General features: G+C 31.2%; 3 protein-coding genes and 1 long non-coding RNA gene across 9 annotated transcripts; 1 reads left to right on the plus strand and 3 right to left on the minus strand.

Annotated features, from left to right (window-relative positions):
- The first annotated feature begins 5,736 nt into the window (after positions 1-5,736).
- On the plus strand, positions 5,737-8,293 carry LOC115698273 (probable L-type lectin-domain containing receptor kinase VI.1). The gene has a single exon (XM_030625484.2). It carries the CDS (start codon positions 5,994-5,996, stop codon positions 8,019-8,021), a length of 2,028 nt encoding a protein of 675 aa, XP_030481344.1. The 5' UTR covers positions 5,737-5,993; the 3' UTR covers positions 8,022-8,293.
- A 266-nt stretch (positions 8,294-8,559) lies between these two features.
- On the minus strand, positions 8,560-12,555 carry LOC115698272 (importin subunit beta-1). 4 transcript variants are annotated; one of them, XM_030625481.2, is made up of 3 exons: positions 12,271-12,555; positions 9,249-11,676; positions 8,560-9,159 (listed from the first exon to the last, which is right to left on the minus strand). In XM_030625481.2, the coding sequence occupies exons 2-3, from the start codon at positions 11,663-11,665 to the stop codon at positions 8,961-8,963; spliced, it is 2,616 nt and encodes an 871-aa protein (XP_030481341.1). In that variant the 5' UTR covers positions 11,666-11,676; positions 12,271-12,555; the 3' UTR covers positions 8,560-8,960. The 4 variants fall into 4 exon arrangements, with proteins under 4 accessions (XP_030481341.1, XP_030481343.1, XP_030481342.1 ...); XM_030625483.2 differs by having other exon boundaries at positions 9,249-11,671; positions 12,271-12,476; XM_030625482.2 differs by lacking the exon at positions 12,271-12,555 and adding an exon at positions 12,204-12,268.
- A 5,570-nt stretch (positions 12,556-18,125) lies between these two features.
- On the minus strand, positions 18,126-29,194 carry LOC115696866 (ethylene-overproduction protein 1). Of its 3 annotated transcripts, none has more exons than XM_030623751.2 (5): positions 28,855-29,194; positions 26,647-28,712; positions 19,831-20,122; positions 19,435-19,744; positions 18,126-18,737 (listed from the first exon to the last, which is right to left on the minus strand). In XM_030623751.2, exons 2-5 carry the CDS (start codon positions 28,692-28,694, stop codon positions 18,511-18,513), a joined length of 2,877 nt encoding a protein of 958 aa, XP_030479611.1. In that variant the 5' UTR covers positions 28,695-28,712; positions 28,855-29,194; the 3' UTR covers positions 18,126-18,510. The 3 variants fall into 3 exon arrangements, with proteins under 3 accessions (XP_030479611.1, XP_030479610.1, XP_060957736.1); XM_030623750.2 differs by having other exon boundaries at positions 26,647-28,724; XM_061101753.1 differs by having other exon boundaries at positions 26,647-28,756.
- A 23,691-nt stretch (positions 29,195-52,885) lies between these two features.
- LOC115697893 (uncharacterized) lies at positions 52,886-56,494 on the minus strand. Its single transcript, XR_004007998.2, has 3 exons — positions 55,589-56,494; positions 55,382-55,477; positions 52,886-53,575 (listed from the first exon to the last, which is right to left on the minus strand). It is a non-coding gene; the product is annotated as an uncharacterized LOC115697893 (long non-coding RNA).
- Between the last annotated feature and the right edge of the window lie 15,595 nt (positions 56,495-72,089).

Genomic DNA, 72,089 nt, shown 5'->3' on the forward strand with positions numbered 1-72,089 from the left:
AAAATCAAGGTGATTTTTCTTTATGTAAGAACTATTTATTGAGTTGTGAGATTTATATTACAACTATTTATATTACATTTATAGTTATTAAATTATCAAGCCGTAATTCTATTAAATTGATGTGTGAATGATTTATGAAATTTATATTACAAGATTTTTTATGGGGAAGTGTTGGGATGTAGAGAATTTGAAAGGAATTTCTTGTTTGGTATATTTTTTTTAGAGTATTCCTGTTGGGCATTAATTAGTGGTGTCTAATACTATTTAGAGGTGGCACCTTACACTTAGTTAGCGATTAATTTCACCAATAGTAATATGATACTGAGGAGGGTGTGCACCACTAATGTCATTTAGCATTTCTTTTTTTTTTTTTAATGTGAGAATGTGGTTCACATTCCCTCAATTCTTTTGTCCAAGATAAGATTTTGATAATTGTATAAACTATGAGTGTGATTGAAAAAAAAACGATTTTCTTTATGTAAATTCTACTTAAGTTTTAATAATAGTAATGATATTGTATTGATTAAGATTTTCGGCAACTGTTAATTTAGTCTAAGTAATAATGATTGAAAAATATGGAGTATAATTTTTTTTACGTGATCCTAGTATTAATGAGCCGTAATTCACGAGTTACTTGTAGTTATGGTGAGAATGTACCCTTGATTAGGGAATATTCAACTTACAATATAAGAGCTCACTTTTTTATGTGTATCCAGAAGTCCCTTTTTCATTACAGCCCCAAGTATTTATAGGAGAAAGAAAGAAGGTCAGAGGAGAGAAAGGTACATCTCGCTTAGATCTCTAGGCACTACCTAGCATACGAGGTAGGCGTTTGGTGAGACAAGATTTGTCCCATGTGTGGCTGAGTGACAGTGCAATGCATAGCCGTCACTTTTTTGCGTATGTAAACGAGTTGCTAAAACAGTATAGCTTCTTAATGATGATAATCATGTGCTGAATTAGTCATCAACAGTGATTCACTTCAGAATCTATGATGCAAATAATTGAGTCCTGGATGGCCTCTAATCCAGGAGCTTATCGCCTCCCAAATGGATAAAGAGTGATTCCTTGACCATTTATCTTGTGATGGAAAAACTGCTCCTGGACGCGTCTTACACTTAGCGAGTCCAAGTAAAAAGTTATTCTGTAATGAGTGTTAATCCTTTCACGATTGGGGCCCTTTAGCCATGTGGAGCCTCATACATTCGCCACGTATTTTGGTAAATAAATAGGCTCAATATTTACCCCTAAGTTCTAACTCATAAATTTTGAAGTGGGACTTGCATTAATTCTTTGACCATTTAGTTCGCTCTCGGAGGGTCCGAGGTATTGACGTCAGTGGCAAGCGAAGAGGCCTCATTCATACGAATAAGCCACGTGTTATATAGGGATTGGTCTGTCTATCATCGTGCATTTTCACCTCGATTTTGATGATGTCGGTTCGCTTCCCTAATATTAATCCCTGCAGGGTCATAAATGCAGGGTGTCAAGAAGATGCTCGAGTACTAAACGTCCCTTCATAAATGTGCTTGTTATGAATCATCCCCAATCATTGGATTTAAAGTGTGCTTCTTGAGAAATGAGAAACACCATAGGATCATTTAATGTCTCGGATCGTGACCTTGGGCTATAATCGTCTTCGAACTTCTTACTTTACATTCTACTTTAAATTTTCAAAACCTTCAAACTGGAAGAATTTTTCAGCAAATTAGACCTCCTCATCATTTTCCTCAAGTGTTGTGAAGCTTCATATTACCGTCGTTTTGTCTAAAAATTAAATTTAGATATTTATTTGTAATTGTGACTTAAACTTAAATATTTATACGGTAAATTACTCTATAAAGTATATATTACTTATTTTCAAAGAATAGAGTGACATTGTTCTACAAAAAGAAGTGACATTTTTCATAAAAAAAAAAAAAAAATGTGATGAGTTGAAAAATAGACACATTAGTCTGTACGTAATATTTATTATAGGGGATGATTAATACGTTAAAAATACCTATTAACTTTTTTCAATTTTCATAAGACTTTTTTTTTTATATAAGACTTTAGGGGTAGCATTTGTATAATTTTATATTGCACACAACTACCCTATTAAGAATATTAAATACATTCTTTTCAAAAAAATAATAATAAATACATAACTTATGTCAATTAAATAAATAAAGGTGGATTCATTTTCAAAAATAAATAAATAAATAAATAAAGGTGGACTATAACTCATAAAGAAGTTTCTAATTATAGCTGAAATATTCTAATAATCACCCGACAAAATCTACTTAACTTACTTAAACTAGTAATTTTGAAAATCAATTTAGTTAAATTACTACTTAATTAACATCATACAATACCAAATTATTATAACACCCTAAACAATCATTAGTATGAAAAAACTTATATTAAAATTCACAAAATAAACAAATCATATTTTTTGACCTTCTCCATTCGAACTACCATTTGTAAGGTTAGACGTTCATATTATTAAGACTCACTTCTATTTTAACTAAGAGTATGTTTAGGCCAACTTTATTCAAAATATTAAGAGTGCTAAGGAGACTCTCTTTTGTACTCTCTTTTACACTCTCTCTATAAATAAGTGACAAATATCATCTTTTGAGATTAGTGTATATGTACTTAATAATTAGACATAATATTGTTGAATTATTACATCTATGCCATTACAATAAAATTATCCTAAATATTTACTTAGAGCTAAATATAAATATATATCTTAAACAAAATTATAACACCATTTAAAATAATTATAAAGTATGATTAGAATTTATTTAACAATTTAAATAATCATATATAGTAATTAAAGCTATTTTCTTTATATGCTTTTTTACAACACCTTTTCTTTTTATTATTAGTTTAATTCAAAATACATATATATACTACCTTTTTTTTTTTTTTTTCAATGTTAAAAAAAAAAAAAATCAATATAACTATATGTTGGACACTAAATAAATTGGAAAATAAAAAAAAAACAAAGAAAAGAAGAATATGAATTGTTTGTATTTAAATTTTGGTTTGACAAAAAAATTATTTAATTAGATAAAGTTAATAGATATAAATAGAAAAACATGATAATTAAACATGCTAAAAAAATTGATGAACTAAACGAATAAAAAAAATTTAATAATAATATTATAACAACTATTAAACAGTTAATTGGCAATCTTTTAAAACAAAATTATGAAAAACAATATAAATAGAACACAATAAATAAATTAGAAAATTACAAAATATAGAAAGTAAGATTAAAAAAAATGTAATAATATTTATGTGATATATATAAAAAAGAATATAATAAAATAAAACTAATTTATAATTTTTTCTAAACAATTGATTGGACAAATTATATTAAACTTCTCCTTTTTTTTTTTTTTTTTGCTATTTTTTTTTAAGTCATATTACAAAAACATAAATATAATATATATGTATAGATAAAAGTAAAAATAAATTATTACCTCTTAGTCTATATTAGTTGACATGATTTCTTTAATAAATAAAATAATAATCACATATATTTATTGTGACTATTCATTTTACTAAATAAATAACTGTAAACATGTGTTATAATATTATTTTAAAGAAGTTTTTTTCTAATATATATTCAGGTTTAAAGTTATTTCTAATGACACTTTAAAAATTTATATTAAGTGTAATTTTTCCCATAAAATACTTTAATTTTCTTTTTTTAAAAATTAAATATTTCATTTATGAATTAAATACTTTTATTATATTAATAAAATAACATTATAAAAAAATATAAATTTTAATGTAATTTTTAGTATTGTGATTATTGAAAAAAATAGTACTAAAATAGTATTCTTTTAATTTTGATTTAATAATACTAAATTTAAGTTTTGGAATTGGAGTTGCTCTAAGTAAAAAATTAGTGGGTTAATTTTATTATAATGGCATAGATGTAATAATGCACTAATATTATGTCTAATTATTAAGTATAAATACACTAATCTCAAAGGATGACATTTGTCACTAATTTATAGAGAGAGTGTAAAAGAGAGTACAAAAGAGATTTGTTGAAATTTAATACAAAATTTATTCCAACTACATTATAATACTCTACTAATTTTCTTATATATAATATTTTCTATATTATCCCACTAACCTTTGTGGGCTATACTATGATCATACCAATTCTTTATTAGTTTTAATTTAATATTTAAATAATATTTTCATAATCAAACTTTCTACATATATATAATATGAGTGTTTATTCAGTGTGGAATTTAGTATATGTTAAAGTTGTAAAACAAAAATCCTAATTAGTTTTTATAATTTAAGAAAATAAAATATTATAATAATAGAGAATATAGTTTTAATTGTGATTGGAATTAGGATAAAAAAGTGTTAAAAGTTCTATTATTTATGTATTTGTTTATAACACCAAATTTAACATTAGGAATTTTATTTGCACCATAATAAAAATACTTCAAAATTTAAAATAGTTACACTTAAAATAATTTTTAATATTTATTTAAAAAAAAATCACTTAATACATTTTATTTTTTTCAAATTATTTTATATTAATTTCATTACATATTTTAATTTTACTTTCATAATTTTGTTAAATATAATAAATTTATATAATTTTGTATTTTAATTTTTTTATAATATTTAAACATACTTTATTTTTGTTTGATATATATAATTTTTAAGAATATGAATTAGAAGAATTTTTTTTAAAAAAAAAATTAATATAATTAAAGATATATATTATATATGTAAAATAAAAATTATTGAAAATTGTTATATCTATAAATTTTTAAAAATAAAACTTAGGCTATCAAATCTTACTATTTAAATTAAAAAATAATTACATAAATATTAATTTTTTAAAAAAAATTACATTATTACGTTCAATTTGTTTGATATATTTTTATAGTATTTAATAGAAACACAAGAAAATTAAAAAAGTAATAAGAGAACAACAAAAAATTAATATACAAATAACAAAAAAAATTAAAATCCATAAACCAAAAAATTATATTTTATATAAATAAAATTTTAAAACCCGTAAAATTATTAAAAACCCCTACATTGTATTTTTGTAATTTTTTTTAGTGTTTTTTATTTTGGGTAAATTATGGTAATAATATTAGAAAATTCTACAATGCACCTCCTTAAAATAGATATATTGATGCACCATTATCTGTTTTAGCATCGAAATAATTTTTTAGTCAAATAGACTGTTTGAACATTATTTTCTATATTGTAAATTATTCCAAATTTCTCAAAATTTTGTAGGATATCTTAAATAGCTATAACGTACATGAATATGAAAAAAAATTAGACTAAACTTTTTTTGAATACCGAAATAAGTTAATGGGTGCATCAATACATCCCTTTTAAGAGAGTGTATTGTAGAATCACCCAATAATATTTACCACTTTCAAATATTATTAGTGCAATAACTTTTAAAAAATTCTACAATGCACCCTCTTAAAATAGATATATTGATGTACCCTTATCTGTTTTAGCATCCGAAATAATTTTTAGTCAATTTTTTTCTCATGATCATGTACGTTATAGTTATTTAAAATATGCTGCAAAATTTTAAAAAATTCGGAAAAGTTTAACATGCCAAAAATTACGTTCAAACAGTGTATTGCACGTGTGACTATTTTATTTTATACATGTGTAAAATAAGTTGTTTGACCATTGTTTTTTATATTGTAAATTATTCTAAATTTTTCGAAATTTTGTAAGATAATTTAAATAGATATAACCTGAATGAATATGAAAAAAAATTAGATTAAAAAATTATTTTAGATGCCGAAACAAATTAAGAGTGTTAAGGTGTTAAGAGTGCATTAGTACATTCCTTTTAAGGACGCGTAAGTTTTAAAACTCTCAAAGTTGGAGCCAATATTTTCTACATAAATTTTCTTCAAACTTTGACCATTACACAACACGGCACTTTAAATATCATTCTTTTCTTCCTATTCATACAAAATTCCCAAATGACAATGGCAACCCAATTTTCACTCGCCTTCCTAATATTCTCATCTCTAATCGTCTCTGCTCAGCCTCAAGATTTAAACTTTGTCTTCCATGGATTCAAAGGAAACGAAACCGATCTCAAAAGAGAAGGAGGTTCCATCATCAAAAACAATGGTGAACTCAGACTCACAAACCGATCACAGAACGTCATCGGCCATTCATTCTATTCAAAACCCATTCAAATGTTTAATCCCAACTCTTCTTCTTACCCAAACGTCTCTTCTTTCAGTACCCATTTCGTCTTCGCCATTGTCAACCGGGGTTCCGACCCAGGTGGGTACGGTCTCGCTTTCACCATTGCTCCAAAGACCCGATTCCCTGGAGCTGAAGCAGGCCACTTTCTCGGCCTTTTCAACTCCAGAAACGATAATGACTCAACCAACCATGTATTCGCCGTCGAATTCGATACAGTTAATGGGTACAACCAACTCACTGACACGAGTGGAAACCATGTCGGAATCAACAAAAATGGGATGGATTCTTTGACTTCTAAACCGGCGGCTTACCATTCAGGAGGAAGTGATGAAGAGGTTGATTTAGAGAGCGGAGATCCGATTCAAGCGTGGATTGATTACGATGGTAAAACTGGTTTGGTTAATGTAACAGTTGGACCTGAATCTTTAGACAAGAAACCGAGCCAACCCCTTATGTCTCACTGGATAAACTTAACAGAGGTTTTTTTGCCAAATATGTATGTTGGGTTTTCTTCATCGACGGGAATGAAATCCAGTTCTCATTACGTTTTGGGTTGGAGTTTCTCCTTAAACGGTGAAGCTCCGCCATTAAATCTCTCCTTACTTCCAAAACCCCCAAAAGAGAACACACCCAGTTCTTTAAAAACAAGTACCGTTGTTCTAATCGCCGTTCTGTCTACTCTGGTTCTGACCCTTTTGGGGGTTCTCTTCATACTCACACTTTACAAAAGAATTATGCCATTTGAGCGTCTTGAAGATTGGGAATTGGATTGTCCACACAGGTTTCGATATAAAGATCTTTACTTGGCAACAAAAGGTTTTAAAGAAACAGAGATCGTCGGAGTTGGTGGTTTCGGCGCCGTTTTCAGAGGTGTTATACCGACGACCGGAGTTGAAATCGCCGTTAAAAAGATCACGAGAAGTTCTAAAGAGGGTATGAAAGAATTCGCAGCTGAGATTGAAAGTTTGGGAAGATTAAGGCATAAGAATTTGGTTAATCTTCAAGGTTGGTGTAAAAAAAAGAACAATCTTTTAATCGTCTACGATTACATCCCATACGGTAGCCTAGACTCGCTTATATTTCACCCCAAAGACGACGTCGTTTTGGGTTGGGAACAAAGGTTTAACATCATCAAAGGTGTTGCTTCTGGGCTTTTGTATCTTCATGAAGAGTGGGAACAAGTTGTGATTCATAGAGATGTGAAATCGAGTAATGTTTTAATCGATTTAGATATGAATCCAAGGCTTGGTGATTTTGGTTTAGCAAGGATTCATGATCATGGTGAGTTGTCTCACACCACTGGTGTTGTTGGCACGATTGGGTATATAGCTCCTGAGTTGGCTCGTGTTGGAAGGGCTTCGACTTCTACTGATGTTTTTGCTTATGGGGCTTTGCTTCTTGAAGTTGCTACTGGGAAAAGGCCTATTGGGTCTGGTCATTTTGTGCTTGTGGATTGGGTTATGGAGTGTTTTGAAAAGAGCCGTTTGCTTGATGTTGTGGATCAGAAATTGGGCTTGGAGTTTGTTGTTAAAGAGATGGAGTTGGTTCTTAAGTTGGGCTTGCTTTGTTCTCATTATAGGCCCGAATGTCGGCCCAATATGAGGCAAGTGATTAGGTACTTGAATTGGGAAGAAGAGCTTCCTATGATTGAGAATTGGGGTGTGTTTGATTCTGGACGTAAGAGTGAATTAGATTCAAAGTTTATGCAAGGAATTTCTAATGATAAAATTAGATCATACAGGTCTTCATCTCTTGGTGCTATCTCTTACAGTTCTTTCGATGCCGGTAGATAAATAATAATAATAATAATAATAAAAAAGAAAATGGTTCGTACATTGTTGCTATATTTATTCTCTTTTTAACTTAAATTCTTTCTCGTGAAAATTCTTTTCTTTCTTCCATACCATAAAGTCTTTTTTTGTTAGATAGATTTATATCGTAACAGTGTTGTTCAGATGTTACATGAATACGATTAATTGATGTTAATAACACCATATGAAAAGTTGTACCACACCATCTCCATACTGTATTATTAATAATAACTTCGATGACATTTTTTGGGATACTTTTTTCAAGTACAATATGTATATTTATTATTTGTCATTAGAAATCATAACATTTCAGTGGAAATTTGTGTGGTTCGACAATTACTATATTGATTTATGAAGAAAAAAGAGGTAAGAGTTTTGTGGCATTAAAAAGGAAAAGCATACATACCAAAGAGTAACCACCCAAAGATATATATATTCATAGGTTTTATAGGCTTGTTGGGAAATGACAATTACAAATGATCAAAATCAAAAACTTCATTACTTCATTTTCACATTCAAATCCTTGAAAGATACTAATAACTTTTATATATATAATTTAAGTGTAGATAATAATAGCCATATCATCATCAATTCACAGAACTAGAGAAACTGTAGATAAAAAAGAGAGAAGGAAGAACATAATAAATGACACAAGACCCACTGATCAGTGGATGCATTACACTAAACAGAGTTCCACAACAGACAACGAACCAATTCCATCTAGAAGTGGTGACAATATATATATACTTGAAACTTCAAAAGCTCTTTTTTTTCCCACCCATAGCACTAATTAGTAATTTCCTTTTCCCTAAAAAAATTTCCATGAAAATTCAAAATTGATCGGCAACAGACAAAAGAAGTCCGGAGAGACATGACAAACTTACTGAAAACAAGAGACTCGTAGGGATGTTATGTTTCTTTTCAAGAAACCATGATGCGGTTGATCATTCCCTTAGTCCAAGTTGCAGTTTCCTTCAGCTGTTCGTCATCAGATTCCAGACATTCACCCAAGAATTCGACATAAAATGATTTTTCTCTGAAGAGCAACTTGGTGTTTGGACCAAGCGCATCTGCAAGATCGCCGATCACAGCAACGGCGGCCCTCGTCACGCTTTCATCCCTGCAAACAAATCACTCAGTCAGCATACACGGCCATGACAACAAAATGAGTACATATATATATATGTGTGTGTGTGTGTTTATACATACCTCTGTTTATCTCTGAAAACTGTTTCTATGAACTGTAAGAGGTGTTGGGCATATGGCAACATGATTTCAGATTTTGAATCCTTGAATCCCTGTAAAATACCAGAATAAGCTTCAAAGATGCTGCGCTTCAGCTGGTTCGCGTAGTCTATCAACTCGTCATCACTGGTGTCCATTCTAGCACAGAGCTCAGCAGCTCCTTGCATCATTTGCAGTGCATAAGGAACATACTTTTCAAAGTGCTCTTCAATTGCAAGAGCAATGTCTCCAAAGCAAGAGAATATTGGAGGCTTCACAGAACGATGAAGTTCTTCACTAGAAAGATCTTTAATCAAGAGATCCATTATCCTATCACAATATGGCAACACCTTGCCATCCAAAGCACGACAAATATCACCAACAACGCCTACGGTAATGGCACAAACCTGGTACTCCTCGAAATTTTGCAAACCGGTCTCCAAATACCTATAGAACTCCTGCATGTATCTCTCAAACTCTGTTCCGGTTGCATAAGCCAGTGCACCAATTGCAAGCATTGCTTCCTCATGCACGGTGGAACTACGGCAAGCAAAGACCTTTAGAAACAAAACCATAATCTGGTCTGCAGTCTGAAGAACCACGGTCTTGGTTTCATCGACACTGCTGAGTTTTTGGATAATAACTTGGAGAACCCCACAGAGAGAAGCTTGCAAGTCTCCTTGTTTTTCCCTGTCCTCCAATGATGCAATCTGAAGCTCTACTGTACTACTTAACTTTTCCATTATAGCTGGAAGCAGTTGGGCTATGATGCTAGAAGTTTCTACAATATTCGAACACCTAACTACTTCATTCAATGTTTCATAAGCAGATGATCTAAGCTTCAAGTCACCACCATCTGCACGATTGGCAGTTTTTAACAGACAATCAATAATGCTTGGGATATATCTTGTGAGCACAGAGGAGGCGGGCCCAGCATCTTCATACCCCTGGGCGAGGTAATATATAGCCCCACAAACTTTCTCTGCTACGTTTGGTGCATCCTGAATTCCTTCCAACAGAATCTGCACAACACGTTCAAGGTTCTCTGCAGAAACCACAGAGAAACCACCGGCAGGATTGTGCAATAACTCAAAAATGCGACTGAGAGTCCAAGCTGTTGTATCCTTGACATGGTTATTTTCATCCTTCATTGCCTTAAGCAAGAAATCTAACCCAGATTGAACGAGTTGGGAAAGCTTTTCAAGAGAGGGGCCTTCTAAAATCGAACCAAATGCGTATGTAGCTGCCTCCCGGCATCTCCAATCCGGCTTCATTATGTTAGATTCCACAAAAGGCATTACAAGAGGAAGAATAGAATCGCCAACTGTCCTGGCCACAAGACCTAAACATGTCCCACCAGCCATGGATACATTCCAGATACTATCATCCTGATCCTGATCTTCTTCCTGCTTAAGCAAAGTTTCCAGTAACATTGGCACTAAAGATGCAAGAGCCTTCTCTATGAAGCGGGAATGAGGAGCACCAGACTCCCCACTCTCTGGATCAAACTCTTGTAGTTCTATCTCTTCATCGCAAATAGAGCTCCAAAATTCAATTGCCTGAAGAGCAACAGACTCCTGATCTCCCTTAACAGCATTTGATGTAAGCTCAAAAAGAGTTTGCATATAAGGTTCAAGCACTTCATAGTATGTTGATGCTATTGAGACAAGACACTCGAAAGCAGCCTGCCTAATCTCTACTTCCTTAGACATGCAAGTCTCACAGACCACCTTCATTATAAAATTACGTTCCATCTCATTTTGAAAGTTGGTCTCAGCAAAGTCCAGGGCATTATACAGAGCCTTTGTTGCAGCAAGACGAACTTCAACGGTGTTGTCAGCAAAGTTCATCCCCTGGACAACAGCAGTAAGAACATTGTTGACTTCAGCTTGCTCAAGGTCCCTGTGAGATATCTCTTCACAAACGTATCCAAAAGTTTCTAGTGTTGCCTGCTTCAGGCCAGCATGACTCTCTCTCTGGGTCATATTTGCAAGCAACGTCCCAATCAATGCAGGCCACTGTTTCTGAGGAATCTCAATTGCAGCAATTTTAGCAACAACCTGTGCAGAAGTGTGCCTAGCTTCTGGCACAGGTGAACCAAGAGTACTTAAGAGGAAGTCCTTAATCTGGGTTTTGATGGATACATCAATTTGCATCCATTGTTGCACAAGACGATCCTTCGTAGCAGCATCTTTAGCGTCTAAAGAGTTCTTAAGCACAATACCAGCCAGACGTCGTGATTCGGTAGGTTTGTCATTGTTTGCAAGCTCAAATGATAAGGACAGAAGAAAAGCAGGAAGATTTTGCTCTTGAAACTGCCTTAGGTTAGCTTCTGCTTCAGTACGCACTTTTGCATCAGCTGATTGAGCTGCCAATAGAAACTGAGTGATCTCCAAAGCCATGTCTTTCTGAACTGTCAAACAAAAAAAAACATATAATTAATCAAATCAAGGACATGAGCAAGACACTAAAGATTTGTAACGAAAGAAAAAACAAAAACACAAGGAAAGTTAGCTGCTGCTAAACTAACACAAAATGCTGCTTAAATATAACATTGTAGCATGTGCACAAGTACTTTTTTATTTAAATACTAAAAATAAAATCTTTAAAATAATACTTATCATCAGCATAAAGTAAACAAAATTCAAATTCAAAAATTTCTCCACAATCGCCAGAACTATTTTGTAGGCTTGTTTAACGATTTAACAATACAGAATCAAATAAAATGAAAATCAGAGTGATTTAACAACATTTCCGAAATAATTTCCAGCTCCATTTTCACTTACTTTAACAACATTTTCCACTGAAAACATAGTAAACAAAACAAAAAAAAAAAAGCATAAATCCAGGCATAGCGACAAACAAGAGGTAAGATCTAATGCGATTCAAACAAGCACTACTATGAAGCATAAACCCTAATCGGCAGTTAAAATCAAAAACCTCAACGGATCTGACAGCAGAAACGATTGGCATAAGCACTAAATTTTCATCAAGGAAAGAGATATACCTAAAATCGAAAGGCGATGAGAGAGATAAGGCTGTAAAACCCTAGTCGATGAGGAAACAGCTAGGGTTAGTGTGGCCCAACGGCTATTAGTTTCTCTCTCTAGATTACTGCAAGGAAAGGGATAGTAAAGATAGAGAGAGAAAGAGTGAGAGAGAGATTCGAAATAAGAGAAATGAGATTTTGAGGATTGAGATGAAAATATATTTGTTTATATATTTCGAATACTTGGAAGAAGCGGGAGGAGGAAGAGGAGGCGAGGCGCTCCTCAAAATATCAAATGGGCTTGGGCCTTCTCATTTATGACTTCGATTGGGCTTATACTTGTTATTTCTAGAGGATTATTTCTAAGGGCTATTTTCAAAAATATGGGAAAAATTATTAAGGTTATGATAAATATGGCATAAAAAGTAATTGCCACTAAATATGGCATTATCTAACCAATCAAACTAAAAATATGGGTTTTTTTCTAAAAAAAACCATATAAGACATTAAAAAAAAATCTGAATTTAAAATTCATAAAAAATAAAAACTTAATTAAATTACCATAAAAAATATTAAAATTCTCTTCATATTTATTTTTTAAAAAAAATAAAACAAATAATACTATAGTGATTGCCGAAGTTGTCACTTGTGCTGGAAAAGTCATCGGAGTTTACTGCCGACACCAGAAAAGTCGTCGGAGTAGTCGCTGGCGCCGGAAAAGTCGCTGGAGTTGCTGCTGGCGCCGAAAAAGTCATCAGAATTAGCATTGTCGCTGGAAAAATCACCAAGAAACTAGTTTCTTGATGTTAGAAACCGGTTTCTTGGTGATTTTTCCGGTAATTTTACCGGTGACAATGCCAAGTCCGACGACTATTCTGGAGTTTGATGTCGGTCTTAGAAAAAGTTGCCGGAGTAGTTCCTGGTGTTGGAAAAATCGCCAGAGTTATTGCCGGCGTAAAAAAAGTCGTCAGAATTGGCATTGTCGCCAGCAAAATCATTAGAAAAATCACCAAGAAAGTGGTTTTTTCATCAAGAAACTGGTTTCTTCACCAAGAAAGTGGTTTCTTCATCAAGGAACTAATTTTGTTACACAACAATAATAAAGATTATGAAAACAAAACAAAAGTGATATACACTGAAAATAATTGAAACCAGTTTCATCAATCAACCAAATAGAGAAAAAAAAATACAAAAAAAATTACCAAGAAACTGGTTTCTTCATCAAGAAACTGAAAAAAAAACCAGTTTCTTGGTGATTAGTCCGATAATTTTTCCGGTGACAATGCCAATTTTGACGAATTTCTCAGAGTTTACTGTCGGTACTGAAAAAGTCACCGGAGTAGATGTCGGTGTATTAGTCGTCAGAGTTGCTACCAATGCTAGAAAATTCATCATAATTGCCATTGTCGTCAGAAAAATTACCGGAAAAATTACCAAAAAACTGGTTTCTTCATCAAGAAACCAGAAACCAGTTTCTTGGTAATTTTTCCGGCGACTATGCCAATTCTGATGACTTTTCTGAAGTTTACTGTCGCTGCCGGAGAAGTCGCCGGAGTAGCTGCTAGCGTCAGATTAGTCGTCAGAATTGGCATTGTCAACGGAAAAATCACCAAGAAACCGGTTTCTTAGACTTCAAGAAACCGGTTTCTTGGTATTTTTCAGTGATTTTTCCGGCAAAAATGCCAACTCCGACGAATTTTCCGGCGCCGGCAGCAACTCCGACGAATTTTCCGGCACCGACCGCTACTCCGGTGACTTTTCCGGCACCGCAAAGAAACTCCGGTGACTTTTCCGGCATCAATGACAAATAAAAATTCCTAAACAAATAAAAACATTAAATATGGGATTTAGAAACCTAATTACATATATATGGCATATCAAATACCATAAAAAAACCTAAAAATAAAAAAATACCATATAAATTGGCCAAACTTAAATGTGCCATATTTATCATAAGAACTTTTAAAATCCCATACTAAGTGTAATTTCCTCTATTTCTAAGGGATTATATCACAAATACACAAAAACAATAAAAAAATTATAAAAATACAGTTTTACAGAATTTTAAACATTTTTACGTTTTTTTATTTTATTTATAGAAAATACGGTCTTTTTATGTTATTATTTTATTAATTTATTGTTGATTTTTTGTTATCTGTATGTCATTTATTTTTCTTGTTATTTTCGTGTTATTTATGAAAACCGTAAAAATGTAAAAAAAAATTCTTTAAACGTAAAAATATAATTTATTTATAAAAAATAGTGCATTATGTAATTATCTCTATTTCTAACTTGAAATTTCAAATATGGGATAAGTTAAGAAATACATCTACTTATTTATCAAAAATATTTTTATATTATATTTTATTAAAATATATTTATTTTTGTGAGTGGGTTGCTTAATATACGATCACTCTCCACTTAAGTCTAGCACATAATTTATATTAACCTAAGGAGCATAATGGGGATATCATTTATAAATGTGGGTATATCTTAAAAAATGTGGAAATAAAGGTACTAATTAAAACAAGTAAAATGGATATATAATGTAATTTTCTTAATATTTATAGTAAAAATTATATGAAATATGGATTTTTAAAAATATTTTACTTAAATATGGCAGTTCTAAATTTGGACACATTTTAGGGCATTCTTTTACTTTTAAACTTTTATATCGTATATATCCTAACTTATACAGACACTGCATGTGTTTTTATAAATTAGTTTATAATAATAAACTAACAATTTAAGTTTAATTAAACTTTACTAATTATTTTTTAATATAATTTACAATCTTTGAAATTGCTGGGTTTGAGGATCCCTTTTTCAAACTTACAAAAGAGTTACAATAATATTTTTACTCCCAAATAAATATATACTATAAAATTGAAGTCCCAACAACTTGACTCTGCATGCTAGCTGAGCTAATATGTACATTCGCTAGGGAAGACCTCTGACTCGAGGTTGCCATAATTTTCTTTTTTCTCTACCTGTACCACAAAACACTGGTAAATCATAAAGACTCAGCAAGAAAAATAATAATACAAAATCACATACAACATAGAGTGACAACCAATAATATTCATATAATCAACTACATATATATTTAATCAGTAAATCATAATATAACATAAATATTCACAATATCAAGTTTTAGTATAATAAGATAAACTATTCATGTTACTTGATAGAGTAACCATTAAATTCTCATTTCTGAATGAGACAATTAATGTCATTATTGTTGCCTAATGAGGCAACCAATAAGTAAGAAATATGATTTTAAGTTAAGAATAATAACTCTTTCGTACAAACGGTATTTACTGCATCATAAATCAATATGTTAAGTGGTACAATTGACTTTTCTTATTTCAAATCTAAATTCAAGTGTACTGGCCAATCTGAATCGAAAACGCTAGACGATTACGTGCTCTATGTCACGATAATAGTAAACTGGTAAATAATATTTAATCTACGATTTAAACTCAAAACTAAAAATTTCTCTATCTATAAATAGTATGAAAATACCCTAAATATTGATGAAATGTAAAAATTTAGACACTTGAAAACACCCTAAATATTAATTTTTTTTATTAAAAGTAACCAAAATTTGTTTTTAAATTTTATCATGAAACTTTAGTACTTAGAAAAAGGAGAGAGAAGGAAGGACTTCTAAAAGAAGATGAATAATATTCAAGATGTGTTTGAATATAATATTTATTTGTCTTTTATAGGAAATTTACCTGTCAAATATTATTAAAATAATTAAGTACATTAATTTATCAATTAATTTATTAATGGTACAAAAAGCTTCCCACTAATAAAGATAAAACAATAATCTACATCCATATTGATTCAATACAATATATATACATGGTACTCAGCAAAGAAATAGAGATTAATTTAAACAAAATCCCATGCAATTAAGTAGAGAAATAATACTTGCACTTTGTTAATTATAATGATTAAAAACAACCTAGATATTAAACTCATGCATGTATAATAATAATACTAGATATTGTTCTTATTCAATAATCCTTAATTAATATATCTATACAAAATACAAGAAAATTTTTGAGATAATAATCATGGATGGATATATATTACTACTAATTATTTCAACGTTTTTTGTGTTTGAGTTGCATACTATTATTATTATTATTATTACTTTTATTAATACTAAAAGAGCTGCTATGACGAACAGGGCTTTTCACACCACACATAGGCCACTTATGCTTCACCTGTTTCCAAGGAAAAAGCATATCCAAACCACACCCACCTGCTCCTTTGCTCGAAGAAAAAGACGTCGTTCTTGTCATCGAAGAAGGCCGTCCTCCAAACGTAGACGTTTTACGATGATGAGAACGACGTCTCTGCTGATGATTGAAACTTCGATCATCAGCAATATTATTATTACTATAATAACTCTCGCAACTCTTCTTCAAGCTCATGGCCCCGAGCGTTGAAGCCGCGGCTAAGGCCGTGGCATCAGGCAAAAATCTCTGGATAATAAAATCCGGGTACTGATTGTTAATACCATTTCTAGAATCTTCGATGATCTTCAACTTCAACTTGTCTGTCGTGAATTCCCGCGCTCTTTTCTCTGATCTTTCCACGATGTCGATTGCTTCGGAGAGTGAGAATACATCTATGGCGTCAGAGTAGACATCGTCTGATCTGTCGTTAAAAACACTTACTTTTTCTTCCCCTTCTTCTAATTCAACTTCCACATCCGCGTCACAATTATCGTAATAGTCGCTAAAACTGTTTTCATTTTCTACGTCATTTTTGTTGTGACGAAAATGCCATAATAAACTCGGTGGGAGTTTGGGACGTGGGGTGTCGCTTAAGCCATACGACACTTCATTTTTGTAATCTTCGTCGTCTTTAGGTTTCCCGGGCGCTTTTTCCCACGAAAACGGAACCCTATCGTTTACGCTAGTGCTATTACGACGCCTTATGCTAGAACAAGAGAGAGCTTCATTAATGGAGTTTGAATGATGAAGAAATCTTGTCGATAAGAATGGTACGTTGAAGTTAAGAGAAGTAGCTCTTGATCTATAGCTTTGATGATCATGATCAACATAATCATTTTCTTGTTCCATAGGGTGAGATATGATGATCAAACTAGTGGGAGATTTGTTGTTGTTGTGTGTATTTTGAGAAAGAGAATAAAGAAGAGTTTTTCATTTGAAAGAAAGATTATTTGATCAAAAGAGAGAAAAGTTGGATGAAGTAATTAAATAAAAAGTTAAGCTTTAACAATTGTATGGGGGGTTTCTCGTGAAGTTTTTTAAGTTAAAATAGATTTCTTCACATGTTGATATATAGTATTGTTCAAAAAAGGGAAGTACCTTTATTTTTTTGTTATCATGTGTGTAGATCGATTGAAATCTATATAAATATATTTATATATACATATAAGGACCATGAGTACGTATGTACTTATTAAAACACCGCTAAAGAAAAAGGCTAATGTTTCTAATATATTCTCCACGGACTAGAACTTTTACAAGGTTTAATTAGTTCCCTAGTTTGACACGTACGTAGCTATATTATGTGTTTTGTCAAGTACATATGACTATATATATATATATATATATATATATAGTATACATAGATATTTCTCTTTGGTATAAAATGAGATACATGTGTTTTTACATGGATGAAAATATCCCACGTATCTCATTTTGAATATTTGAGGTTATGCAATGAAAATTAAGCCAAGTGTATGAATACTATAATTAAGAACATGATAATAAACAAGTAATATTTATTAATAATTATGCTCTTTGATTACTGAGGGTTTTTTGTAAGGGAAAATTGTGTGAATCTAAGGTTACATTACATTGAAAATCACTTGGCAAAATACAACATAACATTAACAAGACCTCTCTGTTTTTTTTTTTTTTAATTATTATCTATTAGATTCGTTTCATGTACAAGGGATTTCAACTTTCAAGATCATTGATCTGAGTGTGGTTGAAGATTGATCAATCTGATAATCCAGTGGATAAATAAAAAATATTTACATGCTTTATATCTTGCTCCTCTACTTTGTCTTCCTTTTTTTAATCCAAACTCTCTTTCATTCAATTCCCTCTTTGAATTTCTTCTCTGCAAGTTTTTCGTATAAAAAGAAGATAAGCTGAGCTGAGCTCAAGACTGCTGTGCCTTTCGTCTAAAATTTGGGTTGGAAGCAGCGGAATTGCTCAATGGAGATGATGAACAATGGCTATCTATGTTTGGTGTGATTCATTCTTATGGTTCATTTACATGCTCTTTAGATATGTTGTAAAGCTCGATAGTATCCGCATGGCTGGAATCAAGACACAGAGCTGCTGCACAGTCTCGGATTGTGGAAGCATAATCGTTCATTGATTCATAAAAGGCCGCTCGAAGATGCAGCAGCTGCAGATCTGGCTTGAAAGCAATCGGTTTCGATAGCTCTATTATGGCTTCTTTCTCCTTATGGTCATCCATCAAAACTGTTGGTTCAATAAGTTCTGATGTTAGTTAGTCATTATGCCATTCAAGACATGTAAAATTACATGAAATTTGAGTTTTATTCAGTTTGAATCCAAATACACCAAAAAATCAATAGAAGACAAACTAGTTTCACATCCAATTCCAAGACATTTTGCAATAAGTTCTGTTACATGTACACTACAAAACACCTTACGATGAAATGTGCAAAATATTTGGAGCATTTTAGATAGAAAAGATAACATTAAGTAGAAAATTGAGAAAAGGAAGAAATTTTTAAGATACCCTCAATCATGCAACGACACGTTAAGAAGTTTAGTAGGCGAAAACAAGATTTGGTGCCTCTGGAAAAAGGCTGGTTACAATGGTTACTTGGGCTTTGTGGAATTGTCGAAACAATGTAACTCACTTTCTAGCGAGATCTACTTGTGTTAATGCAGTCTAGAAGTAAATATGATATCTATATAGGTCCTACTCATTGGGATAAGGTCATCAAAGAATTTTTCTTTGGTCATAAACAAATAATTTGCCAGAGGAATAAGTTTGACAATCAAGCAACTAAAAGTACCAAAAGGACGTTTCAAATATCATCCAACTTGAAAACTGGGTGCCTATTTTTTCTTTTGAAGATTTGATTTCGAACATGAGTATTATCAAATTGTCAAGAAAAGTGTACCAAATACAGATAATCATGCTTACCTGCTGCTCTGTATCTGTAAGGGTATGTCCTCAGTGGATCTAATTGTGTTGCTGTGGTAAGATCACTCTTTGCCATGTCACGGTCACAATATTCTGAGCGTTTCTCATAAGCTGAGGCGTTATTTCTGGCCTTCTCAATCAGCTTCGTCATCTCATCATAAGCAAGTTTTCGTTGATTTTTCAAATGGTATACACGTGCAAGACCCTGATGTGCGCGAGTATGCTTAATGTTGAGTGCGTTCATGTAGCAGTCAGCGGCAAGATCCAACTTATCACAGTCTACATACACACTTCCTAAATTGTTTAGTGCCTGCACACAATGAAGTTGTTCAGAGTTAATGTATAATTTTGCTATAATAACCAAGATGATAGAATTGTGCAGAATTTGGCACATACTTGTCCTTTCCTAAGGCCATCGGAAGGGCATCGAAGAGCTTCCTCCAAAATATGGATCACATGCATTGAAGACTCGGGATCGAGAGTGGAGTCTGATAAAGCATATGCTTTAAGGAAATAAGCTTCAAATGATCTCTGTATAGCAATAGATTCCTCTGCTTTTGCCAAGGCTTCTTCGCGGTGACCAGTGTCATAAAGAATCCATCCTTCATAAACAAGTCTTTCATGCTCGGAACTAGAATGGTTTCGAGCCAACCGTAGACTACGCATTGCAGCTTTCTGACAATTCAACCTACAAACATCAAAAAATCAGACACACTGCTAAAACAATGCAACAAGTTTGTGATCACACTTAGAACACCCTAAGAGCTAATACATAAAAGTCAATAATTTACATCTCAAGAAAACAGCATCTAGAAAATAATAAGTTTTGAAAGCTCATGAACAAGTTTCAAATGTATAAACAGAAATCTAAGTTACAAACTACGGCCCTGTTCGGTAACAATTTACAAATTGAATTTCTGTTTTTTTAATTGATAATGCGGGGAAAGAAGAAAAAAAACGCATTCAGTAAATTTTTTTGTTTTCTTAATTTAAAATCAAAATTAAATAAATTTAAAAACACTTTTTCCCTTTTGCTTCTCTCTCTGGCTCAATTCCTCGTTTAGAAGCTCATACCATTCCATATTCTCTTTCATGGCTTCAACTATTCTACAGGTAAAATCTCTTCTTCTCTCTATATCTCTCTCTCAGATATTGTTGTGCCACATCAGCATACATACTAAAATTCAAAATAATGGTCAAAAATAGAAAAAACTGAAAAAATCTCGTTTCTAAGAATTTTTGCTTTTTGGGAGAGTTGAAAAAAGCAATCATTTATTAGTGATGTGAATAAGATATCAATTGATTACTTTTCCGCAAGTCGCTGAATGAAGTCCGCAAGTCGCTGAATGAAATGCAGTCCAGGAAAGCCCTCTATTGGAAACAACGAGCCAGAATTTCTTGGCTCAAGGAAGGAGATAAGTGCTCTAAGTTCTTTTTTCTTTCGGCTGCAATTAGAGGAAGGAGAAACGCCATTGAAAGTATCTTGAGTAAGGATAATATATGGCTCACTGATAGGGACTCTATAGGTCGTGAATTTATTGACTTTTTCAAAAGTATCTTTGAAGGATCTGAGCTTGACCCGAGTATGAATTGTAGGCAATTGTTCGCTGAGAGGTTGTCTTCTCTAGACCTACAGGAATCCCTTCATTGCCCTTCGCGGGAGGAAATCAAGAGTACTTTGTTTGCTATGAATAGTCATAAGTCACCGGGGCCGGATGGAATGTCAGTACTCTTCTTCAAACATTATTGGGATTCTGTGGGTAATGACTTTTGTGATGCAGTTTCGGATTTTTTCAGAAATGGCCAGATGCACAAAGGAATAAATGCTACAAATGTAGTTCTGATTCCTAAGGTTCCGAACCCAAAGAGACCTGGTCAGTTTCGCCCAATTTCCCTTTGCAACGTCATCTATAAAGTTATTTCAAAAATAGTCGCGAATAGAATAAAACCTTTTCTGCCTACTTTAATCTGCCCTACCCAAGCGGCGTTTGTTCCTGGTAGGAATATTCAAGATAATAATGTTATAGTGCAGGAGATCATTCATTCCTTCAAACGGAAGAAAGGTAAAGAAGGTTTTTTTGCAATTAAAATTGATTTGGTTAAAGCTTATGACAGATTGAGCTGGAGTTTCATTGACCATGCTCTGGATTGCATGGGCTTCCCTCTGAAAATGCGTTCTTGGATTTCCCAATGTATCTCCACTACCACCCTTAACATTTGCTTAAATGGGGGCCAGGTCGGCCAGATTTTGCCATCGTGTGGCATCCGACAGGGTGACCCTCTTTCCCCTTACCTGTTCATCTGTGCTGCAGAGATTCTATCGCGACTCCTGGAAGAGGATCTGGGGAAAGGTAATTTTCAAGGGATAAAATTAAATAGGGGAGGTCCAATTATTACCCACCTGTTTTTTGCAGACGACCTTATCTTGGTGGGCAGGGCAAATATAAATGAAGCTAAGAGTATCTGGAATTGTTTGGAAAGGTTTTGCTCTTGGTCTGGTCAGAAAGTAAATAAGCTCAAAACCTCAATTTTCTTTAGTAACAATACTCCTGATGGAATGAGGAGAGGGATTAAGGAAGCATTGGGAATTAATACGCCAGAAGGGGCAATCAATTACTTGGGGCTGCCTCTGTTCAGATCTCGTCAGAAGGATGCTGACTTTAACTTTATCCTGGATAACCTTACCTCTAAACTGCAGGGCTGGAAGGCTAAGACCTTGTCAAAGGCAGGCCGTGCGACCCTCATTAAGTCAGTCGGCCTGGCAATGCCTATTTATGCCATGCAAACCACAAAACTTTCTAGTCGTATGGTCTCGAGAATAGATGGTTTAGTCCGAGATTTTTGGTGGGGTTTTGAAAAAGGTAATCATGGTCTTCATTTAAAGGCTTGGGATAAGCTGTGTCTCCCTAAGTCTTTGGGTGGATTAGGTTTTCGGAAAACAAAGGAGATGAATCTGGCTTTTTTAGCTAAGTGGGGTTGGAATTTGGTTAACGGCTCTCAATCCTTATGCCATAAAATTCTGGAAGCCAAGTATCTTAAGGGGAAGGATTTCCTACATTGTTCCTATAAGGACTCGGACTCTTGGTTCTGGAAGAATGTTGTGAAAGCCATTTCTATCCTAAAGAAAGGGGCCTGTAAAGCTGTGACGAATGGAAGGACGACTAAAATTTGGAGGGATCCTTGGATTCCGCATCTGAAAGGTTTTATTCCGAAACCAAGGAATGGGATTTCAACCAACGACAACTTCGTAGCTGATCTTCTGCTTGAGGATGGAGGGTGGGACATCAGTAAACTAAATGGCCTCTTTGATAGGGAAACAGTGTCTGCAATCCTCAAGGGCGGAACTCCTACGGGGTTGGGGAATGATAGATGGGTTTGGACCCTAGAAAAATCAGGTCTATTTACTTGCAAATCGGCTTATTTGACGCAAGCTTTGGATAGAGCTCAGCAGTGTGTGGTCGCTCCGGCACTTTGGAATAAGTTGTGGAATAGCAAAGTCTTGGAAAGACATAAAATCCTTTGGTGGTGCATTCTTTCTAATGCGCTCCCTGTCAGATCGGTGATTGGAACAAGATTCCATGTGCAGGATACCAGCTGTCCTTTGTGCGGAATAGGGGAAGAAACAATGGAACATCTTTTCTTGTCTTGTGAGGTGTCAATGCTTTTATGGCGCTCTTCACCGTGGGGCATTTACCCCATATGCAATGCGGGGATTCGTGCTTGGGACTGGGTCAAATTCATTTGGAACCTTAATTCTAGGGGGATTCGAGTGGATGAGGTCTTCTTGTATGCTTCGATTGTCGTTGACACTATTTGGCGACTTCGTAATGACATTACCCATAACAATGCTCGTCTGGATGTCTTGAAATGTATTGATATGATTTGTATTTCTTATGCAGAACTTCATGATGCTATCTTGCCTTCTTCACCCCCTCATTTAGAGGGTATCTGGAAGCCTCCTCCTCAAGATTGGATAAAACTAAACTGTGATGTAAGAGTAGGCCTGGATAGTATGTGCATTGCGGTGGTAGCTAGAAATCATCAAGGTTCTGTGGTTCGGATTCACACGGCTCAGTTGAACTTTGTGGACCCTCTGTGTGGAGAAGCTGCTGCTTGTTGTTCGGCTGTGGATTTGGCTCTTCTGCTTGGTTTCAAATATGTTTTGGTTGAGAGTGATTCCAGAATAGTTATCAACGCTATCAATGGGACGGAGTCTCACTGGGCGATTGAGAACTATGTCTCTTTTTGTGTTAAATCCTCTCCCTATTTTTCTTGTTGTAATTTTATTTATGCTAGTAGAACTTGTAATTTTACTGCCCATAATGTGGCTAATTGGGCTTTCATTAACAAGTTGTACGGTAATATTCCGATTAATTCGGTCCCTGTGAACCTATTATGTAATGACCAACAGGTCTAGTTTATTTTAATGATATGAACACGCTTATTTTCAAAAAAAAAAAAAAAATTGATTACTTTTCCGTTAAAAAATTTATTTCAAAATTTTACATATATATAAATAATAATATATCCATTTTAATACATGAGAAACATATATTTTTCTGTTTCTAAAAAAAAGGACAGCTAATATTAAAAAAAACTTTTTTGTTTCCTTTATATATTTTTAAGTATATTATGTTATTTTATTGTTTAAGATACCTTGAGATTATCTTTTATTTTTTAATGTAACTTATATGATGTTACATTTTAATTTATTTATAAATTATTTTATAAACCTATTAAATTGTTTTATAAAATTAACTTTATTTTTATTCAATCTTGTAATGTCTAAATATAAAAATATTGATGTCTATATCACCGGGAAAATTTTCGGGTTAACAGTAAGTATATTTAATTTTGTTTAAGCTTAATGTTTGGCTTTTTTTTTTTAATTGTAACTTATATAATATTTAAGATACTATTTGGTTTATTTACAAGTTATTTTATAAATCTATCAAAATAGTTTTATGAAAATAAGTCTATTTATAATTGGGCATTTTACAATTTTGTATACATTATTTTAATTAATTACAAAATATGTGCAAAAAAACTTATTATCATTTTCTCATACACTTTTATATATAATTAAAAACTTTTTTTCAATTTTTTTTATAATATATATATGGTAATAATTATTGATTAGTATATATATAGTAATATTGGTTATGTTTATTTTTATGTTTACAATTATAATAAACATACTAATAATATAAAACATTTTATATATGTGTTTATTAGCTATATTTATTTTTATGTTTACAATTATAATAAACATACTAATAATATAAAATATTTTATATATGTGTTTATTTTATTTTCTATTAATTAAACATACTAATTTAATAAACAAAATAATAATATTCACATAAATTTATTATATCACTCTACGTGTGTTATGTTTATTTTTTTAGTAATTTTTTAGAAAATAAATAATATATATATATATAAAAAATTGTTTATCTTTATCTTTTTCGTTGTTTATTAATTGTGTCGTGTTTATTTTTTTTAATTAAATAATTTTTGGAATTTATAAAGTTATGTTTGTTTATTTATTTTATGATGTAAGAATTATACTTCAATAGAAAACTCGTTCACTAACTCATTAGAAAATAATCAATATATAGAAACAATAGAAAGAAAATATACTTATTTTAGTATTAGTATAAATTGACTATGTCTATTTTTATGTTTACAATTATAATAAACATACTACTAATATAAAATACTTTGTATATATATGTTTATTTTGTTTTCTATTTATTAAACATACTACTTTAATAAACAAAATAATAATATTCACATATGTTTATTGTATCACTCTAAGTGTCATGTTTATTTTTAGTAATTTTAAGTATTGATTTATATTTATATACATTAATGTTTATAATTTTGATATTGTATTTTATTAAAAAAAATCTTATTAAATTATAAAAATTCATACTAAAATAGATAATAAACATTTATCTTTTAATAAAAAAATATTTAACTTGTTTATTTTTATAAATCTGTTTAATTAATTTTACGAAATTATTTATTTTGAGGTTTAATAAACATATTAAAAATGTATGGTTTCATGTAATAAGTTTTCAAAATGTATAAATTTTTAAAATAATTTTTTTTTGCACATTTTTTGTAATTATTTTGTTTTTGTTGTACATTTATGAAAAAAGCCCTTTATAATTTAATCTTGTGACATCTAAAGATAAAATAAGAAAATACTTTTTAGTAACCTACCCAGTTGTTTGGTACACTAATTTTGTTCAAGTTTAAAGATTAATTACTTAAGAAAATATAAAAGAAACTAAAATGTTAAATTTGATTTCGATTATCTTCTTTAGTGACAGCAAAAAAATAATATATTTTCCACATATTAAAATAATTATCTTAAAAAATTGATTGCAATGATATAACTCTTAAAACTAAAACAATTATTTGTGTAGTAAAAAACAATATTTTTATAACTTGTAAAAGAAAAAAGAGAGAGAAATAAGTATATGAAGTTGGAAATTTATTTGTAAAGTTTTTAAAAAATACAAATAAAATAAAATAAGAGAAATATTTAGATGTGATGCCATTAAAAGAAAAAGTAACAAAATAAATAAATAAAGTAAGAACTGCCAAGTTAATGTTTGAAAGAAAAAAAGCTTTAAAAATAAAATAAAAAAGAAAAAGGAAGAGAGTTGTCAGCTAGCAAAAAAAAAATGACGGACTTTTTATCTAGGTATACACATACCAATTTTGTTAAAAAAGTTTAGGTATTGTCAGTATTAAATTATTGAAAGGCATTTAGATAAATATTTTAAAAAATATGTATTGCGAAGTAAATATGTTTTTCAAATTTATGCTTTCATTTATTCATTTTAATTTTCACAATATTTCATTCATTTTTTTTAAGATATAATATTTTATTCATTAATATATAATTAAACAAATATGAAATAAAAAATTAATGTATCTAATATTTAAAATTACAGGAAAGGCAGTTATATTGCCTAGTTTAAAAAAAGTCAAAATTCATATATTTTGATTTTAAAATTGGAAAACAAAATTTTTTACAAAACATAACATAACATAGTTTTGTTTTTCGTTTTTAAAATTAATATACAAAAGTTGAACACATTTTTATTTTTTAAAAACAAAAATTCCACTTTGTATTAAAACATTAGAAAAAACAAAAATATTACCAAACACTGTGTACGATTTTCGTAAACTTACCGTAATAATAGTAGAGACTGCCTAAAGCGTAGAAGGCTTTTTCCTGGATCATTTGCCAACATCTGATGAACAACAGCAAGAGAACCAATGTCATCAACAGAGGACCATCGATCATAGAGCTGCATCCAGCAATCAGCCTGGCTCAACTGCGAAACGATAGGCCGAAGGAGCTCTACCATATGGTCACCATGCATTCTTCCATGAAATAACATGTAACTTGGATCAAGTGTCAACAGTGCTCGAACATCTCTCAAAGCTCCTTCATAATCCTCAAGAACTATCAATAACCAAGCCCGAAGTTCAAGACAATCAGGAGAAACTTTGAAACCAATAATCTTATTGATCTCAGAAATGGCTGCTCCAGCCATGTTTTCCTCTAACAAAGACACAGCTCTATACTTGTATGGATAGGACAGAGTAGGATCCAATTCAGTTGCTGTGTTCAAATCCATCATCTTCTCCTTTCCAATACAATACAAAGCTCGCTCTTGATACATCCAACCAACTGGTGTGTAATCCGAAATGAGAGAGTTCATCTGTTTATAAGCAGAATACTTGTGTCCACGCTTGAACTTAGCCCTTGCAACACCTACCATTGAATAAATATGACCAGCCTCAGCTGCAGCCTCGAAATAGCGCTGGGCGTCTTTGTATTCCTTGCGCTCAAGCATAACAACGCCTAACTGATGAAACGCTAGCTGCTGTTGCCAACTCTCAGTTGCACACTCACCTAGCCTCTCCAAAAGCATCACTGTTGTGTTTGACTTCATGTCTTCCTCCATGGCAATCTGGCTCAAAAACAAATACAACACAAAAGAAGCATGACCAACAATTTCCAATCTTTTCCTAGCCTCTGAACTACAAAAAAACCTCATCATATTCGGATTGTGCATTGAACCCGGGAGTTCTCTCAAAAACACCTGTAAACAAGCTGACACAAGAAGATAAGCAGTCTCCTCCAACCCATACTCCATCAACAACATGGCACCTTCCATATCACAAATCAAAGAAGCCAAATGAGCATCACAGGCCGACTTCATCTCGTCGCAACAAAACTTGTTAGCCAAAGACAGTAACTCCAAAACAATTCTTGCATCAAATGAATCTAATCTTTTAGTCCTGCTAAAAATCTCGGCCGCCCTCATTCCCTCGGCCGAGATCCCGTTCTTTGAGAAGTTAATCATCTCCCTTCTTGACTCTGTAAAGCCACAATACAACATTGCTCTAAAAGGTCTAGACAAAGAAGCTATATTGTACCTTACACACCTAATCTCCTCATCCCCAATACAAAATGAGATATCACCATCTTCCTCAGATGTTGAACACTCATCTTCCTCCATAATCAAAACCCCATCTTCTTCAAATTCCTCTAAACTGTTTCTACAACACAAACAAGACTCATACACTGATTCTGGATTATACCCAGAAACCAAAGCAGCCTTAGGACATTCCAGATTTCGTTTACAACAATCCATAGCCGAAGTACCCAAAAGCTCATCTTCCCTTCTCTCAAATCTTAACCAAGCAGCCAGAACAATTTTGGTGTGAACATCAACAGCATGCTGCCTTGCTGACCGGAGACTCCGTCGGAAAAATTTGGGATCCGAGAGTCCCTTAAACACAGAACATTGCTCAACAAACATCTTCCATTTATCAAACTGTGGACAATTCTCGATCCTTCGATACAAATCAGCAAGGGTTTCAACGAAATCAACGTATTTAAGACAAGGCTCGATGAGAGGTTCAAGGAGATCAGTGGAAGGTAATCCATAAGGAAGAAGATTCTCTGATAAAGATGTATTCGGTATTGGTGGTACAGAAGCTTGAAAAGTTCGATTCGATTTGGATCTAATGGAATTGACCCTAAGATGATCTTGAAGATGATGTAAAAGCTTATCACCAACACCACCTCCACCCCCACCACCACCACCACCACCGCTTCCGGTACCGGCGCCAACCCCATTTCCGGTGGTGCTGGTAGGCCCAGAAGGATTAAGTGCATAAACCTGGGTTCCTTTACACCCATCCATGATCTTCAAACTTCGCATTGTTGTAAATTTATTATGCTGCATCATCAGCTAAAAATTCAACCTTTCTCAATACCCAACTTCTTTTTTCGATTCACAATACACAAAGATTCAATCTTCTTACAATATATAATCAAATTGGGTAATAATAATAATAATATTTAAGGAATTTATTTGTTACCTTATGGCGATGAAACAAACCACCTCAGCTCATGAATATAATTGAAATAAATATTGGATTGAAGAGGGTGAAGGATTTTCCGGGAAAAAATGGTGGATTTTGTTGGTGGGTTTTGTAGAGAGAGAGAGAAAAATGGTGAATTGATGACATTGAGCGCCAACCAGATGTTGAGGTTGAGGTGGAGTTGGCCGTTTGAACGGCCACACTCTGTAATATTTTCTTTTTCTGATTCTGATTTCTCTTTCTTTTCTCTAAATTTGCCAATTTTCTCTTTTTAATTTTCTTTCTATCTCTCTCTCTACGTGCTGTAATGTTTATTGAAACTATTTATTCTTTTTTTTTTTTTAGGGAGAAACTATTTATTCACTATTTTCTAATTGAGGTCAATGAAATCATATTTATTACATTATTAAAATGTGCATTATATACAAATATTACATAAATTCTCAAAAAAAAAATATATATATATTACATAGGAAAAAAACAAGTAAATTTTATAAGTAATTAATGTCAAAATTTTATAAGTTATTATAAAGTTATTGAAGTTATTTATATTAAATATGAATTGTTATTTTTTTTTAGAATAATTAATAATTTTATTTTTTGAATTTTTAACTCGTGGCTTTAAAATATATTATTTGTTAAAGAAATTCCTGAATTTTTCTTTTGGTTAGGTTCTATCTTTTTATAAATTAGTGATTTTGCTTCATAAATTTTGACAATTATCAAATTCTCTCTAAATAAAAATAGAAAGATTTAATATCTTTTTTTTGTAATTCTTAAAAATTTAATTTACATCTTAAACAAAAATCATTTTTAATGATTAAGAAAATATAAAAAAGAAACAAAATTTTAAAATTAATTAAGTGATTAAAGAATTAATTATTTTTTTTTATTGAAAAATCCATTTAGATATAAAAAAAAATTAATTTTTGTAAAAACTAAATTTTAAAAGAATAAGTTTGAGTCTATTTTTTTTTCCAAAAATCTAAATTTATTTATAAGTAAGCATAATATTTTTTAGTTTAATTTTTATTTTTTGAAAAAATAATTTATATATTTTTTAGTGAATTTCTAATTATTTTTCTTTATTTTTTAAAGTATGAGTTTGTAAATATAAAAGAGTTTAATTTTCTCTTTACAAAATCTAGTTTATTTAAATTATTTATTAGATTTTTAATAATTTTGGTTTAATTTTTAATATATGTGTTTATAAATAAAATAAAGTTTGAAAATATTTTTTTAAGAATAATTTCGATTTTTTCTGTAAACTTAATACTATTTTTATTAATTTAATATTTTTATCAAGTCTTTTAATAATTTTTTAGAATTAATAAAAAATTATAATTTTTAAAATTAATCTTTTTAAATAAAAAGAGGTAAAATTTAGTATTAGTCAAAATTCAGGAAGTAAAAATACTAATTTTTTATAATAAAGAAACAAAACCTAATAGAAAATGCATGATTATGTAACTGTTATATTTTAGAAAAAATCCGCATATTTTGGGGGCAGTTTAGCAAAAATGCTAAGTATTATTTTGATATCTAAATTTTTTGTAGTGATTTAAGTTATTAGATATTTAATTAATTTTATAATTGGTGTTGAACTTATACTATATGTTTTTTTTTTTTTTTGACATTCTCTTTATAGAGCATTTGTTATTTATATTTCTAAAAAATTTCTATATAATGTTATTTATTAATATATATTCTATTTTTTTTAGTGAAAATAAGTGTGGGTTAGATTTCTACTTTCAATTTGGTGTATTACAAAAAATGAAGTTCCTCTATATGGTGTTTAAGTTCTAGATGTAAGAGATGTTTTCTTTTCTAAAAGCTTTTCTTCCTTAGATTCATAGAGCTTGACATCATTAGTGGATTGCTCTATTCTACTCTTACTTTTTGTGGATGTATTTTAAGAATTTTAAATTTTTTTAATCTGCCTTTCTTAGTATATGTGTAATTTTATTACATTTTGTTTCACTAAAGATAAAAAATAAAATTATTACTTGATTGGAAAATTTTCCATATTATGTTCTCTCAATATTATGATAAACACAGTTGTAGTTTTTGATTATGTGTCTTCGAAAGTGTTAAATGGTGTAAATATTTTTTTTTCACAAAAAAATAAATAAATAAATAAATACCACATATTTCTTCTTCTTCTTTTTTTCTTTTCTTTTTAGCAATAGACCAAATATTTCATTACAAACTATATAATAATTCCACAATATGGTTCATAAAAATAATTTTAAAAAAATTCCGAAATATTATTACTAATATATTTTTGTTTGAGTAGGTGATTTTTTTTTATAAATATATATAATTAGCAATACTTTCTTAACAAATATTCTTTGTTTTCCTTTGAAATGAATAGGTCAGCCACCATTCACTAATTTTATTTTTGTAAAAAAAAAATAAATATATATATATTAATACAAAGTGTTACCTTCTTTCTCAACTTTGCCTCAAAAATTTATGTTGATTTTTTTTTCATGACATGGTTGTGATAGTTATGTTTTTTTTTTTTTTTGTGATTTTTCTCAAAATTTTAGATTAGTTTGTAGTGCCAACAAAAACAAATTTTAATATTTTCAATTACTACACATAATGTTCAAAAAAAAAATATATATATTTCATCACTGTAAATTATATAAATACTCGATGTATATATATATTTATATATTATAATTTTGAGGTAATTAAATGCAAAAATAGTTTAAAATAGAATAGACACAATACAATAGCATTAATTGGTAGTAAATAAAATATAAAAATGGGAAAAGAGTGGCGTGGGATAGAGAATTGATCACATAATGAACATGGTTGCCCACGATTACTAATAAGGTTGGCATTTTATTATTATTAAAATATAATACCATTAAAGTTCTTTTCAATAAATCATGGATCTAATTCAACACCCCAAATTGGTGGAGAACTCATTATTATTGATTTGTTTTTTTTATATATATAATTTAATATGGTATGTATTATACCTAATAATATCTATCATATATACTTAGTATTTATCCCATTTTGAACACATCATCACATCTTTCATGAGAAATGTCCTAATTTTGTTCCTAATAAAGAGATTATAAATAATTAAATAAACTTATTTTCATTTCAAAAAACAAAATAAATACACATTTAGTTTGTTTGAGATTAAATATGTGATGCATTCTTATAGCTCACTTTGCAAAAATTTATTTTAATAATGTGTTAAATGATTGAGACATAGTAAAAATTACGTTAAATTTAATACATAATATAAGTTGATGTAAAACTTGTATCACTATAAATTTATTAATGTTTTATTAATTTTTATATAACATTAAATTTAGACTTTTTATAATAATAAAATTATTATTATTATTTTATATTTTTAATAAAATATTAAAAGAAATTATTTTTTTTTAATTATATATTAAAAAATTAATTTAAATATATCACAAAATTTTATATTATGCTAAATATAACATAATTTTTATATTAAGTATTGAAGAAAAATGATTAATATAGTTTTTCGTCCAAATAAAACCAACAAATTCAAAATATAAATATCTTATTTATTTTTATTAGAGATATATGTTTTTGGCATTTAGTTATTAAATGATAATTTACACATTAGGAAACATTTGGCAGATCCTCTAGCTTTGTTTCTATTTAATTTTTATTAGTAAAAACAAAATAGAATGTGTCCTCTTCTTAACTCTATATCTAAAAGATTTTTTTTTTTATTTTCCCTTTCTTAACAACAATTGTCCATTTATAAATAAAATTGTAATTACAAATTGATTTGAAGAGATGAAATGTTGATTATTTTTTTTTAATATTTATTAATAGTAATTGGAATTTTTAAACTTAGCTATTTAAATTTTGAAAAGAGGCTTGCATTAAGGAGACCCTTTATGGTTTTGTCCCATTTTTTTTTTTTTTTTGGTTTTATGGGAAAGTTTTATCTTGTTCGATTTAGGTTGCGGAGGCTCGTGGTGATATCAATGGCCTTCGATTTGGTAGGAATGGAGTACGGGTATCACATTTATTTTTCTCGGATGATAGTATTGAAGGCTAATAGTGAGGAATGCCATTGTTTAAAGTATTTGCTATAAGACTATTTTGAAGTTATTGGTCAGGTAGTTGTTGCGATATTTAGCACGTATCGATTCAAGTAGTAGACTCACTAGGAGTGAGGTCGATCCCACAGGGAGTGTAGTTAAGTACTTTGAAATTAAACCTTTACTTCTATTTGATTAAATAAAAGATAGAAAAACAAACAATAAAGTATAAGAAAGTAGTTGGAAGCAACAATTCGAGAAAATTAATAGTTAATAAACTAGGGTGTCGATTTCAATTGTTTCTATTGTATATGGTCTAATATGATTATTTTCCTAATATTAATTCCTATGCAATAGCAGGTTTACTAAGGTAATTTATAGTCTTCTCAGATATATAAACCTCAATTACATGCAAACTTTCTACTCTCGTGATAAATTTAACATGCAACAGGCATTAAACACAGAAACCCTATAAGCTATCTAAACCATATAGGTACTCTCGTCCTATATCGAAATTCAGTTCTTTTCTACTATAGCATATTTGACACTCACTTCTCAGATCTCGCATCAAAATCATAAACAGTTAATTGGTGGCCAGACAATTAAAAGTAATTAAGCACAAATAGAATAAAATACATAGAAATTAGGGGGAAAATAAATCATATTAAAACCATAAAACAATGTTAAACAATATCCATCTAACCCTAATTAAAGTGTTTAGTTACTCATGTTCAATGAAGCACAAATACACATATTAACTGATAGAAAAGAGATGAAAAAAATACTGAAAAGAAGAAAAGATGAATGCTGAAAAATCCTGAGCAGTATGTCTTCAATATTGCAGCTGATCTCCTTATTCTGTATCTGAACTCTCACTTTTTCTCTCTGAGATTGCCTGCTTAAATCCACTCTCTACTGCTCTTTATATAGGTATTCAGGTCCCTCAAAAGGTGGAAAACCGCACTGTTTAAATTCAATTCGGATTTGAAATATCTGGGAAAATCTCGCGCCAGCTTTTCCAGATATTTCTCTCTGTTGACAAAGAGGCGGGCCGCGGCATGCTAAGTCCATGCCGCGGCCCGTGTGGCCTTTAGGTTGCTTACGTGGTTTTCTTCCAAGTAGGCGGGCTGTGGCATGCTAATACCGTGCCGCGGCCCGTGTTGATCTCTGCACCCAACCTCCACTTATTTCTATCTTTATCCGACTTTGATTCTGATATTTTCCACCAGGATATTTTCATTCGAAATTTTATCCTTTTTCTTCTGATATTTTCTAACTCTTCATCTATTTTTAAATCTGCAAAACTAAAAGATAAAAGCGTAAAAATGCTCCAACAATAATTTAAATTAAACCGAAAAATGTGCTAAAATTAACCTAAATTAAATACTAAAAATATCCTAACAGTAGTGAATTTTTTGAAGTTTGAGATATGCTTTGGTAGTCGAGTTGATTCCCATTCTCATGGTCCTTTGGCTGGGGAGAAAATTACTTCTCATTTTGAGAAGTACTTAGGGATGTCGTGTTTTGTTGGGCAAAAGAAGAATGAAATTTTTAAGTATAACAAAGATCGGATTTAGAATAAAATTCGATGATAGAAGCGATCTCTCTTTTTCTCAGTTGGGTAAGAGGTGTTGGTAAAGGTTGTCATACAAGGTATGCCAATGTTTGCTATGAGCTGTTTTAGGTTCTAAAAAAATTATAAACAGTATTCATAACTTAGTTGTCAAATTTTGGTGGATCTTTACTGAAAGAAAGCGGAAGATACACTGGTATACATGGTAAGAGAAAGGAGTGGGGGAGGGGGTGTCTTGGGTTTAAAAATTGGGGCTTTTTAATCATGCCATGTTGGTAAAATAGGTGTGACCGCTGTTCTGAAATAATAGCTCTTCGATCCCTCAAGTTTTGAAGCATTCTTATTTTTAGAATGGGGATGTGTTGAGTGCTAAGGTGGGTTCTTGTCTGTCGGTTTTATGGAGGAGATTATTATGGGGGCATGAGATTATCTTAGAGGTATCGATGATAGGGTTGGGTGAACAAGTTCGTATTGTGGAGGATCGATAAGTGCTTAGGCCTACGAATTTCTCTTTTTTGGTTAAGCCTTTGTTACAACCGAGTATTAAAGTGGTGGATCTACGGTTGGTTTCGGGGGAGTGGGATATAGAGTTCTTGCAAGCTAATTTTGTAATAAGGATATTGCCCTTATTCTTGGTTTGGTGCATGGATCTTTGGATTTTGAGGACCATATTATTTGGTATTATAATAAGAATGGTGAGTATTTTGTGCAAAGTGGGTATTAAGTGGTGATTAAGAAAATGAAGGTGGAGGAAAGTTGGAGGTGAGTATGGTATTTGAAGGTCCCGTTAAGATCAAACATTTTATTTGGTGTCTTTGTCGTAGGTGGTTGTCTATTTTTGAGGTGCTACGGAAGCGTCTGATGAGAAAGGTAGTGCGGTGTTGTACATGTAGTTTGCAAAAGGAAGATGAAGATTGGTACCATGCTATTTGGGGTTATGTTCAAATCAAAATTCTTTAGAAAGTTTTTGGTTTGGGGAAGGTTGTTCGAAGGTGTGGTGGTGAAGATCCTATAGTTTTTTTAAGCCGCAATGAAAAGTTGGTGCCAAAAGACAGGTTTGATTTCTTTATTTTCTTAACTTGACAAGTTTGTTATATGTGAAATTATGTCTTACATAATTCTTTTGAGCCTTCTATGGATCAGGCTTTGGATTGGGTAGTTGATTATTTGCATGAGTTTTGGGATAGGAAACATGGTGGACACTTTTACGAGGCTAGGTTGAAATGTAAATGGCAGCCTCCTATGGTGGGTGAGTTGATAATTAATATTGATACTGCGATTGATGAGGCTATTGGGTGTTGTAGTACATGTGGGGTGGTTCAAAATCATTTGGGAAAGGTTATTGCGACACAAGGTATTTTTTGAATAGGTATTTTTCTCCTATTGTTGCTGAGTTGTTAGTTATAAAACATGGGATTGAGTTGATTGGTATATTATCTTTAGAGTATTGTATGATTTTTTATGACTGTAGTTTGGCGGTGGCCATGTTGGGGAGGTCGCTTGTGCTGTGTGGGGAATGGGATCTACTGGTTGTGGATATATGTCGACTGATTATGGAGACTGGTATTTAGGGCTATTTGGACCACATCTAATATTTTTAGGCCTATATACCTAGATTCAATCCAATTATATATTATATAAGATTTTACCATCCGATCTAATCCAATTAATTTCAGTCATCCAATTGATTTAACATGTAACGCCCCGATATTTTGCCTTATTTTACAAAAATACTATTTTCATGCATAATTTGAAAAGATAAAAAAAATAATTTAAATACAACAGTGGATTTTAAAAAAAATCAAAATGCAACAGAGAAGGATCCTTCATTTGTAAAACAAGATACAGTAAGTAAATAATTTTAAATAATGCATTTCCACTGTGTTAGATTTATCAACTGCTTAAAATAAAACTAAGGCACCACTGGCGTTCTAGATCGTTTGTCCGCCCGTAGCCGCTCACAGTATACGTACCGGCCGACCACACTCACTATACATACTTCCCTGTCTAATACCTGTAGGGGGAAAGTAAGGGGGGTGAGCTAAAAGCTCAGTAAGGAAATGCTTATCAAACAATACCATATAATATCACACATACCATTAATGTATTTATTAAGTTTTAGCAATATCATACATGCTCTTTTATAACTATAACCAAATAACTGTACATATAGAAACCTTTATCATACAAGTCTATACTATTTGTTCACACCGTACACATATACAGAGATCATAACTCCAATATCATACTCATAACATAATCATATCAATACTATAGATAATAATAACATTATCACAACATTGGCATATCATAGCCATTACTTACATAACCCGGGCCTAGCCTGACCCTACAATATCCTGGGCCTAATCTGCCCATATAATAACATGGGCCTATGCAGCCCTACCATTGTTATAGGATAGGGTATCTCTATATTCAACAGTAACATCACTGTATCATACCCACCATAACAATCTCATACACGACTCAGTAAAATGTAGGGTAGGGTATCTCTACATTCAACGGCCTTATCCCGTATCATACCCCACCATGGTCCCTCACTTTACCTGAGACGTTAGCATACAACATATAACATACAACATAAACCATACACCATACAACATACAATACACAACATACAACATACAACATATACAAGTCATACAACCATAATCTATGTATCAATTCACAAACTCATATTGTGTCCATACCACACATTCTCAGTACCATATACATATTCATAAAAACAAATCATAAGTCATATTTCAAAACATAAAGAATTTAAATTTATGTAGATAAACACATACAAAACTATCTAATTTCCTTACCTCAACTCCCGCTGCTTAAACTTGTTATCTCGTCACTACTACCTATAATAACACATGGGTCAAGGCCCTAACATTAAAATTCACACTCTTACAGTACAGCAGAAAGAATACTATTTTTGACCAATAACTACACGAATTCAGTAAAAGTTTCCTTCATAAAAATTATAGGAAATTTAATTATCTTTCCAACGATATATAGATCATTAAAAATGGATTAAAACTGAGGGAGTTATGATAGTTTTACTGAAACTATTTCTGAGAAGGAATATGGAGTAACGAATCACAGGAGACATCGAAAATACAAAGTTTTGATACTGAAATATTCCAAATCAGAGAATACTCTCTTCATAAAAGTTTTAGAAAATCAAATTTCCTTTCTAATGACACTAAAATCTTTAAAATCGGAGTTATAACGTAAGAGATATAGATATTATACCGAAACAGTTTTCTAGAAATCCTGAAACAAATGGATTTCGAACTACAGCAATAAAACAATAATTTTGACTTAGAATAATCAATAATTAGTGAATGGTTTCTTCATAAAACATTTGGAAAATTGAATTATCTCTTCAACAGTACCAAGATCGCTAGAATCGGATCATTATTCAGAGAGATATTCGGATTTTACTGAAACAACTTATATAGAAAATATGAAAAACGATTTACAACAAACAGCGTAAAAATACTAATTTTTGACATAGATAAATTTCGATTCTGTAAAATCTTTCTTCATAAGAATTATAGGAAATTTAATAAGCTTTCTATAGACACCAAGATTGCGAGAATCAGATGAGTATTTAAAGAGATATGACAGTTTTACTGAGACATGTTTCATTCTGAAAAATAAGAAAAGGAGACCTACGAAAATTCTCCTATTGTGATCAATAAATAAGTTAATGTAGAGTTTCTTACCTCAAATACATCAAGCTACTTGGATCGATAGACATAAGATGATGGTGATCAAAGATGAGAGTGAAGAGTGGTATAGATTTGGCTAAGGATGTAATGGAAAGATGACTTGAAAATTTTTAGGGTTAGTCTTGCTCAAATAGGTGGGAAGAATAGAACGATATAATTTTAGGGTTAATGAAACCTATACTATTCTGAATCTTATTAGCTTTAGTTTTATGAATAATAATAATATTAACATAATAACAATAATAATATGATAAATTATTAAATAAACAAATATCTAACTTTTAAATTTAAATTGTAAGCTCTCAATCTCGTAACTTTAGGGCTTAGTTTTGACCTAGAAAAATTACGAATTCTGATATAGTTATTTCTACAAAATTTATAGATCTTTAAATTATCTTTCCAACGCCACTGAAATCACCTCAATCCGAGCTCTAGAACTCCAGATATGATCATTTTAGTAAAACAGTTTTTAATCCTGCGAATTTATCCAAACCTACGAATTTTTAACATTAATTAATTAAACTCACTAAATATATTATAAAACCCTAATGGACCTTCATATTGGGCTTTAATTAAACGATTACTTACTCTGTAAAAATACCATAATATTTTACTTTCGTAGTTAATACAACTTTAACTCTCTCTAGAAAATTGGTACAACTACTCTAAGCAATAATATCAACTCACTAACAACACAAAGAAACAAGATAATTATCCTCGCTCAATTAAAATCCAAAAAAAAAAATTAAATACTATTTTAATCTGGATATTACATTCTACCCTCCTTAAAAGAAATTTCGTCCTCGAAATTTAACTTACCAACACTCGGGGTGTTGAGTCGTCATGTCTTTCACCACTTACTGCATTACCTCATTATCTACCATATATATATGGACCCAATAAACATGCATTTAACCTATGTCTTATCGGTCAATCCATAACACATAAAATATACACAACTTAATTAAGTATTATTATTTCTCTATACATTACTTTAAATACCAAAATATACTCCATCATAATAACTTACATATACATGCTTTGAATACATAAGTTTTGCAATCACATGCTCGTAATATATGAAAAGTTTTTCTTTCTCTTATGACCATCCTTACATGCCATTAAGAGTGAAATTATTTATTCTTCTATGAGCATCCTTACATGCCATTAAGAGTGAAATTATTTATTCTTCTATGAGCATCCTTACATGCCATTTAGAGTCACAGTATTTATTCTCTAAATGAACATCCTTACATGTCACTTGAGAACACATTAAACAATACAAAATAACAAACACAAAGAGTAGGGTAAAAGATCTTATGCAAACTTCTCTTTAATTATTCCCATTCTCTCGTTGAATGTTATTACAGACTAAAATCTTACTCTCTCTCTGTCTTTTTTTTTTTTTCCACTGTAAAGCTACGGTGTCATTCTTGCAGTTTCATAGTTGTTACTCATCGATAGATACTTTTTCCATGGCACTTGGAAATAAACATGGAATCTCTTTAAAAGGTCTTCTATGTATAAATATTTAACTATCTATCCGACCACCTTTTTTTCTAACGTTCACTTCTTAATTTCTTTTATCCATGCATTCGTTGCACTTGTCATGACTTCCCATTTTCCAAGATAATCGTCTTTGGATCCTTTTGTTGTCTGATTTTTGTATCACTCTATTGTATTTTCTTTGCTAATCTCTCTTATGGTGCTTGGTCCTCCATTACCCCCTTCAATCAAGTTGACTTGATTATGAGATTAGCTAGTTTTCTATACTAACTTTTATCTACTTTGGTATTACATCGATATAGTGATGAAGTTTAAATCTGTAATGCCGATAGATTCTAATAGTTATGTTCAATGATTGCTTCTTCTAATATACCAGCCATCTGAGGTATCACATAACTTCATACTTATCATAGCATTGATTATTCCAGCCATATTCATATCCTATATATATTGTAGCCTTCTTTAATTCACCAAAAAAAAAAAAATATCTCAACTTCTTAATTGTACCTCTAAATCTTCCAAATCTCTTAAACATACATTCCAATACTGATTATTTACTTAAGACTATAACATATATGTATTAAAACATAGAAAGCACACTAATAACCCCTTTAAAATAAGTTCAATCCTACCATAGCTTATCGTAGCCCAACTAATTATTATTTGTTGACTTTTAACAATAAGTCAACCATACCAATCTCATAATGTATTGATCATCCAAGTTATCAGGGTAAGGATACTATATATATAATTTGCAAACTATGCCGAACAGACCTTACTCTGTCCATCACTATTATACCTCCTATACCCCTACTTGTATTTGATTTATTACTCGAGACTCACTATTTATAATTCCTTAGTCAGGAATTTTTTATTCTTACTTCCCATACTACCTTTAAGCACAAGTCAATAATTTGTTCAAGCGTCTCATTTTACATCCAAACGCCACCAAATTATCAATACCTATCTTGTTTTTTCTTCTTCTAACTTTGCACTTTCAATTGGACAAGACTTAGTAGTGTGCAATAAGTTAGTTATTGTCAGCTTGAGAGAGTCCTTCCAAAGATCTCTATTACTGGCTTTTTAGATTGAGAAAAATATCTAATATTTTTCCTTTTTTTTTTGCTCTTAACAATTTTAGCTTTTGACAAATCCATAGTCATTTTCTTCTCGGGCACTATAGGGCCTAGAAACACCATCTCTTTTCGGCGGAAATGGACTTTGTGAGTTTTCCTCTTAGTTTCTCATTAGATGACACTCCAACATACTTATACTATTGCCCATAATATAAGTCGTAATTGGATTGTAGTATCCATTGCTTACGTTGTGCCTTGAATTCCTTTATGTTGCATGAGTGTATTTTCTAATCCCAACACTTATCAAAAACTTGTATAGTCCTTGACATGCCATGACATTCTTCAATATATGTTACTTTGGTCCTAATTGTGTCTCACTTTTCTCCTGTCTCTAAGTGAGGCTTTCCTAACATTTTCTCATTGAGCTATACTCCACACCATTGTTGTTGCATCAGTGAGTATTTGGAATCTAGGGATGTCACCCTTGAATGCTAATTCCTCCTCTTTCTCAAGTTTTGAATTTGCGATCTACTCTCTATAGTTGTTTGTTGTACACCCGCCACAAAGCTGCATCCACAATCTCTTAGTTGTGTAGTTGTGATCAATTCCGAGTAGTCACCCTCTTAGTTGTCTCTCATTCATGTTGTACCCAAATTGTTAGCCGTGCTGGACCTTTTTGTCTTTCTCCTTTGAAAATGTCTCTGTCGAAGCCATACACATTTTTCTCTATTATCTCCTCCACCAAGTAGATGACCTTGAGTTTAAAGTTTACAACTTTCCTTTGGTAATCTAATATTTGTTGATGCTCTGCTTATCTCTTAGTGTTTAAGATACCTTCATAAGTTATTACCTCTAGTAATTTTATCATGTCTCTTTCTAACTTCTCATTTTGGATTCTATTCAGCACACTACACTCCTTTCTATATGATGGCATCGTCCTCTCCTGACTCATTTCTATAACATACTTATCTCCAATGTCTTTGCATACAGTACTCATACTTCTTACCATCTAACTTAAGAGTGTGTAACTTATAGAATATCCAACAAGATAGTACCTTCTCCTTAAAGATCTATTATTTCATCCTTCTTAATAAGTAGGTTTCGTAAATTATCTTGTCCCGATGCTGGTATAACGTCTACTATTCTAAGTCATCCCTACTTCCTATATGTTGGGCTTCCATTCATGGCTAGGTGTAGAGGCGCTTCTTCAACCATTCATAGATAGGTGAAAATATATGCGTCGGTACTTAGTTGGCTATTGGTACATTTCATTATGTGCTTCAAGTTCCACTACTAGTGTTGGTGATATTTTGCTGAGCCTGTGAAAACTCTTCAACAAATTGTCTTAGTCATGCTCGTAGTCCTTCCAATACCTCTATTAGATCGTTAGCCTTAACTATTATTGGGTTTTCTAGAACATCAACCATCTGTGGGTCAGCGGAACACACATCCTTAACCCCCACCTCTATTGGTCGTTCTTTTCACATTGATTCTAACTGATCTTCTAGTTTCATGTGTGAGCTCTTACAAGAAAGGTTAATTTAATGGAAACAAAAGAGTTCAATTATAGGGAGAGAAGATTCCATGAATATATCTAAACTTAATGTTGTCAAGCTTAACTAGTAATATTCTATTTATCAAACAAAATCTTATGAATTCCTAATATAATTTATTCTAAATTTTCAAGAAAGGAACACTGTCCTTCCTAGTTTCAATTCAAGACAATAAAGAAAAATAAAACCTATTCATATTCTTCATAAAAAGTGTAATCAATCATAACAGGTAATATACTCTTAATTTCTCTAAGCACCCACTACAGATGAGGCACTAATTCTAGGAAACATATTTTAACAAAAATCTATGTATCACATATAAAACTATTAATGGCAATACCAAGAAAATTAAAACTAACACTTACATAATAGTGAGAGGGATCTTTTTCAGTCTTCTGTATGTATACCGTGAGTATCCTTCGGGCTAACGGACGATCGGCTCTGATACCAACTGTAACGCCCCGATATTTTGCCTTATTTTACAAAAATACTATTTTCATGCATAATTTGAAAAGATAAAAAAAATAATTTAAATACAACAGTGGATTTTAAAAAAAATCAAAATGCAACAGAGAAGGATCCTTCATTTGTAAAACAAGATACAGTAAGTAAATAATTTTAAATAATGCATTTCCACTGTGTTAGATTTATCAACTGCTTAAAATAAAACTAAGGCACCACCGGCGTTCTAGATCGTTTGTCCGCCCGTGGCCGCTCACGGTATACGTACCGGGCGACCACACTCACTATACATACTTCCCTGTCTAATACCTGTAGGGGGAAAGTAAGGGGGTGAGCTAAAAGCTCAGTAAGGAAATGCTTATCAAACAATACCATATAATATCACACATACCATTAATGTATTTATTAAGTTTTAGCAATATCATACATGCTCTTTTATAACTATAACCAAATAACTGTACATATAGAAACCTTTATCATACAAGTCTATACTATTTGTTCACACGTACACATATACAGAGATCATAACTCCAATATCATACTCATAACATAATCATATCAATACTATAGATAATAATAACATTATCACAACATTGGCATATCATAGCCATTACTTACATAACCGGGCCTAGCGACCCTACAATATCCAGGCCTAATCGCCCATATAATAACATGGGCCTATGCAGCCCTACCATTGTTATAGGATAGGGTATCTCTATATTCAACAGTAACATCACTGTATCATACCCCCCATAACAATCTCATACACGACTCAGTAAAATGTAGGGTAGGGTATCTACACATTCAACGGCCTTATCCCGTATCATACCCCACCATGGTCCCTCACTTTACCTGAGACGTTAGCATACAACATATAACATACAACATAAACCATACACCATACAACATACAATACACAACATACAACATACAACATATACAAGTCATACAACCATAATCTATGTATCAATTCACAAACTCATATTGTGTCCATACCACACATTCTCAGTACCATATACATATTCATAAAAACAAATCATAAGTCATATTTCAAAACATAAAGAATTTAAATTTATGTAGATAAACACATACAAAACTATCTAATTTCCTTACCTCAAATCCCGCTGCTTAAACTTGTTATCTCGTCACTACTACCTATAATAACACATGGGTCAAGGCCCTAACATTAAAATTCACACTCTTACAGTACAGCAGAAAGAATACTATTTTTGACCAATAACTACACGAATTCAGTAAAAGTTTCCTTCATAAAAATTATAGGAAATTTAATTATCTTTCCAACGATATATAGATCATTAAAAATGGATTAAAACTGAGGGAGTTATGATAGTTTTACTGAAACTATTTCTGAGAAGGAATATGGAGTAACGAATCACAGGAGACATCGAAAATACAAAGTTTTGATACTGAAATATTCCAAATCAGAGAATACTCTCTTCATAAAAGTTTTAGAAAATCAAATTTCCTTTCTAATGACACTAAAATCTTTAAAATCGGAGTTATAACGTAAGAGATATAGATATTATACCGAAACAGTTTTCTAGAAATCCTGAAACAAATGGATTTCGAACTACAGCAATAAAACAATAATTTTGACTTAGAATAATCAATAATTAGTGAATGGTTTCTTCATAAAACATTTGGAAAATTGAATTATCTCTTCAACAGTACCAAGATCGCTAGAATCGGATCATTATTCAGAGAGATATTCGGATTTTACTGAAACAACTTATATAGAAAATATGAAAAACGATTTACAACAAACAGCGTAAAAATACTAATTTTTGACATAGATAAATTTCGATTCTGTAAAATCTTTCTTCATAAGAATTATAGGAAATTTAATAAGCTTTCTATAGACACCAAGATTGCGAGAATCAGATGAGTATTTAAAGAGATATGACAGTTTTACTGAGACATGTTTCATTCTGAAAAATAAGAAAAGGAGACCTACGAAAATTCTCCTATTGTGATCAATAAATAAGTTAATGTAGAGTTTCTTACCTCAAATACATCAAGCTACTTGGATCGATAGACATAAGATGATGGTGATCAAAGATGAGAGTGAAGAGTGGTATAGATTTGGCTAAGGATGTAATGGAAAGATGACTTGAAAATTTTTAGGGTTAGTCTTGCTCAAATAGGTGGGAAGAATAGAACGATATAATTTTAGGGTTAATGAAACCTATACTATTCTGAATCTTATTAGCTTTAGTTTTATGAATAATAATAATATTAACATAATAACAATAATAATATGATAAATTATTAAATAAACAAATATCTAACTTTTAAATTTAAATTGTAAGCTCTCAATCTCGTAACTTTAGGGCTTAGTTTTGACCTAGAAAAATTACGAATTCTGATATAGTTATTTCTACAAAATTTATAGATCTTTAAATTATCTTTCCAACGCCACTGAAATCACCTCAATCCGAGCTCTAGAACTCCAGATATGATCATTTTAGTAAAACAGTTTTTAATCCTGCGAATTTATCCAAACCTACGAATTTTTAACATTAATTAATTAAACTCACTAAATATATTATAAAACCCTAATGGACCTTCATATTGGGCTTTAATTAAACGATTACTTACTCTGTAAAAATACCATAATATTTTACTTTCGTAGTTAATACAACTTTAACTCTCTCTAGAAAATTGGTACAACTACTCTAAGCAATAATATCAACTCACTAACAACACAAAGAAACAAGATAATTATCCTCGCTCAATTAAAATCCAAAAAAAAAAATTAAATACTATTTTAATCTGGATATTACATAACATCCAATTGATGTTGGATTGGCTGGGTTCTATCCATTATGTATTTTATGTATATTTATTGGTTTAATTTAGGTTTATCCAATATTTTAAACCTAGTATTTATTGGATCAGATCGAATCCATCCAATATTTTAGATCAAGTATCTATTGGATTGAATTGGATCCATCCGATCCAAAAAAAAAATTTAATTTTAATTTTAATTTTAATTTTCATATATACATATACATTTTTTACATATAACAACATAAGATCTAACTACTCATTCAAACTAAATAAAAAATTAATTAGTTTGATTGGATGTTGGATGTATTGGTTCTTTAGACACCTCGTTTAATATCCGACCTAATCCAATTAGATATTCAAAAATAATATCAAATCTAATTCAAGCACAATTGGATCATATCCATTATTTGGCGGTCGATTTTAATTTTATCGGTCAGTTGTCATTAGATTGGATCAATTTATGCACACCCTTACTAGTATTGTGAGTGTGTCTTTCCAACCACGTTCTGCGAGTAACACTACAACATTTATCATTAAAAACGGTGAAGGAGTTTGCCGCTAATAAAGGAAAATTTTGTTGCTATTGGCCATTAGCGGCGAGAATCCGCTGCTAATAATTAGACACTATTGATGGTTATTAACGGCAAATTTTGAGTCTGTCGCTAATAACCACCAATAGCGACGGGTAATAGTGGTAGATGCCCACTGCTAGTAATTAAATATTTCAAAAATTAAAAAAAAATAAATGAAAATAAATTAATTATGTTAAAATTAAATATAAATATAAAAATTAATAATAAATCATAAATATTATAAATATACAAATAATAAATTATATAAAAATTAAATATAATTTAACTAATTTTTAATATTATATATTATACCACTAAATAATAAATACAATATTCATTCTTATTATAAGGGAAATTTGCGGCAAAAGTCCCCAAAAAGTTCACGTTGATACAGATTAGTCCCCAAGTTCCAAAAATAGCGGCACTAGTCCTCAAGGTCACACTTGTTATTTGTCCGTTAGTCCTAATTTTAACTGAGACGTTTATTTTTTTAAAATTGCCACGTGTCGAAATATTATTGGTCCTAATTATTATTTTAATTTTTAAAAATAAAAATAAAATAAATAAATAAATAAATAATTTAAAAATGATTTTTTTTTTTCTTTTTCTGTTTTTTTTTTCCTTTTCTTTCCTTTCTTCTTCTTCTTCTTCTCCTCACTGCCAGAAGCCACCTGCCCCCAACCCCAAACCAGCACCATCACCACCGTCTTCTTCTTCTTCTCACTGCCAGAAACAACCAACCACCAACCCCCAACCCCAAACCAACACCACCACCACCGTCTTCTTCTTCTTCTCACTGCCAGAAACAACCACCCACCAACCCCAACCCCAAACCAGCACCACCACCTCACGATGATAAGACATCGTCGATTGTAATGGCCATCAAAGACAAAGAGCGAGATCGCGAGCTTCTTATTCCCGTCGCTGACTCTCCTCACGATGAGCCTTCTTCTTCATCCTCGTCTCATCACCCCGGTCGCAAGGTAATTTTCACTCATTTGGATTTCAGTTGCACGATTGATCAATTTGATTTGATTTATTTTTTCAGTTCTGTTTGGATTGCCGGCAAATTTCGTGGGATTGCAGGGAAAATTAGGGTTCTGTAGTTTTTTTTTTTTTTGTGGATTTGGTAATGATTAGTGAGAAGAAGAAGAAGACGGTGGTGGTGGTGCCGATTTGGGGTTGGGGGTTGGTGGTTGGTTGTTTCTGGCAGTGAGAAGAAGAAGACGGTGGTGGTGGTGCTGGTTTGGGGTTGGGGGCCGGTGGCTTCTAGCAGTGAGAAGAAGAAGAAGAAGACGAAGAAGAAAGGAAAGAAAAGGAAAAAAAAAAAAAGAAAAGAAAAAAAATTATTTTTAAATTATTTATTTATTTATTTATTTATTTTTATTTTAAAAATTAAAATAATAATTAGGACCAATAATATTTCGACACGTGGCAATTTTAAAAAAATAAACGTCTCAGTTAAAATTAGGACTAACGGACAAATAACAAGTGTGACCTTGAGGACTATTGCCGCTATTTTTAGCTTGGGGACTAATCTGCATCAACGTGAACTTTTTGGGGACTTTTGCCGCAAATTTCTCTTATTATAATGTCTCAAATTAAACTAATTAAATAAAATATACTTAATATTTATAGTGTTTGAATTATTAATAAACTTAAACTAATTATTCCATAAAATCATCATTAAGGTCTCGGAGAAAAAAGTCCTAATTCGTATTATTATTATTGGGAGGTCCCGCTGGCTATGGCAGAGAAGGAACATATGGTTGATCTGACGATAAACCAACTCGAAGTTCCCCTAATTGAGCTTGGTTGAGTATTGGGGTCGAAAAAAATTGCTTTTCCTGCGAAGAACTCCCAAATATCTCAAAATTAACAAAATTTGAACCGAGCGAAGGAGACTGCATAGGGATTCCATATACAAAAATTGGTTTTCCAGACCAGAATGTTGTTGCTGGTGTTGATGTTGTGGAGAAGCGACATAACTCTGAGAAGACAAACCACCAGGAGTTTGCGATTGACTATACATTTGAATAAAGTTATCAAACCATGAGTTATATAAATTGGCAGTTGTTCAGGTATCAGACTACTCCTTAATGTGTCAGGTATAGTTGTAAACATATCTGCCACAACATTATATATTTCATTAGGAGGCGAAGGAGGCGCAACTGACTGACCTTGATTGTATGATTTTTTTTCCCTTTGGCTCCTGCTAATACTACCCCTATTAGCGAAGGAGGCGAATCTTGTTTCCGTCACTAATGTTACCCCTATTAGCGACGGATTTTTCCACCACTAATACTTCTGTGGCTATTGATAATTTTTGTTGTAATGTGAAGTGACACATTTTATAGCTAAGAATACTACATGCATGTTCCTCTAATGGCTATCTCTAGGGGTGGGCAACATTCAATTCAATTCAATTGAACCGAACCAATCTAATTTATTCAAATTATAAAAAATTGAATATACAATTACAATTAGATTGGATGTTAAAAGTTAAATTCTAAGTGGATTGGATCAGTTATTGGAGTCATTCTCAATATTTAATCAAAAACCAATCCAATCTAATTACATTTGTGTACATTAAAAAATTATTTATCTTTATTTATGTATAATAAAAAAAATACATATTTTAATTATACATTTACGGGATTTTTTTTGTGTTGAATTTGTAACATTTGTCTATTTTGTATATTTGTTTTCATGATGTTTTGTTCTATTTTATTGCCTAATAATGTTGTTGTTTTAGTTATTTTAAACTTTTAATTGCATTACACTTCTAACAATGATATTTTTATGGAATATTAAATTTAAGTAAAATGTGATGCTTAGTTTGTACGTACTTTTTTTCATATTTTTAAGATAATATTAAAAATTAGATATGTAATTGGATATTTAATTAAAAAATCGATTCAATCAAATTACTAATTTGATTGAATTTTGAGGTGTAATTGGATCGAATTGGATAATAATTTTCTAAATCCAATTACTAATTGGATTAGATTAAATGAGAAGGAAACACAATATTATTATTATTTATAGCCAAAAATATGTTTATTGGAATGAATTTGTTTTTATAAAAAATCTTGTATTTTTAAGGAATAATAAAAACATGAAAGCGTGCACATAATTAAACATGTAACTCGATCGATCATTTCAAAACCATATAGGAATTATTAATTCATGCATGTCTTGTTTTATATTCTTTATTTCTTTAATTACTATAATATATGTATAATATTGCTATTAATTGATGATCATATTAATTAAAGAAATCACACCCTTATCTTCATATTATGAAATTATGATGTTTGCTGATCAGTCTAATTTTTATTTATTGATAATTTAGCCTGATTAATGATCATAATCATTTCTATAATTTATATTAATATTTTAACATTTTTAAATAAATATAAAAAACTAAAAGTGGTATTTATTATTGATGGCTTAAGCATAGAACATCCCTTTTTAATTGCTCTGTGTCATCTAAAAGTGAACACAAAATTAACAAAACATAGACAAGTCGCTAACTTAGTGGATAATAACAAAAATATTATCTTTTAAAAAATTAAATATATTTTTTTTAATTTGATAATTATAAACTAAAATAATAAAAAAGTACCCACAAAATTAAATAAATTTAATAAGAGTGATTATAATATAACTATAAATATTTTTTAATAATAAATAAGTCCTACAAAGTAAAATTTCTAGATCGTCACTGCGTATATATACATTAATATATTAATATAGATATGTATAGAGATATAGATAAAAAAAATTATATTAATTAAAAAGGCAAGTTTCCATAAATTAGAGATATAATTAAACAGTAGTTTCTTTGCCAACCTAGGATATTATGGTTAGACGTTTTTCATTTTCTACTCTAAAATATAATAATTAAATGTTAATTAATTAATAAGTAATAATGAGTTGGGGTCAATCCCACTACGTTGGCATTAATTAATAATATATTTAACTATGTAAAAATACGTGTGAGTTGTATATATACACATGCATAAACGCGTCCATATATTTTTTCTTCAAATTAATTATATATTATTCCTGGGTAATTATTAATTAATTCAGTGCTTTTAAATCAAAATATGAGTGTTTACAGATATTAACATTATTATATAAAGAAAATTAAAAAATCTATGGGTAAGAGTTGTCTTATGCTTATGGGTTTGGGGTGTACCATGTATACGACCAAAAGATTAAAAAAAAAAAGTATACAATTAGCCATAAAATTTACACTTGAAATTAATTGGTACTAATTATAGATACATATATTTTTAATTATATATCTTTGATTTTTGCATTCTCTAAGAGATCCCCATTTTGTAATGATTTATGATCTTTCTTAAAGAGTATTACTAGTTTGTTATCCAATATTTAGAACTATTTATGATATTCATCACGTTCGTCTTACACATGAATTAACAGTTTGTATATTTACGCGTGGATGACAAACTAGATTAGATGGATAATTTCTCATCTTATCTCTATGATGTAATTATTTTGAAAGAATGTTCATTGTTAATATATATTTATGCACTAAAATAGTAAACCTAATAATGTAACACTATTTGTTAAAACAATATGTTACGGTTTAGATGAATGTAATTGGTTAAAATTAAAGTTTTATCGCATCACTTTATTTTCTTCGATACTATTTTTTTAGAGATATACCAAAAGTGTACCGCCTGAGTGTAAATGGGTCGGGTCAGATCTGATCCGACCTGATCCAGATCATGTAAGGATATATCATGTTCTGTCTTGCCTCGCTAGATCAGATACTTGGATCGAATCAAATTCAACCTGACTTTTGGTACATCTCTAAAAGAAAATAGTATCGAAAAAAACAAAGTGACGTGATAAGCATAAATGGGGGGTTGCCTACAATACATCAAAGAGGAGAAATCAAATGTACAATTACTCGCTGTAGAATAACACTGTAAGGGGCAAAACGTAGAAAAATTAAGAGAAGGTGTCGAAAGTATAATTTAAATAAAAAATTAAGAAAAAAACAAAAAAAAAAATATACTATATTTTTAAAACATAAATATTAATGAGTAAGTATAATTCGACTTGAGACTTAGGAAGTATATGAAGTTAGATTTCAATGTGCTAAATTTGTTATATGTTGCTAAAATATAATTTATTTTAGATAGATTTTATTCAAATAATATGCTAAAAATTGTGCTAAATTTTGTATCATTATAAATACTACTTCTTTTTTTTTTTTCAGAAAAAATACTCTTGATTTGCTTTTAGGAAATATTTAAAAAAAAAATACAAAAATAACAAAAAAAAATTACAAAAATATGGTTGTATGGAATTTTAAACAATTTTACGGTTTTAAGATTTTATTTACATAAAATACATTATTTTGATAAATTTTTACGTTGTACCCTTGTTATTTTTTTGTTAATTTTTAGTTATTTGTATATTATTTTTTATATTATTTTGTTGTTGTTTTTTTTATTACTTTCATGTGGTTTTTTTTTTAGAATAACATAAAAATATATAAAAGAAAAACTTTGAACATAAAATAGTATAAATTCTACAAAAAAAATAATAATTTATGCAATTTTTCCTTATTTTTATGTCATGTTTTGTTATATTATTATTGCATTTAGTAATTACTAATAAAATACATAAATATACAATTATTATTATTTTTTTATACTAAATAGTAATAAACATTCATAAAAAATAAATCTTGCATGAATTTTTCCTATTTTGCATTGAAGCATCGTAATGCTAAATTATATATTTATATATATATATTAATTTTTTATAGCAAAATACAAAATAATAAATATTTACATATATTTTTAATTTGAAATGATCAAATTTCATTAATTGTAAGGGATATGTGAGAGAAAACTCTCTTAATATTTGTAATTGTTATATATATATGATGTTAATTAAAAAAATAATGGTAAAAATACTTTATTTTACGATTTTGTTGCAGCCATAGTATTTTTTGGCTGTTAAGTGTCAATTACGCCCGTTAAGCGTCATCTCAAAAATACATAACGATATATTTTTTTTAACTTATTTAATACGTGGTCCAATAATATATCGTCACGCGTTTTTCAATTACACTTAATTGTCAGAAAATGATACGACTGTAATACTACGATAAAGTATTTTTACCTTTATTTTTTTATTAGAATTATATGTATAATAATGGTAAATATTAAGAGGATTTTGCAGTTAATATCCCTTATTCTAATATGTTAAAATTAGAAAGAAAAATAAATAAAATTGAATAATTTGAGTGAAGGATGGGTATGGGCCCATGGCCCACATCCCATGTCGAAGGAGGGTGGTACGGATGATTGATTTCATGGTCAGAACTCATATAAACCATTTTAGCCTCTCATTTCTTTTTTTCGTCTACGTGGTTTCCACAAATTCATCAATTTAAATATTATACAAATTCATTTTAATATTTATTATTTATATAAATATGAGATTTCCAAAATTAAATAAATGATTTCTCTCTATTTTTCAATCCTACGTTTTTATTGTTTTTACTTACATTATAGCTTAGTACTTTTTTTTTTTATGTATATTTCAACAAATTTATTTTGATATTTTTCTTATGAATATTGAAAAGTATATAATATTATATAATTTTATCTTGGTACGGAATAATTGAAATAGTTAATTTGATCTTTGCATGCATGGGAATAGAGCCAAATAAATAATATGTTTTGTCACAGCTGATTTTCTTTTCTTTTCTTTTTTTTTTTCTTTTTTTTTGATGAAAGTAACCACATGATAAGATCATTACATATTCCAAATTTGGAAAAAAAAACCTCTCCAGATTAACTCCCTATCTAGCCCTAAAAGTTTCTTAGCCATATGATGAGTATGGACATTACAAGATCTTGGCTGAAAACTTAAAAAAATATTAGGGAAGCGAGACAAAGAGTCATTAATGTCATTAACTATGTTTGAAAAAACTGAAAAATCTTTCTTTTTGCTCTTCACTCTGTCTATCAGCTGCTTCGAGTCAGTGACGACCTTAGCAAGAGGCATTCGAACATTGCAGCACCAAAGCAATGCTGATTTCATTGCCAGAGCCTCTGCCATTGTAGAAGTTGCCCTTGCTGCCATAGGTACCGAAAGACCAGCGACCATGTTCTCCTTCCAATCCTTAATTATCACCCCAAGCCCAATTTTACCACTCTTAGAATTGATAGCTGCATCAGTAAACAATTGATAAAACACCTCATTTACTTGATTGTCTTGCTCCAAGCTGTGGGAGTTGTTCGTTTAATTACAGTCCACCCTCTTGGACTGGGCATCCATATACTCCACAATATAAGTATTGATCCAGTTCACTACATCAACAACATACATGTTAGTTCTCCCAAAAAGTTTGTTGTTCCTGTTTTTCCAAATAGCCCATAATGTACACAATAATAGCATAAAATCATCCTTATTTAAAGTAGAAAAATTAATTAAAATAAAGTCTTGAATATCTTTATGTTTATAGTGAAAATAAAAGTGGCTAAGGGAAGAAATTTTCCAAACCTGTCTCGCTCTGGAACAATCTAGGAGAGTATGCGTTACTGTTTCAAAAAGACAATTACAAGATGAACATGAAGGAGTAGGTATGATTTCTTTTGAAAAAAGATTGGAAGCAGTAGGACGAATATGATAAAAGGCCATCCAACCAAAGATCTTAAGTTTAGGGGGAAGACAAAAATTCTAAAACTTCTTCCACCAATATTTATTAAAACTAATATCAGAGGTTGAAGGAGGAAGAGAGATAGTGTTAACAAGATGGTAAGCTGATTTGACAGTAAACACACCTGAAGAATCCCCTTTCCAAATCTGACTATCATTCTTCTCCAACCCCCAAATAGGAACCTAGAGAATACTAGAAACAATATCACTATCAAAATAACTAGTAAGTCGATTTAAATACCAATGGCCATTTGGATTAATAAAAAAGTTAACTCTATCAAAAGAGGGCATATGATTGTCTTTATAACTAACATATCTGATATTTGGAACCCAGAAATCCTCTATCGTACAGATGGAGCTACCATTACTATCTTTCCAGATAAGTCCGTCCTTAAGAAGATTCCTACCCCAAAACCTGTCCTTAAGAAGTCTAAATAAGCCCATCCTTAAGAAGATTTCTACCCCAAAGCAAATAAAAGATCTAACTAATATTTATAAATTGGTTATTAGATATTTATATTTGAATTTAAATTCTGATTCAAATCAAATTAGACATTTTCTTTTTATTTTAATAAAAAATTAATAGAATTTATTTATACACTATATATAGGATCATAAATTAACAACTAGAATATACTAAAAATAAGAGAAAATCAAATGTCAGTTGTAGAGAAAATAGAATTAGATTTCTAACTCTTATTCTCTCCCTCTCTCTCTCTCTCTCCCATGCAAACTCTCTCTCTCTCTCTCTCTCTCTCTCTCTCTCTCTCTCTCTCTCTCTCTCTTGTCTCACACGCCCATTCCTATTCAGGTGTGTGTGAGATTAAATATTCTTAACTCATTACAATGTCTCGTGAGTTGAATACACACTGTAATACCTAAATATATTCATCCAAATAAGATTTAATAACTCACTCTATTCTTAAGTGTTGAGACTGGCTTGGAAGATTAATGTGTATATTCTTCAACTAAGGTTCTTAGATTGGATGATTGTCGATTGTATTAAAAGATAGCAAGGATACCGGATAGGCTTCAAGCAATAATGTATTATTTTCAGTAGTTTAGATTTCATCTATATACATTATGTTGAGATTCTTAGGCTTATGGTTCATATTAGATAAAAACTATTTTTATCAAATTTTGCTTTCGCTTTTATAACTCTGATATGGACCATAAAAACTAACAAATCAGATATATAATTCTTTCGCTTTGTACCTGATTTAGTACCATAAAACTAACACATAATGCCTATAATATTATAAAATAAAAAAAAATCATAATTTGCATAAATAATTGTACAAAAACATATTTGGCCATACTGCTCCAAAATAGTCCAGAAAAATATGCAGATTAAGTTTAAAAAATTTTAGACATTTTATAAATCATAAAAATTGAAATATGTCCAATGTCATTCAACACATAAAAAAAAAAGTCCAATAATCAAGTTGAGTTCCTACCTCTCCCAAGCCGTTAAACTTTGTCCAAAAAGATGATCCTAAGCTCTCAAGTCCCGAGCTCCAATTGTTTAATCCAATTTTAGGTACCACTTTCACCTATAACCATCAAATGGCTAAATGATAATCATCATTGCATTCTACACTCAAAATCGAGTCCAACGACATATAACATGATTATATTTAAAGTTTGGAGTTTTAAAACCTCACCTAAGCGGTGCACAACAATAATTAGTGGCAGTAGAAATTGTGTACCGGAAACGTCGTTGAAAATAGGAGTAGTATATATCAAAATAAGCACTTCGACTAGTAGATCACACTCATACTAATTATTTGTCAAAACGGTACACAATATCGCTGAAAAGTCATCAGAAAGGGGTAGAGTTACAAAAACGTCACCTGAAAAAGTAGCGAGCTGGACAAATTAACTTAGTGTAGATTGTTCCCTCAACGAGCCAATGAGCTGAGTCTAGTGGTGAAGACGACTCGTCAAATGGACACCAGAGGTGATTGAAAAATGCGTTGAACCTCAAAACTTTAACTTGCAATCCTGAGCTAACGACGGTGCCGCTTGGGCGTTGAGGTCGTCGGTGCCTGGGGATTCAAATGGCCTGATATGCGTGAGGTCAGACGGTGGCTGAAAGTGCTCGTTCGATCTACGCTGGCAGTGGTGTTAGTGGATTTTTCTTTTGGTGTTTTGAAGAGAGAAAGAGGGGGAGAAAGAAAGAGAAGGAGTGGCTAAGAGTGATTTGTCGAGGGGAGAGAGAGTTAAAATAGTTTATATATGGAGTGGGTTCTACTATCCATTTGTTATATTTCATTTTTTTTTTTGAATTGACTCAGTCTTCACACTGTAATTAAATTTTTGATTCTACATCATCACCGAATTTGACGGTCGATTTCGGCTATAGTTTGTTTGACATAACGGTCGGTTTTGATTTTTTTTAAAAAAAAATTGGTTAAACCATAAAACCCACAAAAATTGTCAAAAATAAAAAAACCGGTAAAAACTGTACCGTCGATTTCAAATGGTTATAATTTCTCAACGATGGTTAGGGTATTTATTTGGTCGGTTATAAAATTAGTAAAAACCGACCTAATTTCACTTCGAGCATCTCTCATTCTACACCCGAAGCAAGACCACCCTTATGTATTTTCATTCTCGTGATAACAAGTGATGATAAGCCAACTCGATTATTATAGTATTTAATAGTTTGAAATTATTAAATAGAGATAAGTGAGAAAAGAAATGGGCACATTAAAATAAGGGTAAAAGTGAAATGAATTGTGTGTTAGATATATAATGTGGCCACCATACCTAACTTATTTGTAATCTTTATTGACTTTGCATGGCACATGAATCTAATCTATATCTATCTATTTGTATATATCTTGTATTGTACTACTATATTATATAGTGATCCGCCGGCATATATACACTACTCCATTTCATATAGGTGTGGCCCCCTTTCTAGGTAGGCCCTATCCTCTACACAATTTAGCTTAAAGTTTTTGGTGACACCTATCTATGAAATGATGTTGCATTATTATTAGGTTATAAAAAAAAGGGTGGAATATTGTGAATCTCTAAAATTAATATCCATTTAAGTTTTATTTTGGATATGTTTCTCTTTTTGTAGGATACGATCGAGCATTGATGGTGCCTCTATTTTTGTAAGAGAAGGACAAAATAAGGGAAAATAAAGTGATGAATTAATAAGATAAAATAAAACTAATATTTAATTGAACATTGTTATTGGGTACCAGTAGTGTTCAATACTTTTTATAAGTGATGTCGGGAAAGTCTCGCCCCCTGAAAAAAAAATCGAGAGAAAATGTATATGTAATTTAGTTAGTTACGATATATATTTATAATAAAAAGTAATATTTATAGACATAATATTAGCTCTAGTGTAATGGTTAAGCTAGATTACATATAGAGTAGAGGTCAATAATTTAATTCCCATAAAGAGCATTGTTTTTTTCTTTTTTAAGTTTACTTTTGCCTGTCTTACAAAAAAAAAAAAAAATTACGCTTCTCTCACTTTAAATCCTGGGTCTGCCACTGGATAGATTAGTGATATTTTTAAAAATTATATGAGATTCGATGTTTAATTACACCAATAGCAGTATGACACCAAAGAAAGTGTTAGCCACCAATAATATTTTTTAGCAATTTTCTATTTAATATGTACCAGAAATGCTAATGAGCATGGTAATTAACATCTTTATAAAGTATAATATTACTATTGTTGTAATTTAATATCGAATCTTATTTATTTATTTTAATAAAAGTACTTATAGAAAATTATTAACCATTTATAAGGTGCTATCTTAATCCCTCACAACAATATTCTATATCTAATATTTAAAAAATAATGATATGTGCACACATAATTTACACACAAACATGACACATATATATGCAGGAAATAATTACAACTAATCATCTTTATTTAAGATGGAATAAAGAAACTTCACAATGGTGAACAAAGAGAAAAGAGAGAAGAAAGTAATTGAGAAAATATCTTTGTATTTGATTCTTTGTAAAAATAATTGTGTGTTTGTAGAGAAGAGTTAGAACCTTTTATAGACAAAACTACCTAACAATAAACTAACTGAAACAAGAATCAAATACAGTAGAACCTCTATCCAAGAGTACACTTGGGACTAAGAAAATTATATTCTAATTGAGAGGTTATAATTATATAGAGGTACACTAGGAAAAAAAATTAAAACACCAATAAATATCAATGTAATAATAATAACATTAAACAATCCTTAATACTATATAATAATAGAATTATTTTTGAGTAAATATAATATTTATACATGTATTACAATTTAGAATAAAATTATTAATTATACGTAAATAATTTTAAAAAATATATGTATATTTTTTATTAATATGTAATTATTCTTATATAGAGGTATACTTTGTTAATACGAGACTTAAAAAATGTATAACTAATTACAATTTAGAGGTTATTCTTATTTATAATTAGCCCAAATTGGGACTTGATTTTTTTATAACAAATTAGAGGTTATTCTTGAATAGAGTATTCTTAGATAAAGGTTCTACTGTAACAGAAGTTGAGTTGGAACTTCAACACTAACTGAAAATAATAGACTCTAACTAATTACTAAATTATATCTCTCAACATGTCCCTCAAGCTGCACTGGGAATCAATTAGAGACAGACAAAGAAAGTTAAACTTTAGAAGAGTCAATGATTTGGTGAAGAGGTCAGTTGGTTATTCTTTAATGAGAATGTAGCATAATGTAAGTTTTTTTTTTTTTTTTTGTTTTGAAAATGGCGTTTTATAAAATAAGGAGTTAGACCTCTCAGTCATTACAAAGGATAGAGACAGGTATGGAATGAACATCCACCCTTCCGGAAATAGAGTTAGCAAAAGCCCACCTGGCCACATTATGAGCCAAGTAGTTACAAGTTCTAGGATTAAAAGAAAAATTACAACTTAACATCAAAGTAGAAAGCTTTTTACATTGTTGAGTATAGTTATCAAATTCCCAACAGGTATGAGTCCTCGTCAAGGTCTTGATTACCGTCGTTGAATCGCTCTCTACCAATACAAAGCGGTGTTGCTGAGAAACCGCTGTCTCCACGGCCAACAAGACAGCTGCAGCTTCCCCAACAAGGGGGTCCGAAAAACAAAGTGCTGAAGTAGCAACCCACAAAATGGTCTCCCTATGATCCCTGACAATGGCCACCGCGCACATGGAGTCAGAACCAACTCTAACATCACAGTTGATCTTGATCCAGTCTTCAGGAGGAGAAACCCAAACAGGAGACCCAACTACCTTCAAATGAGTAAGTAAACTAGAGGCATAATCTGCGTAACAGCAAGAGATAGAGTCAATATATTTAGAAATACTAACCAACCCATTCATATGAACCTTGTTGTTGCGCGCTTTCCAAATCGTATCAACTACTATCGAAGCATACAGGAAAAATTTGTCAATATCCACCCCTTTTGACTTTAAGTTCCAAATGAACTTTACCCAATCCCACATACGAGCGCCCGAATCCACAACAGGCATGAGTCCCCAAGGGGAGGAACGCCACAGGTGAGAAGCAAAATCACAGTAGAGAAACAAATATTCTACCGTCTCATCTTCCCTTCCACACATAGGGCACAAGACCTCATCAATATGCATTCTTCTAGCAAGAGAGACACGAGTGGGCAGAGCATTAGAGAGGACACTCCACCAAAGAATTTTATGCCTCTCAAGGGTTTTAGAACTCCAAACTTTGTTCCAAAGATGCGAGGCAACATTACACAGGGGAGCCCGTTCCAAAGCTTGAATAAGGCAAGCAGATTTGGTAGAAAATCCACCATTCGTTTCTTTAGTCCAGATCCACCTATCACCCTCCTGACCACTAGGCTTTCCACCTTTGAGGATGTTGCTTATTGTTTCCTGGTCAAAAATCCTTACAAGTTTCTGGAGGTCCCAGTCCCCATTAGGAAGGAGTAAGTCTGCCACGAGCCTAAGGTTATCCGAAGGCCAAGTAATGGGTTTCGGGGTAAAGTCTCTACCATGGATGACCCAGGGGTCCTCCCAAATCTTAGTGTCCTTCCCATTGGAAATAAGTTTGCAAGCCCCTTTCCTGAGAATATCCTTGGTACGAACAACATTTTTCCAGAACCACGAGTCTGAGTCCTTAAAAGAGCTCTCAAAGAATTTTTTCCCTCTAAGGTACTTTGCCCTCAGAACTTGACAACACAAAGACTGGTCCTCGATCAGCAGGGCCCAACCCCACTTAGCTAGTAAAGCTTTATTCATTTCCCCCGTCTTGCGGAACCCCAGACCTCCCCGAGACTTGGGTAAACACAAGTTGTCCCAAGCTTTTAAGCAGATGCCCTGATTCCCTTGTTCGCAGCCCCACCATAATGTAAGTTGGTATTGAGTAAATAAATCTCTAACATAATGAACATCTACTTTAATATGCTTAGTCTGAGAATGAAACATAGGATTTGATGCAAGTTGTTGAGCCCCCTGATTATCACACCAGATCACTGGTTTGCCAACAATATTGATGCCAAGTTCAACAAGGATTGATTTAGTCCAAACTACCTCAATAGCAGTAGTAGATAGAGATCTATGTTTAGACCTAGTGCTAGATCGAGCTATTGATTTTTGTTTCTTAGAGCACCATGAGATGAGATTACTACCTAGATCAAGTTAAGTAGTACACTATAGAAGACTCCATGTCATTAAGATAACATGCCCAATCAATATCTGAAAGTACTTCTAAAGTAAGTGTTGTTGCTAGCATAAACACAAGACCAGGATGAATGGTTCCCCGAAGAACTCTTTTACAATGATTCTAGTGAGCCATACTAGGGTGTTGCATGAATCGATTGAACGCGTTAACAGCAAGGTCAGAGCAGGTCCTGTCAAAGAGAGGTACTGGAGAGAGCCAAGAATGCTTTTGAACAATGTAGGATCTTGAAAGTTTCATTGTCACTAGTGTGTAATTTGTAACCTGGACACATGGGGTTGAACAAGGCTTGAATGTTTCCATGTTGGCTTTGTTAAGAATGTTAAAAGCATATTGAGATTGAGTCAAGTAGAAATTATCTCCAACTTTTGAAGCTTGAAAGCCTAAAAATTAGCTTACTGATCCCAAGTTTTTAAGAGCAAAAGTGCTTTGAAATGCACTAATAATGTTAGAAAAATCACTTGTACTGGATCCAATTACCAGTATATCATCAACATAGATCAAAACTAAAGCAACTGGCCATTTTTATTAATAAAAAATAGGCTACTGTTAGAGACAGACTTTGTAAAATCCCAAGAAAGTAAAGTTTTTTTTTGAGTTTTTCATACTAGGCCCTAAGTGCCTGTTTCAAGCCATATAAGGTTTTCTGAAGTTTGCACACATAGGTGAGATATGTGGAGTAATCAAAGCTAGGTGGCTATTGCATATAAATAGTTTCTTTTAAGTCTCCATTCAAGAATGCATTATTGAATGTCCCAACCATAGGTGACAACCAATGTGAACAATATTCTAATAGTGTTGGTCTTTACCATAGGGCTAAAGGTATCAAAATAATCAATCCCCAACTGTCCGTTGAAAACCCTTAGCAACTAATCATGCCTTTAACCTGTCTAGAGCGCCATCTGCCTTGAATTTTTCTCTGAACACGCATTTATTTTGTACTACATTCGTATCGTCATGATAATGAACCAATACCTAGGTTTTGTTCCTAATAAGTGCATGAAACTCATCTGTCATAGCCTTGTTCCACCTAGGATCACTCAAGGCATTCTTGACTGATTTAGGCTCCCTAATATGATTGTGAACATCAAGTAATTCAACTGCAAGAATCTTTGGTCTGTGAATGCCTAGTTTGGACCTAGTTTGCATAGGGTGGATGATATATATAGGAGGAGCAGATGAGACAATAGTAGTTTCAATTGTAGTAGGAATATTGACATTGTCAAGTGTGGGAGCTAAAGCTTGTAAGCCTGGAACAAAAGATGCGACAAAATAAACAAAAGGTGGAGGCGAGCTGGTAGTGACAAATTGCAGTGGGGTGGTAACTGAGGAGACTTGCTGCTGAGTTTGGAGATCAATGGTGGTAGCAGTAGGTGCATTGATACCTTGAGGAGTTGAGGATATTTAAGGTAAGTAAGAGAAGTGGACACCTTGAGATACATTAAGAACAAATGAGTTTTTATACCCTAAATAAAACTCAATTTGAATGTTATCTTATTTACTTATCCATAAAAGATTAGAATTATTTTATTACTATTATATATTGCTTGATTCATATGTTACTTTCATGATTATTTAATTAATATATATATTCTGTTAAATCTTGAATATATAGTTATTCACAATTATAGTGTTGTCACCACAGTGGAAAATAATTATTATTGCATACTTCAAGCTATTTAGTCCCATGATTTATCAGTACGTTAGATTTACATTGTTGTGATAATCATCAAGGTTGTCTACTTACACTTGACTAAGTAGAATGTCTTTTCCATGGTGTTATCTATGTTTACGGATGGAGGACATGTGTAATTTCAAGATTGTTTCACTTCAACTATTCCAGGATCAATCGCAGGCCCAACCATAATAATGGTCTGGATCTATTAGAGAAGTCAAACCTAGATGTTGGAGAGATGACTTGTCTAGGCGAAATAAACCTCCAACATTGTGCACATTTGGCTAGTCCCAAGAAGAGCTTCCATAGCAGTAGTTAATAGACATCCAGATATTCAGTTTCGTATCACATTCATTAATTATCAAATCCCACAATTTCAAGACTTAATTTTGAGGATCGTGTCCAAGAATCATATCTTCCGAATATAGAAACAAAGTAATTGTCAATCAAGTATTAATGTGTCTTTATTATCCACAAAAGTAGGGACATGGTCTAAAAATTATCAACATGATGTGGCATCCATGTCAGCAAAAGATCAATGCCTCATGGACCGGGCTTCACTAGATGAGCTCGAAGTCAATGTATTATATGTATTTACCCCATTAGTGGGCAAGGTTTACATATGAGAACTCTGGCACTATTAAATATAAGAAAACCGATTCATGCAAAGGCTTAGAATCTCATTCCTTGAGTGCTCAAGAAAATTCTAAGGTTCAAACACTTGGCAAAATACTTGTGTAAATCCAAAGGGCTTTTCCAGCCTTATCATAATAATATTGAGTTGTGGACTAGAGGTCGTTAATCCTCGAACCACCTAAAAACTCTTACCTCATTCTTTGTTTATATTATATTTCTTTAGCTTTATTATATTTTATTGGTTTCCAAAAATTTTAGTAAATATTTTGGTATTTTCATTGAGAGTTAAAGAAAGAGTTGGTATCAAAGTATATTGCAACAATGGTAGCAACAAGGACCGCAATTAGCATATTTGGCATCTGTGATGGGGGTACTCCTATGGATGATGCAAATCCTCCCACTACACATGCAAAAGCAGGTGTTGTAGGAGATTCATTAGAAGTGTTGGGAAAAACGATAAACTTCAAGTGCAGCGAAATAATAAAGAAACGAAGTAAAATAATTTACTCAGTTTGGTAAAACTACCAAACGCACAAAGAGAGATATATTTCACTTATCATTTCAAAATTACATATGCTCTCTATCTCAATATCTCCACCCAAATCCCAATACGCCCTTTGCTTCTTTCTCACTCTTACCACAAAACAAACTCACACACACCTCTCTTTTCACAACTCACTATTTTTCTCCACACACATACCTCTCTCTCATACAAAACACATACTGTATTTATAAAGTTACAAAACTTGGGCATCAATACAACTTGGGGACAAAGACATTCCAAATCTTCCTTAAGAAGACTCATCAAAACTTGGTCACAAAGACTTTCCTTTTCCCACAATTAATAATTACCCAAAAAGAAATTACAACTTTACAAATATAGATAAAGAAATAAAGAAATAAATTATTTGAGTCAAACTCCAACAATCTCCACATTGAGTCAAATTCTCTAAACTCACAACACAAACCATCAATAAGAGTATGTATCCACCGAATTCATACTCTCATTGAACTTCACTTAAGCACTTGTCTTCATATTCTTCAATCTTTCACTGATGTCTTCTTTCTTCAAACAACTTTTATTTAAATTGGAGTCTTCTCCACCTTGTCACATTCCTTCGCACTAGCTAAATGCCTTTTGTGACTTGTCTCCACCTTCACAGCTCCACCTAAAATAGTCTTACCGACTAATTTATACAAATTTTACTCTTTCTTACCCTTCACAACTAGAAAAGCCACCTGTCTTGATAGTTATTTCACCATCTTTTGCGAAGTAGACACAACCTTGAGTATCCAAAGCTCCCAAAGAAATTAAACTCCTCCTCATTGTTGAAACATTTCTCACATCAGTTAGTGTTCTCACGACACCATCAAACATTTTCACCTTAACAGTGCCTATTCCAACAACTTTAGAGCTAGAATCATTGCCCATCAAAATAGTACAACCATCATATGCCTTATAAGTGTCAGAACACTCCTTATACGGGCACATGTGGGACGAACAACCAGAATCCAAAATCCAAGAGTTAGAAAAATTTTCATTAGCTATGACAGAGAGAACATCAAAGTCATTTTCAAAGCCTTCACCAGCAATATTTGTGGAATCTGATGTGTCTTTGCATTCTTGATTCCTCATTGCTTCAAGAAGCTTGATCAACTCTTCACAATTCCACCTAACATGCCCCTTTCTATGATAATAGTAGCACTCCACTTTCCTCGAAGTGCATGAATGAGTGTGATTGTCTATTTATCATCATATCTTCCTCTCGATGTACTCCTACCATGACGTGATTCTGACCTTATACTAGAGCTTGATAAGTATGAAACACACCACTTGGTTGCTTGATACTATCTGTCTCCAAAAGAGCACTTGACACCTCATCTATAGTTAAAGTAGTCTTTCTAACCAAAAATATAGTCACTAATGTCTCATATGATTTCGGTAAAGATGCCAACAAAATAATAGTTTGATCCTCTTCATCAATTTTGACCTCTACACTTAACAATTGAGTTATGCACTAATTCAATCTATTTATATGATCCCTAACATCTTATCCTCCAACTAGTTTTAACTCATATAATTGATTCTTCAAATATAATCTATTTGTTAGAGATTTTAACATATAAATATTTTCTAACTTTTTTCATAACTCAGACGGACATGTTTCATTCAATACACTATATTTTAATTCAGGAGCAAAACTTAAACGAATAGTGCTTATCGCTTTTGCTGCAACTCCTCCCAATCTTCATCAATCATACTCTCAGGCTTCTTTCCTTGTAGTGCCTGTAGGAGCCCTTGTTGTACCAACACATCTTTTACCGTACTCTGCCATAAACTAAAATTATTCTTCCCATCAAAAAGCTTGATCTCAAATTTTTGTAAAAGACACCATCCTTGATATTTTTAGTGTAGATTTAAACCTTGGCTCTGATACCATCTGTTGGAAAAAATGATAATAAACTTCAAGTGCAGCGAAATAACAAAGAAATGAAGCAAAGCAATTTACTCATTTTGGTAAAACTATCAAACACACAAAGAGAGAGATATTTTACTTATCACTTCAAAATTACATATGCTCTCTATCTTAATCTCTCAACCTAAATCTCAATACACCATTTTCTTCTTCCTCACTCTCACCACACAACAAACTTACCACACCTCTCTTTTCACAACTCACTATTTTTCTCCGCACAAATACCTCTCTCTCTCTCTCTCTCTCTCTCTCTCTCTCTCACACACACACACACACACACACACACACACACACACACACACACACAAAACACATATTTATAAAGTTACAAAACTTGGGCATCAAGATAACTTGGGGACCAAGACATTCTAAATCTTCCTTAAGAAGACTCATCAAAACTTGATCACCAAGAATTTCCTTTTCTCACAATTAATGATTACCAAAAAAAATTACAACTTTACAAATATAGATAAAAAATAAAGAAATAAATAATTTGAGTCAAACTCCAACAAGAAGTAACCAGTCATCCTACCAAGAAGACTCAACATACTGAAAACATGTTGATGAAAATTCCATCAATGAAGACGACCTAGAGGATTCAGAGGGCGATCTTGAGGACGACGATCCTAAAGATGATGGAGAAGACAAAGAAGAGGAATATTATAATGAGCCAGATCTTCCAGTCTATTAAATGGTTGAAGAGATCGCTGAAACTAAGAGGAAATTGGCAGAGCAAGAGGACTTTTCTCGTCAAATGCGAGAAATGTTAGACAAGCTAGAGGCTAGGATTGGACCAAAAAATGTGATTCCAGACGAAAATATTCCTGATGACCCTACCCCTCAAGAAAATAATGCTACAAAGAAAACAAACCTAAAAGATCCTATAAATTCTGATCCCACAAGGGACAAGGGAAAATGTGTCATAAGAGAACCTACAAAAAAGACTACTGCAACTGCTCCACAAAATAACACGAATACTACCAACCGACCTTTGCGAAAAAAGGTGGACAAAGCTCTAGAGCAAGGCTACTTGGTGATCCGCTAGGCAAAGTTGCACGGAAGGATAGACTTAGTACTCAAGTACAAATGCCTATCGTTCAAAGAAAGAAAAGTTGCCCTAGTTGTCCTTGTAGTGTGAGTTTGAGTTGCCTCAATGTGAGTCTCATGATTTTGAAGCATGAATTGAACTTCAGACAAGGTGGACGATTGCTTGAAGTGAGATTGACGACAACAACTTTGCACTCAGGTCCTACCCCCGTAAGAATGTAGAGGATGACTTGATCTCCAATTATAGCATTTCCAGCAACTTTCGGGCCATCTACAATGTTCTTCATCTTGAGCATGTACCCATCGATCATAAGAGAGCCTTTCTTTGCTGATTGGAGTTGATTCATCAAGTGGATCATTCTTATTCTTGATGTCGAGCCAAAGAGTTCCTCCAAGGTGTGCTAGATTTCAGATGAGGCCGGTCACGCAGTTGACAACATGCCCTTTTAAGTAATTTTTTATTAGGTATCATATTTGGTATTGAATCATTAGAGTTGTTACACCAAAAGTAATAAATTTTACACGAAATTGATAAAAATAAAATACACCAAAATAATAGTTTTAGTTTAAAATACGACCAATTAGTAATTAAAATGGCTTAAGAACTCATACTTTCCGTATGAAGATATGGTAATTAATTAATCAATTCTCAATTTGAACATACAAATAAATTACTCTAAATTAATTTTCCTACTCATGACAGCTCATTCCAAGTCATAAACAGCTCTTGTTTGTTTTCATCTCCATTTTCACTTTAAAATATATAATAGTATTTAATATCCCATTTGTTCATTTCATGTCTAAAATCTAATAAATTTAATATATTTAAATATGGAAGTTTATTTAGAAAATAAAGAGAGAAGGAGACAGTACCCAAATGTTCAATTTTTGTTGGTTTGAAGGTAGGACAGCACAAATCTGTCTTACTATTTTTCTATTTATTATTTATAAAACTATAAACATTACATAGCTCTTATATTAATGCTTGAATGCATAATTAGTATGTAATTAAAAAATATATATTCATATAATTATATCATTGGTCGCCTTAAACGAACCAACATTTTATTGTAGTGGCTCCTATCACTAATAAATAAATATATCGATACATACAAAATGTCTTTGAATAATTTTTATATAATAAAGTTATGTATATAAAAATTGAAAAAAAAAATACTATAATTATTATTCTTAGAGCATATTATTTATTTATTTATTGCTATATTTTTCTTTATAGTTCTCGACAGCACGGTGGTCTGAATAAATAACAAAGTTGTATAAGGTTTGAAATTAATAGGGTACGAATTATATATATACGAATCATTAAATATATAATAAACCTTCTTCACAGCTAACCAAATAAATAAATAAATAAATAAGAAGTTTCTTATCCAATACCTATATATATATCAATGGCACACGATCAAGTTATTAAGTGGCCCCTTTGCACATGGAATCCATTTTTTGTTTTATTTTTTTATAAATTAATACTAATTAATGGAACTACAAATATAAGTTGTGGCCATATTTAGTACTACTCTTACCCAAACATATTTTGTTTTTTGAAAAACACACAATTACCCTCAAAATGAAAGAGATCATTAAAAATATAGCATATTTTGTTTTTAAAGCAAAATTATATGAAAGAAACCATGTTGGTAGAAATTTTTTTATTAGTCTCCTTCTTTACTTAAGTCAAGGGTTCGGCTCTCACCCTACCCCTTATTGTTAGGAATCACTACAAAAAAAAATTCATTTTTAGTTACAACATAAATTTTTTATAACTAAATGTGATTTTTAGTCACAACAAAAGATTACTTGTGACTAAAACATTTTAGATACAAGTTGTCACTAATTTAATTTTAGTCACAACTTATATCCTAACTAAAAACATATTTAGTAACAACATATTGTGATTTTTGTAACCAATATTTTTAGTCACGGACCTTTTAATCATAACGTAAGAATGATAATTTATAATTAGTCACAATTTTTTTTACTTTTAATCACAAGTTTTGTTATGACTAAAAGTATGATTTTTTGTAGTGGATCATGCTTGGCCCTTGAAAATTGGCTTACTGTGGTAGGCAATCTTTGGGATAGGAACTCTCATGATGTGTAACCGACGATCCAATTAAGGCAAGAAGATGTATATGAGCCCTATAGCAAGCACGTGGTCCTTACAATTGTCAAAATTCTTAAGGGTTGGGAAGAAATCTGCACCGGGTGTTTTTTTTTTCTAGCAAAAAAAATTATGTGAAAGAAAATCTCACAAGTGTTAACTTCTAAGTCAGAAAAGGCCACAAAATATAAAACAGTTAAATGGTGGTAGTTTTGCAAAATTTTAGTATAAAAGTTGTAAAAATGCAAACTACCCTTTTAGACCCAACACATTAAGATACTATTGGGCCTGAATCTATTCTCTGTGATTCATTGAAAAAAAAAGAGGAAATTATACTCTACATCCTTTTTATATTGTCCTCTTTTATTTTTACTTTCTTTTTTAAAATCTATCATTTTTACCTCTTTTTTTAAATATTGTACCAATTTTGTCCCTGTCACTTCAAGATACTCTCTATGATTATCTTATGTCAGGATATTTTAGGTACAATACATATAAAAAGAGGTATGCTTCAATTAAATATAAAATTAGAGATAAACTTAATCAATTGATTAATAAAAGTGGTATTTTTCAACTTACCTATTTAAAAAAGGTAAAACATCACTGAATAACTCATAAATTGTTAATATTTATAGCTATTAAGTTGTATTGCCATTGGTTTCGAACTGAGTTACATATTTGCTTTACTTAAGATTTGTAGTATACATTCAAATATTTAAAAATAAAATTGTTTCTTAACCCAAAATTTCTGCTAAATTTATATAGTAATTTGGTTTTTGTTTGTTTCCTTTATCATGGTTCCAATATGATGGTGTCTATATGATATATGAATGAGGAATTTATTATATATTCTATTTCCAAAAACTCATAAAATTAATTATAATTACATATGCAATTTTTGACACGATTCATCTTGATATTTGGAGTTGTTTTCACATAATTAGTCTCGAAAAGAAATATTTTTTAATAAATTTAAGGAACTTTTTGTTTACACTTCAAAATAATTTTTTTTTTTTGCGAAATTCTATATAAAAATCCCTATTGCAACTAGCGCTGCAACTTATAAATCACAACAAAAAATCGTAGAGAAACCCCTATTGCAACTAGCACTGCAACCACTTTAGAAATCTAAACCGTAAATTTTTTTTAAAAAAAAGTTAAAAAACCAGTGTATGAAGTAATTCCCCTAAATTTAAATACACTTGAACATATTTATGCAGCTCAATGCAAAATTATGTTCAATACATTAATTTTGGGGATTATTTCATAAATACTCAAAAATAGCTAAAATTTTATGTTTTTTTTTTGAATTTTGACTTTTCTTTTTGAATTTTTTCAAATTTTTTTACAAATCGTTGTTTACGCTTTGTTCTAAAAAAATCATTGTTTACACATTGCAGAAATACTATATAACTTTGGGATAATATGAAAATAATATTGAAATAAAATAAAATTATAAAAATATAATAAATAAATATTTCTTAAAAATGTAGATTTTTTTTTTATTATTTTTTTTTTCTCTTTTAGGTGTATTATGTAAATTTCTTTTTATGTAGCAAACCAAGAGCCCATTGGTTGGCCCAAAACCAAAAGGCTGACCAACTTGGGAATTTTACAAAAATACTGCTTTTGGACCAAAATTTTACAATTATACTGGGACACGGCAAAAACAACATTTTTACTGCCCCAGCCCAATTTCATTACTTTTGTACTGCCCAAGCCCAACAGCATAACATTTATACTGTGAACAGAAAAACACACGGGAAACAACCTTCTTCGTGTGTGGGGAGACGCCGGAGACGGAAATCACCAAGAAAAAACCATTAAATCCGGCAAGAATAAACAAAAGCAGTAAAATCGACGTCAATAAATAATCATGGCAAAACAACAGTAAAACAACACTAAAACAATCAAACAAAACAAAAGAAAAAAATGATTAAAAAAAACAAACAATCTCCTGCACAACCACAACACCAGATGCAAAATCAACTATATTTGCAAGTCTATTCCTAGAAAATTATAAAAAAAAAAACTACTAAAACAACACTGAAACAACACAAAAACAAATGAAGCAAATATAACTACTTAGAAAAATATAAAAGAAACACACACCTCAAAACTCTCTTGTGAGTGAGCTCGTCAAATATATTTATAGGAGAACCAAAAGAAAAAAACCACAAAAATAGCCAAAGAGAACGAAGAAGAAATGTATTTATAACCTCCATCTTCCACACTCACAGACATAACCATCACAACAACACGAGAACACCCAGAAAATACCTATTAATTCAAATAAATAAATCATGAAAAACAACAGTAAAACAATACTAAAACAATACTAAAACAAAAAAAACAATAAAAAAAAAAATGATCAAAAATTAACTATGTTGTGCACATCCTCAATACTAAATGCACTATATTTGCAAGAAAAGTTCTAGAAAATTAGAACAAAAAAAAATCACACTAAATCTTATATTTTAAAAAAAAAAACATAACTAAGAACTTCAAAAAATTAAAAAAAAGAAAAAAAAAGAAGAAGAAGAAGAAAAGAAAAGAAGATGAAGAAGAAGAACTAAGAACTATCACCTTCATGGTCTTCCTTCCCCTCATCATCTCAGCCATGAATTATCTATTTTGTGTCTTTGCAGCCGGTGTTCTAAGTTTCTTTCTTTTCCTTCAATATATTTTTTTTTTTTTGAATGGTTGCTTCAATATAATTAAGTATATATAATAGTAGAGTTGGACATCATATATATATGTTGATAGGAGAGGAGATGTACGTGGCAAGCATGCATGAATGTTATGATGTTATAACATATTAATTTCCAAATTTTACATGCAAACAAAAATACTATAAAAATGATTAAAATGCTTGTCACTTTTGTCACATCCCACATCCAATCAACTTTTCTAATAAAACAAAAAACTTTAAATATTGATGTGAGAAAATCTTATAGAGATACGAGTAAGAAAAAGTAATTAAAAAACTTGTACACAAAAAAGTCTATATTGTTGATTCAAAAAAAAAAAAAAAAAAAAAAGTTGGCAGCCGAAAAAAAAAAAAAAAACAGTACAAAAGTTATTTTGGGAGTGTAACAGTATAAAAGAAAGAAAATGGGAAAACACAGTAAACTGTGTAAATTTCCCACCAACTTTAGGATTAGCTTTTACAAAGTGTTGGTAGATAGGGTGTTCATCTAATTTAATCAGTATTATTTTGTTTATAGTGCATTCGATCCGCACTAAGTGTAGATTTCATTTTTTGGATCCAATTCAATCCGTACAATAGTTCAAATTCAATCCGCAAAAGTACAGATTGGATCAGTTATTTTAGATTGGTTACTATTTAATATTTATGAAAAAAAAATATTTTTTTTTCACATAACTAGCAACAAAATAAAATAAATTACAGTTATTTTATGTCTTCAACAACACATTAAAATAAATAAAATAGTAAATAACAAAAAGAAGAAAAAAATTGTATATATAAAAAAATATTTAATTTTATT

The sequence above is a fragment of the Cannabis sativa genome, chromosome 7, assembly GCF_029168945.1.
Source record: "Cannabis sativa cultivar Pink pepper isolate KNU-18-1 chromosome 7, ASM2916894v1, whole genome shotgun sequence".
NCBI lineage: Eukaryota > Viridiplantae > Streptophyta > Magnoliopsida > Rosales > Cannabaceae > Cannabis > Cannabis sativa.

Excerpts from the sequence above, each read along its gene's own strand:
- LOC115698273 (XM_030625484.2), top strand. The coding sequence starts at position 5,994 with ATGACAATGGCAACCCAATTTTCACTCGCCTTCCTAATATTCTCATCT.
- LOC115698272 (XM_061101752.1), bottom strand. The coding sequence starts at position 12,236 with ATGCCAATCGTTTCTGCTGTCAGATCCGTTGAG. Across the intron at positions 11,672-12,203 it reads CTGCTGTCAGATCCGTTGAG|AAAGACATGGCTTTGGAGAT; the intron begins GTTTTTGATTTT and ends TTGACAGTTCAG. Across the intron at positions 9,160-9,248 it reads GTTTTCAGAGATAAACAGAG|GGATGAAAGCGTGACGAGGG; the intron begins GTATGTATAAAC and ends ATTTGTTTGCAG.
- LOC115696866 (XM_030623750.2), bottom strand. The coding sequence starts at position 28,721 with ATGATGCAGCATAATAAATTTACAACAATGCGAAGTTTGAAGATCATG. Across the intron at positions 20,123-26,646 it reads CAGTCTCTACTATTATTACG|GTTGAATTGTCAGAAAGCTG; the intron begins GTAAGTTTACGA and ends TGATGTTTGTAG. Across the intron at positions 19,745-19,830 it reads ATGGCCTTAGGAAAGGACAA|GCACTAAACAATTTAGGAAG; the intron begins GTATGTGCCAAA and ends CATTGTGTGCAG.